Here is a 72,089-nt window from a genome sequence, read left to right as displayed (position 1 = left end):
TTGAGTTAATTTTACATCCAGCTACTTCACTGAAGCTGTTTATCAGGTTTAGGAGTTCTCTGGTGGAATTTTTAGGGTCACTTATACATACTATCATATCATCTGCAAATAGTGATATTTTGACTTCTTCCTTTCCAATTTGTATCCCCTTGACCTTCTATTGTTGTCAAATTGCTCTGGCTAGGACTTCAAGTACTATATTGACTAGGTGGGGAGAAAGTGGACAGCCTTGTCTAGTCCTTGATTTTAGTGGGATTGCTTCCAGCTTCTCTCCATTTATTTTGATGTTGGCTACTGGTTTGTTATATATTGCTTTTACTATGTTTAGGTATGGACCTTGAATTCCTGATCTTTCCAAGATTTTTATCATGAATGGCTGTTGGATTTTGTCAAATGCTTCCTCAGTATATAATGAGATGATCGTGTGGTTTTTGTCTTTGAGTTTGTATATGTAGTGGATTATGTTGATAGATTTTCGTATATTAAACCATCCCTGCATCGCTAGGATGAAGCCTACTTGTTCATAATGGATTATTATTTTGATGTGTTCTTGGATTCGGTTAGCGAGAATTTTATTGATTTTTTTGCATTGATATTCATAAAGGAAATTGGTCTGAAGTTCTCTTTCTTTGTTGAGTCTTTATGTGGTTTAGGTATCAGAGTAATTGTGGCTTCATAGAATGAATTGGGTAGAGTACCTTCTGTTTCTATGTTGTAGAATAGTTTGAATAGAATTGGAATTAGGTCTTCTTTGAAAGTCTGATAGAATTCTGCACTAAACCCATCTGGTCCTGGGCTTTTTATGGTTTGGAGACTATTAATGACTGCTTCTATTTCTTTAGGGGATATGGAACTGTTTAGATCGTTAACTTGATCCTGATTTAACTTTGGTACCTTGTATCTGTCTAGGAATTTGTCCATTTCATCCAGGTTTTCCAGTTTTGATGAGTATAGCCTTTTGTAGTAGGATCTGACGCTGTTTTGGATTTCCTCAAGTTCTGGTGTTATGTCTCCCTTTTTATTTCTGATTTTGTTAACTAGGATACTGTCCCTGTGCCCTCTAGTGAGTCTGGCTAAGGGTTTATCTATCTTGTTGTTTTTCTCAAAGAACCAGCTCTTCGTTTAGTTGATTCTTTGTATAGTTCTTCTTGTTTCCACTTTGTTGATTACAGCCCTGAGTTTGATTATTTCCTGCTGTCTACTACTCTTGGGTGAATTTGACTCCTTTCATTCTAGAGCTTTTAGGTGTGCTGTCAAACTGCTCATGTATGTTCTCTCTGGCTTCTTTTTGGAGGCACTCACAGATATGAGTCCTCTTAGGACTGCTTTAATTGTGTCTCATAAGTTTGGGTATGTTGTGGTTTCATTTTCATTTAACTCTAAAAAGTCTTTACTTTTTTTCTTTATTTCTTCCTTGACCAAGTTATCATTGAATGGGGTGTTGTTTAGCTTCCAAATGTATGTGGATTATCTATTATGTTCGTATTGAAGATCAGCCTTAGTCTGTGGTGATCTGATGGGGTGCATGGGATAATTTCAATGTTTTTGTATCTGCTGAGGCCTGTTTGGTGACCGAATATATGGTCAATTTTGTAGAAGGTACCACGAGGTGCTGAGAAGAAGGTATATACTTTAGTTTTAGGATCAAATATTCTATAGATATCTGTTAAATCCATTTTATTCATAACTTCTGTTAGTTTCACTGTGTCTCTCTTTAATTTCTGTTTCCATTATCTCTCCATTGAGGAGAGTGGGGTGTTGAAGTCTCCCACTATTATTGTGTGAGGTGTAATGTGTGCTTTGAGTTTTAGCAAAGTTTCTTTAATGAATGTGGATACCCTTGAGTTTGGAGCATAGATGTTCAGAATCAAGAGTTCATCTTGGTAGATTTTACCTTTGATGAGTAATTGAGAGTTTTGCTGGGTATAGACCTATCAGAATTACACCTGACTTCTCACCAGAGACTATGAAAGCTAGAAGATCCTGAGCAGATGTCATACAGATCCTAAGAGAACACAAATGCCAGCCCAGGCTACTATAACCAGCAAAACTATCAATTACTATAGATGGAGAAACTAAGATATTCCATGACAAAACCAAATTCACACAGTATCTTTCTAGAAATCCAGCCCTTCAAAGGATAATAAAGGGAAAACAACACAATGAGGGAAACTAAGCTCGAGAAAAAGCAAGACAGTAATCCTTCAAGAAACCTAAAAGAAGACAGCCACGAGAACAGAACCCCAACTCTAACAACAAAAATAACAGGAAGCAATAAGTACTTTTCCTTAATATCTCTTAGCGAGACTAACAAGAGGGCACAGGGATAGTATCCTAATTAACAAAATCAGAAATGAAAAAGGAGACATAACAACAAAACCTGAGAAAATCCAAAACATCACCAGGTCCTATTACAAAAGGCTATACTCAACAAAAATTGGAAAACCTGGATGAAATTGACAATTTCTTAGACAGATAACAGGTACCAAAGTTAAATCAGGATCAGATTAACAATCTAAACAGTCCCATTACTCCTAAAGAAATAGAAGCAGTCATTAATAGTCTCCCAACCAAAAAAAGCCCAGGAACAGATGGGTTTAGTACAGAGTTCTATCAGACCTTCAAAGAAGATCTAATTCCAATTCTTCTCAATCTATTCCACAAAAGAGAAAGAGAAGGTATTCTACCCAATTCATTCTATGAAGCCACAATTACTCTTATACCAAAACCACATAAAGACCCAACAAAGAAAGAGAACTTCAGACCAATTTCCCTTATGAATACTGATACAAAAGTACTCAATAAAATCCTCACAAACCGAATCGAAGAACACATCAAAACGATCATCTATCATGATCAAGTAGGCTTCATCCTAGGGATGCAGGGATGGTTTAATATATGAAAATCTATCAACATAATCCACTACATATACAAACTCAAAGACAAAAACCACATGATCATCTTGTTAGAAGTTAAGAAAGCATTTGACAAAATCCAACACACATTCATGATAAAAGTCTTGGAAAGATCAGGAATTCAAGGCCAATACCTAAACATAATAAAAGCAATATAGCAAACCAATAGTCAACAACAAACTAAATGGAGAGAAACTTAAAAGAACCCCACTAATATCAGGGGCTAGACAAGGCCGCCCACTTTCTCCCCACCTAGTCAATATAGTACTTGAAGTCCTAGCCCGAGCAATTACACAACAAAAGAAGATCACAAGAATACAAATTGGGGAGCCATCTTGGATCTGGGACTCTGCTGAAAGTAGTCTGCACAGATGACAGTGTGGACTACAGAAGCTAACAGCTTCTGGGACAGGCAGGAGCCACAGAGCTTCTGAGGCAACCCCCTTTTCAGGCTCCAGACATCCGGGCACCTTCCTGGCCAGAGGATAGGTGTCTGCCTGGCCCAGGAAGGCTTTTCCTCAGCATCAGCGGGGGGCAGGGGGAGACATCCTGGTTCCGGAACTCCCCAGAAAGTAGTCTGCACAGGTGACAGTGTGGACTACCAAAGCTAACAGCTTCTGTGACAGGCCAAAGCATCACAGCTTCTGGGACAGGTCCTGTTTTGGGCCTTCATCTTCAACCAGGAGGGAGATCCTATTGCCAGATATCTGTGCACCTTGCCTGTAAGAGGAGAGCTAGCCTGCAGAGAGTGCTCTGACCACTGAAACTCAGAGGAGAGAGCTAGTCTCCCAGGTCTGCTGATAGAGGGTAACAGAATCACAAGAGGAACAATCTCAAGCCAGAGACAACTATAACAACTAACTCCAGAGATTACCAGATGGCGAGAGGTAAACGTAAAAATCTTACTAACAGAAACCAAGACCAGAGCCATCTTGGTCCCAGGACTCCACCGAAAAGTAGTCTGCACAGGTGAGAGTGTGCACACAGAAGCGGACAGCTTCTGGGACAGGCGGGAGCCACAGAGCTTCTGAGGCAGCGCCCTTTTCGGGCTCCAGACATCTGACCACCTTCCGGTCCACTGTAGCACCGGGGTTCCTGGCCCGGGGAGTCTCTGGACACCCGCAAGGACCCACACAGGATCCCCCTTGGGATCCTAAGACCTGTGGTGAGTGGAACACAGTGTCTAATACAATCCAATCTCGCGGGACCTGAGACTGCATTAACTAGGGAAGCAGATAACCTGGCCTGATTAGGGGCACAAGTCCCTTCCGGTCCACTCCAGCACCAGGGTTCCTTGTGCACTGAGTTTCTGGAAACCCCCAAGTTCCTCACAGGAAACTCCATGGGATCTTAAGACCTCTGGTGAGTGAAACACAACTTCTGCCAGGAAGCAGGTTAGAAAAACAGATATTTGGGCACCTTCCCTGAAAGAGGAGAGCTTGCCTGCAGAGAGTACTCTGACCACTGAAACTAAGGATAGAGCTACTCTCCCATGTCTGCTGATAGAGGCTAACATAATCACCTGAGGAACAAGCTCTAACCAGAGACAACTATAACAAATAGCTCCAGAGATTACCAGATGGTGAAAGGCAAACGTAAGAATCCTACTAACAGAAATCAAGACCACTCACCATCATCAGAACACAGCACTCCCACCCCACCTAGTCCTGGGCACCCCAAAACAACTGAAAAACTAGACACCAATTTAAAAGCATATCTCATGATGACGGTAGAGGGCATCAAGAGGGACTTTAATACTCACTTAAAGAAATACAGGAGAACACTGCTAAAGAGTTACGAGTCCTTAAAGAAAAACAGGAAAACACAACCAAACAGGTAGAAGCCCTTAAAGAAAAATAGGAAAACACATCCAAACAGGTGATGGAAATAAACAAAACCATACTAGACCTAAAAAGGGAAGTAGACACAATAAAGAAAACCCAAAGTGAGGCAACGCTGGAGATAGAAACCCTAGGAAAGAAATCTGGAACCATAGTTGCGAGCATCAGCAACAGAATACAAGAGAAACTAACAGAAGTTATGAAACAAATGGATCTAACAGACATTACAGAACATTTTATCCTGAAACAAAAGGATATACCTTCTTCTCCGCATCTCATGGTACGTTCTCCAAAATTGACTACATAATTGGTCACAAAACAAGCCTCAACATATACAAAAATATTGAAATTGTCCCATGCATCCTATCAGAAAACCATGGACTAAGGCTGATCTTCAATACCAAAATAAATAATCGAAAGCCAACATTCACGTGGAAACTGAACAACATTCTTCTCAATGATACCTTGGTCAAGGAAGGAATAAAGAAAGAAATTAAAGGCTTTTTAGAGTTTAATGAAAATGAAGCCACAACACACCCAAACCTATGGGACACAATGAAAGCATTTCTAAGAGGGAAACTCACAGCTCTGAGTGCCTCCATAAGAAACTAGAGAGAGCACACATAAGCAGCTTGACAACACACCTAAAAGCTCTAGAACGAAAGGAAGCAAATTCACCCAAGAGGAGTAGACGGCAAGAAATAATCAAACTCAGGGGTGAAATCAACCAAGTGGAAACAAGAAGAACTATTCAAAGAATCAACCAAACAGGGAGCTGGTTCTTTGAGAAAAACAACAAGATAGATAAACCCTTAGCCAGACTCACTAGAGGGCATAGGGAAAGTATTCTAATTAACAAAATCAGAAATGAAAAGGGAGACATAACAACAGACCCTGAAGAAACCCAAAACACCATCAGATCCTTCTACCAAAGGCTATACTCAACAAAACTGGAGAACCTGGATGAAATGGACAAATATCTAGACAGATACCAGGTACCAAAGTTAAATCAAGATCAGGTTAATGATCTAAACAGTCCTATATCCCCTTAAAAAATAGAAGCAGTCATTAATAGTCTCCCAACCAAAAAGTGCCCAGGACCAGATGGGTTTAGTGCAGAGTTCTATAAGACCTTCAAAGAAGATCTAATCCCAGTTCTTCACAAACTATTCCACAAACTAGAAACAGAAGGTACTCTACCCAACTCATTCTATGAAACCACAATTACTCTGATACCTAAACCACAAAAAGACCCAACAAAGATAGAGAACTTCAGATCAATTTCCCTTATGAATATCGATGTAAAAATCCTCAATAAAGTTCTCACTAACCGAATCCAAGAATACATCAAAACAATCATCCAACCTGACCAAGTAGGTTTCATCCCAGGGATGCAGGGATGATTCAATATACGGAAATCCATCAACGTAATCCAGTATATAAACAAACTCAAAGACAAAAACCACATGATCATCTCGTTAGATGCTGAGAAAGCATTTGATAAAATCCAACAACCAATCATGATAAAAGTCCTGGAAAGATCAGGAATTCAAGGTCCATATCTAAACATGATAAAAGCAATCTAAAGTAAACCAGTAGCCAACATCAAAGTAAATGATGAGAAGCTGGACGCAATCCCACTAAAATCAGGGACTAGACAAGGTTTCCCACTTTCTCCCTACCTATTCAACATTGTACTTGAAGTCCTAGCCAGAACAATTCGACAACAAAAGGAGATCAAGGGGATATAAATTGGAAAGGAAGAAGTCAAAATATCATTTTTTGCAGATGATATGATAGTATATATAAGTGACCCTAAAAATTCCATCAGAGAACGCCTAAGCCTGATAAACAGCTTCAATGAAATAGCTGGATATAAAACTCTAACAAGTCAATGGCCTTTCTGTACACAAAGGATAAACAGGCTGAGAATGAAATTAGGGAAACAACACCCTTCTCAATAGTCACAAAAAATATAAAATACCTTGGCGTGACTCTAACTAAGGAAGTGAAAGATCTGTATGATAAGAACTTCAAGTCTCTGAAGAAAGAAATTATAGAAGATCTCAGAAGATGGAAAGATCTCCCATGCTCATGGATTGGCAGGATCAACATTGTAAAAATGGCTATCTTGCCAAAAGCAATCTACAGGTACAATGCAATCCCCATCAAAATTCCAACTCAATTCTTCAACGAATTAGAAAGTGCAATCTGCAAATTCAACTGGAATAACAAAAAACCTAGGATAGCAAAAACTCTTCTCAAGGATAAAAGAACCTCTGGTGGAATCACCATGCCGGACCTAAAGCTTTACTACAGAGCAATTGTGATAAAAACTGCGTGGTACTGGTATAGTGACAGACAAATAGACCAATGGAATAGAATTGAAGACCCAGAAATGAACCCACACACCTATGGTCACTTGATCTTCGACAAGGGAGCTAAAAACATCCAGTGGAAGAAAGACAGCATTTTCAACAAATGGTGCTGGCACAACTGGTTGTTACCATGTAGAAGAATGCGAATCGATCCATTCCTATCTCCTTGTACTAAGGTCAAGTCTAAGTGGATCAAGGAACTTCACATAAAACCAGAGACACTGAAACTATAGAGGAGAAAGTGGGGAAAAGCCTTGAAGATATGGGCACAGGGGAAAAATTCTTGAATAGAACAGCAATGGCTTGTACTGTAAGATCGAGAATTGACAAGTGGGACCTCATGAAACTGCAAAGCTTCTGCAAGGCAAAAGACACCATCATTAAGACAAAAAAACCACCAACAGATTGGGAAAGGATCTTCACCTATCCTAAATCAGATAAGGGACTAATATCCAATATATATAAAGAACTCAAGAAGGTGGACTCCAGAAAGTCAAATAACCCCATTAAAAAATGGGGCTCAGAACTGAACAAAGAATTCTCACCTGAGGAATACCGAATGGCAGAGAAGCACCTGAAAAAATGTTCAACATCCTTAATCATCAGGGAAATGCAAATCAAAACAACCCTGAGATTCCACCTCACACCAGTCAGAATGGCTAAGATCAAAAATTCAGGTGACAGCAGATGCTAGCGTGGATGTGGAGAAAGAGGAACACTCCTCCATTGTTGGTGGGATTGCAAGCTTGTACAACCACTCTGGAAATCAGTCTGGCGGTTCCTCAGAAAATTGGACATAGTACTACCGGAGGATCCAGCAATACCTCTCCTGGGCATATATCCAGAAGATGTCCCAACCGGTAAGAAGGACACATGCTCCACTATTTTCATAGCAGCCCTATTTATAATAGCCAGAAGCTGGAAAGAACCCAGATGTCCCTCAACAGAGGAATGGATACAGAAATTATGGTACATTTACACAATGGAGTACTACTCAGCTATTAAAAAGAATGAATTTATGAAATTCCTAGCCAAATGGATGGATCTGGAGGGCATCATCTTGAGTGAGGTAACACAATCACAAAGGAACTCACACAATATGTATTCACTGATAAGTGGATATTAGCCCAAAACTTAGGATACCCAAGATATAAGATACAATTTGCTAAATGCATGAAACTCAAGAAGAATGAATATCCCGAACTTTTGTCCCCACAGGCAAGAACACACTCAGGACAACCGGAATCTTCTGCGGCAAAGCTTTATTGCTTACTTCTCAGGAAGATCCCGACCCCAGAAAATGGAGTCCCTTATATAGTGCTCAGCCATGAGGTTTCAGCACCTGATGTGGCGTGACAGCTCTTGATTCGTTGCTCACCCATCACACCACTATTACACCCCGAGAATGGGCAGTGACTAGGAGTGAGTTCACTCTCGCACTTGCGCACAAGGCTTGTTTACTAGTTAGTCACAGTGGAGGCCAGCACCATCTTATAATGGTGATTGCTCGCGGCACAGGCACAGCTCTCCACAGCGATTGCTCGCTGCACGGCTCTCCACATCACCCCTTTTTATTTTATTAAATTGAGGCTGGACTAGGTCTGTGTAATTATGCCCATCCGCTGTGGCTCCTGTCTTAGGTTGTTCCTCCAATGTCACAGCCTTTCCTGTCAGAGGGTAACCCTATCGCCACTGGGCCCCATGTCTTAGGATGATCTGTGCATGAGGAAAGTTGCCCGTCCCTGGATACCGCAGTGCTATGTGTCAGTAACTACTAAATGACCTAGGGCGACCTCTACAAAAGAGGCCAGCCACCAATGTCAACTAATTTTTGAGCATAGATAGCCAGATTTCGGGGGAGGCGCCTTGCTCAATGGCAGCAAGTGCTTGAACTATCACAACCTTGTCACGTGTTTGTTGGGTTCTGAGCTTGCAAACCAACCAGAGCATGAACACAAGTCCACAGCAGGTGGCAACACCAAATAAACCCACCCCCACCCATTCCTTAAAATAAGAAAATGCAGATGAAATCCAGGAGGAGAGGCCCTCTGCCAATGACAGGTCCACTTGCGTTGAGTTGATCTTTAAAACTGCCACCCTCAGGGCCTCAAGAGTCTCATCGAATCCCTCAGACCAATTTCCTGCAAGATACAAGGAAAGCTGTCTAGACAGATTAGCTGCATAAGTAAAATTTTCATATTGGACACTGGTAATACACAGGGCTTCCAGTTTTCTTTCACAACCCAACTGGGCCATCTGGTATAGAACTCCTATCTGTTCTTCTGCCAGGTCAAGGCGCTGATTCAATATCATCAGCCCTCCCTTTAACTTGGTACTAGTAGAAGTTTGGACAGTGATGGCATCAGCCAGATCTGCTGAAAGCTGATTTAATTTTGTGCCTGATTGAACCGTACTAGCCATAGCATACCCTGCAGTTGTAGCAGCAGCTGCACTGGCTGAAATTGCTATGATCACGGCAGCAGTAATCCCAAAATCTCTTTTTCGTCGAAACAGAGATAAGGTGGAGGGTGTTTCCACCGGAACAGGGATCCAACGTGGGATCCGTGCTACCATGGCACGGGTGTTCTTTGTTATGTCCCAACATTGAGAAATCCAACAAGAATCATTGGAACAGACTTCAAATGAATCATTTGAAAGAATAAACAAGAAAGGGGGGTAAACACAGACTGGGGTAGATGGATAATTAATCTGGTTTACCAAAGTTTTATTGAACCCAGTGATCTCTACACTGGTATTAGTATATCCATAAGAGTCCTGGGAGGCAGCATGTATTTCCCAATACTGAGCAAATCTTGAGATGCCAGTAAAAGAAGCCTTTCCAACTGCTCCTCCCTGGATAAAGATCAAAGGATTGAGTTCTGTACAACTGCCATTGACTCCACAAAGCACCCACTTGTGAAAGGGATGCATTCTAAAGTCCTGTATGAAAAGTCCCTCTTTCATAACAAATTCTTTGTCTGGGTCATCTATCATGTTGGGAGAAAAGGAAAAGGTTTTACTCTGATCTGCCCAACGAGTGATGGAGGATTGACAATCAGACCAAGGCAGTATCAGCCCTTCATCTTCCAAGCTACAATGAGGGGCTATTTTTGGTTGGTGGGGATGTTCTTTGTTTGAAAAGTTAGGTGGTAGAAATGTACCATTAACCCAAATTGCCTCCTGCCAAAAGGTCCGATTTGTAAAGGTTATATCTGCGTTGGAAGTATCTTGGGTTGTGCTTACCCAACCTCCTCGGTGCTCATTAAACTTCCCCAAAGCTCGAGTTGTGAGGTTGATACATTTTCCTGGTCCATTAATTTGAAAACATAAAGAACCCTGTTCTAATAAAGAGCGATTTTCCCCTAATGGTGCTTGGGTGGGATCATAGGGTAGATATGGCAAATCTAATGTTTTATTAGTAGTAAAGAATTTTGGAAAAACTATTGCATTATGGCGAACTGGCATTGGTTTAGGGAAAGTCGAGAGAATGGCCCATCTCTGTTCGCCCCTCATACTAGGAACCTGAGACAAGTTCAGCATTGTCAGGATCAGGAGCAGTCCTCGGGAGGTCGGCATCTTCTGCACCATCCTTGATGAATATCTTGCGGGTGAGTCGTTCCGGCAGCCAAAATGGGTTGTCTTCACTCTGTGGGAAAACACAAACAGCTCCCCTGGATCTTATCAAAATAGGATCCGGGCCTTTCCACAGACCAGTTAAGACATCCTTCCATTTGACCATTTCTTTTGGTCTATCAGGGTCTGAGCTATGTCGATCAGCTGCAGAGCGACCTTGCTCGTCAAGATTCAAAAAATTAAGTGTAAAGAGTGCCATAGATACAGCTACTCTTGGCACTGAGGGCAGAGTCTCATTGACTCCCCCTTTTTGTTTTATAAGATAAGACTTGAGTGTATGGTGGGCACGTTCCACAATGCCTTGTCCTTGAGGATTATAAGGAAGGCCAGTCAGGTGAGTGACATCCATTTGATGACAAAATTGCTGAAATTTAGTAGAGGTATATGCTGGCCCATTATCAGTTTTAAGAATTGTGGGCTTGCCCCAAGCACTCCATGCTTCTAAACAGTGCTGTATAACATGAGAGGCTTTCTCACCTGTTAAAGGTGTAGCAAACATAACACCAGAGCAGGTGTCAATGGAAACATGTAAATATTGATTTCTTCCAAAGGAGGAAATATGAGTGACATCCATTTGCCAGACCTGTAATGGTCTGATGCCTCGGGGGTTTACCCCTACATGAGGAGTAGGCAGAAATTGACAACAGTTTTGATATTGGGTGACAATGTCACGAGCTTCTTTCCTAGTTAAAGTGAAACTGTGGCGTAATGTTTCAGCTGTCACGTGGAAGCGTTTATGAAACTCCCTTGCAGCCTCTGCCTGCGAGGACAGAGCAGCAGCCACGATTCTAGTGGCTTTGTCTGCCAAGTCATTTCCATGAGACATGGGGCCAGGAAGGCCAGAATGAGCCCTAACATGAGTAATATACACAAGATGTCTTCTATGTAACAAGGCTGACTGAATTTGCTGAAAAATGTGAGCAAGCTTGCTAGAGGGTCTAATTAAGCCAGCAACTTCAAGCATATTAACTGCATTGACCACATATGAGGAATCAGATACAATATTGAGCGGTCCCGGAAAAGTTTCAAGGACTTCTAGAACTACCAAACACTCTACAACCTGGGGTGATGTCTCATTATATTGTTTAGATGTTACTTGGCCATTTACTACATATGCACCTATGCCAGATTTGGATCCATCTGTATACACTACTACCCCATCCGGAAGTGGGTGTTTGGCTGTTATTACTGGAAACAGTAATAACAGTAAAAGTTATTAATGGCTTGGCTTAAGGCAAATTGTAAAATTGGATGTTTTGGATAATGATTATCAATTTGTCCTGAATAAGAGGCAACCAAGACTGCCCAATCGTTAGTTGTTGCTGCCAGGGTTTGAACTTGAGCAGAAGTATAAGGTACGATTAGCATATGAGGTTCTTTCCCAAAATAAGTAATAGCTGCTTTTATCCCCCTAAGTGCAAGTTGAGCAACTGCATTAGGATACCACTCAATGATTTTTGCAGGGGAAGCATTAGGATGGACCCACAATAAGGGTCCTTTTTGCCATAAGACTGCTGTTGGTAACTGTGCAGTTTTTAATATGCACAATTCAAATGACTTTGACTCCTCAATGCGTTGTAATTGAGCATCTTGTAAGGCCTTTTCTATCGTTTGTAAAGCTTGACATGCAGCTGGGGTAAGTGCTCTGTGGGAGGAGATGTGGGTATCTCCCTCTAATATGTCAAATAAGGGCTTTAATTCTGCTGATGGAATTTTCAAAAATGGTCTTAGCCAATTAATATCTCCTAGCAATTTTTGGAAATCATTCAAGGTATGTAGTTGATCTTTGCGAATCTCTAATTTTTGAGGAACAATTTTGTCAGGATAAATGAGTGACCCTAGGAAGGCTCCCATTCGAGCAACTTGCACCTTTTCAGTGGCCACCTGCAATCCCCATTGCCCTAACGTTTTTATTAATATAGGGTACACATCTTGCAATAACTGTGAATTTTTATGGCAAATCAAAATGTCATCCATATAAATTATCACCTGTAATGATGGAAAATGCTCTCTAACTGACTTAAGTGCCAATTGCACATACAGTTGACACATGGTGGGACTATTCGCCATCCCCTGAGGTAGGACCTTCCATTGGTATCTTTGATCCGGCTCTAAATGATTAATGGCTGGGATGGTAAATGCAAATCTTTGCCTATCTTGAGGGCATAAAGGTATAGAGAAAAAGCAATCTTTAATATCTATAATTATAATTTCCCAATTTTTGGGTAAGGCAGAAAGCAATGGTAGCCCTCGCTGAACTGGTCCAAATAGACGCATTTGTGCATTAATAGCTCTAAGATCATGTAATAAGCGCCATTTGCCAGATTTTTTCTTAATTACGAAAATAGGTGTATTCCAGGGTGAGGTAGAGGGCTCTAATTGACCCAAGCGTAGCTGTTCAGAAATTAGTTTTGTAGCTGCTTCTAACTTTTCAGAGGAGAGAGGCCATTGAGGAACCCATACAACTTCCTCTGTAAGCCATGGTATGGGCATGGAGCCCTCAACGGCCCCTAGAAAAAACCCAAACCTTGTCTCCCATTATTACCTTTTTGAAGGATAGGTTCAAGTTTACCCTGCTCTCCTTTCCCTAATCCCCTTCCTTCTTTATAGCCCATTTTCTTCATTATTTGAACAGCTTGTGGTGAGTATTCATTAGTCAAAGTCAGTCCTAGTGCCTGTAAGATGTCTCTCCCCCAGAGATTTACTGGGAGTGGTAAAACATAGGGAGTGAATCGTCCTGTTTGACCTTCAGGAGCTGTCCAGCTCAAAGAACGGGAACTAATAGTGGGACAGGACTGATAACCTAAACCTTGCAAAGAACGTGATGACTGAGTAACGGGCCAAGTTTTTGGCCACCATTGGGAAGAAAGGATACTTTTATCTGCTCCTCTGTCTAAAATCCCTTTAAATTGTTTTCCTTCTATAACTAATTCTAAGAATGGCCTGGAGTCAAGAGGCATCACTAAGTAAGCAGAATCATTTCCAGTAGAACCAATCCCTCTAGTAGCTCGAGGGACACCAGAGGAAGGAAAACAGCCATGTAGGCTTGGCAAAATTATTAACTGAGCTATTCTATCCCCTTGTGAAATAGAAAAGACACCCTGAGGACAGGAACAGAGAACTTGAAGTTCCCCTTCATAGTCTTGATCTACGACTCCAGGGTGAACAATAAGACCTTGTAAGGTAAGGGAGGCCCGGCCCAATATTAGGCCAACACTCCCGGATGGCAGAGGTCCTTTATAGTCAGTAGGAATAGGCTGCACCCCCATTTGGGGCATTAGCATGAATCGGGTGGTGGTATGAAGGTCCAACCCAGCTGATCCTTCTGTTGCCCTGCAGACTGTGGGGTCCACCTTTTGCCTGTCGAGGTCCCATATGTTTTCGGGCCCTGAGACCTGAGGGCCCTGTACTGGTTTTTTTGGGATGGTCTCATTATCTACTGCTTGAGGGAATCCTGGCTGCAGGGGCCTGCCTCGAATGTCCCTGACTTAACGACAATCTCTAGCCCAATGATATCCTTTTCCACACTTAGTACACAGACCTGGTGCTCTCCTTTTGACAAGGGCTCTACAGTCCTTTTTTAAGTGTCCCGGTTTGCCACAATTATAGCAGAGTTTGAACTCAGCCATGTCAGGGCATTTTTGCCCTTGTAGAATGGCAGCTGCTAAACCTGCATTAGTGAGTGGCCCTCCAAGCTCACGGCAAACCTTCAACCAGTCCTGCAGTCCCTTGCTCTTTCTAGGTGTAATAGCCGCCCTGCATTCCTGGGTAGCCTGTTCATAGATCAACTGTTCAATTAAAGGCATAGCTGTCTCTGGGTCCCCAAAAATTCTCCCTGCCGCTTCTGTCATTCTAGCCACAAAATCTGAGAATGACTCCTGGGCACCCTGGGTAATCTTGGTCAAATGCCCACTTGCCTCTCCCTTCTTAGAGAGTGCCTTCCATGCCTTAACTGCAGCAGCTGAGATCTGAGCATAAGCTCCCCAATGGTAATTTGTCTGGTTATTAGCGTGTTGTCCCTGACCTGTAAGCAACTCAAAAGTCCATGTTCCTTGGTCCCCTTCAACATTGGCATTGGCCCTTGCCTGTGCTTGGCAGGAGTCTTGCCACAAAGCTTTCCATTCTAAATACATTCCCATGTTAGGAGATGCAGCTTTTACTATGGTCATCCAATCGCCGGGGGTCATTGCCAGAGTCGCAAGCCTTTCGACTTGGGCTACAGTAAAGTTGGCATTGACTCCATAGTTACGAACTGACTCTGCTAGCTCTTTAATCTGTATATACTCCACTGGGGCGTGAACGCGTCCGCCCTCTGCGCCTTCAAAGACTGGGAACGCTTGCTGCACTTTTCTCTGTTCCTCTTTTGAAAAGAATGAGTCTGATTGATACCTCTGCACATAGGGCGGAGGTGTACAAGGACCCAGAGGTTGCGGATCTGAAGATCGCATAGTGATTTGACATTTGTCTCTAGCTACTTTTGCTTTCTTTATGTTATTCTGTGACTGATTAGCTCGTCTTTCATCTAGCTGGTATCTTTCTTCCTCTAAGTCTGTTTCCTCAGAGGAGCTAAGTTCCTTATCCAATTCTGAGCTACTGACAGCTAGTGCCTTGAACTCATCTAATGGCGGTAGAGGCTCCTTTCCTTATGTGCCTCTCCAGTTCTTTCTCTCTTCTTCTCTCCCTTTCCATCCCTTTTTCTAATCTCTCCCAAGGCATTCTTTCCTTTATATCTCTTTTCCTTGGGCTCAAGGCCTGTGGAAAGGCCTAAATTCTTCGGTGCACCTTGTTTCGTCCCAACTTTCAATCTCTCTCCCCACTCTGCCTCTGATAGACTGTCTTGAATTTCATCCAAAATCTTCTGCCCTGCTTCTACCATTTGCTGACAATCCTCATCTGTTAAGCACGATCTCACCAATTTCCACAACGGCATGATCCCTGCTTTAACTTTGCCGTTCTTCTGTTCCCTAACTAGATCTCCTTTCAGTTTGTACCAAGAAGTGACAGTTAACGAACCTGAGAAAGCATACCATGGTGCCACACGGTCTACCTCCCTGACAAATGCCACTATACTCTTAGTGGCGATTTTTAGGCCACACTGCTTCAGGACCGACCTTAACTCCACTACTACAGAGTGAGAAATTCCCATACTGCCGCTATCCAGTCCTGACCGTGACTGAAACTAGTCGCTGTCCAGGCACTGTGGAGGTGCTGTCCGAGCCTGACTGCGACTGGGAACCAGTCAGCAGTTCCAGCGGTGGAAGCAAAAAGAAACCATAAGGGAAAGTGCAATCGCCGTGCAAACAATCAAAAGGGCATCTAACTCTGGAGAAATTTCAAGACTATACTTACCTTGCAGAGCTGTAATGTCCCGCAGTTCTGGTTCCGCCCCGCGAACGAGGGATCTTCCTTGCTCCGGTGTGATGGTATAAAGTCCCCGGGTCTTCGGCGCCACGTATCCCGAGCTTTTGTCCCCGCCGGCAAGAACACACTCAGGACAACAGGAATCTTCTGTGGCAAAGCTTTATTGCTTACTTCTCAGGAAGATGCCGACCACAGAAAATGGAGTCCCTTATATAGAGCTCAGCCATGACGTTTCAGCACCTGATGTGGCGTAACAGCTCTTGATTCGTTGTTCGCCCATCACACCACTATTACACCCCGAGAATGGGCAGTGACTAGGAGTGAGTTCACTCTCGCACTTGCGCACAAGGCTTGTTTACTAGTTAGTCACAGTGGAGGCCAGCACCATCTTATAATGGTGATTGCTCGCGGCACACGCACGGCTCTCCACAGCGATTGCTCGCTGCACGGCTCTCCACAAATGAAGACCAAAGTGTGGACACTGTGCCCCTTCTTAGAATTGGAAACAAAACACCCATGGAAGGAGTTACAGAGACAAAGTTTGGAGCTGTGATGAAAGGATGGACCATCTAGAGACTGCCGTATCCAGGGATCCATCCGATAATCAGCTTCTAAATGCTGACACCATTGCATACACTAGCAAGATTTTGCTGAAAGGACCCAAATATAGCTGTCTCTTGTGAGACTATGCCGGGGCCTAGCAAACACAGGAGTGGATGCTCCCAGTCAGCTATTGGATGTATCACAGGGCTCCCAATGGAGGAGCTAGATAATGTACCCAAGGAGCTAAAGGGATCTGCAACCCTATAGTTGGAACAACATGATGAACTAACCAGTACCCCGGAGCTCTTGTCTCTAGCTGCATATGTATCGAAAGATGGCCTAGTCGGCCATCACTGGAAAGAGAGGCCCATTGGACTTGCGAACTTTATATGCCCCAATATAGGGGAATGCCAGGGCCAAAAGAATGGGAATGGGTGGGTAGGGAAGTGGGGGGCGCTATGGGGGACTTTTGGGATAGCATTGGAAATGTAATTGAGGAAAATATGTAATAAAAAATATTTAAAAATAAAAAAAAACATTATGAAAATGATACAGCAATTTAAATGATTCCTAAAGTTATATCATTATAAAAAAAAAAAAAAAAGAAAGAAAGAAAGTGCAATCTGCAAATTCATCTGGAATAACAAAAAACCTAGGATAGCAAAAACTCTTCTCAAGGATAAAAGAACCTCTGGTGGAATCACCATGCTGGACCTAAAGCTTTACTACAGAGCAATTGTGATAAAAACTGCATGGTACTGGTATAGTGACAGACAAATAGACCAATGGAATAGAATTGAAGACCCAGATATGAACCCACACACCTACGGTCACTTGATCTTCGACAACGGAGCCTAAACCATCCAGTGGAAGAAAGACAGCATTTTCAACAAATGGTGCTGGCACAACTGGTTGTTAACATGTAGAAGAATGCGAATCGATCCATTCCTATCTCCTTGTACTAAGGTCAAGTCTAAGTGGATCAAGGAACTTCACATAAAACCAGAGACACTGAAACTTATAGAGGAGAAAGTTGGGAAAAGCCTTGAAGATATGGGCACAGGGGAAAAATTCTGGAATAGAACAGCAATGGCTTGTGCTGTAAGATCGAGAATTGACAAGTGGGACCTCATGAAACTGCAAAGCTTCTGCAAGGCTAAAGACACCATCAATAAGACAAAAAAACCACCAACAGATTGGGAAAGGATCTTCACCTATCCTAAATCAGATAAGGAACTAATATCCAATATATATAAAGAACTCAAGAAGGTGGACTCCAGAAAGTCAAATAACCCCATTAAAAAATGGGGCTCAGAACTGAACAAAGAATTCTCACCTGAGGAATACCGAATGGCAGAGAAGCACCTGAAAAAATGTTCAACATCCTTAATCATCAGGGAAATGCAAATCAAAACAACCCTGAGATTCCACCTCACACCAGTCAGAATGGCTAAGATCAAAAATTCAGGTGACAGCAGATGCTGGCGAGGATGTGGAGAAAGAGGAACACTCCTCCATTGTTGGTGAGATTGCAAGCTTGTACAACCACTCTGGAAATCAGTCTGGCGGTTCCTCAGAAAATTGGACATAGTACTACCGGAGGATCCAGCAATACCTCTCCTGGGCATATATCCAGAAGATGCCCCAACCGGTAAGAAGGACACATGCTCCACTATGTTCATAGCAGCCCTATTTATAATAGCCAGAAGCTGGAAAGAACCCAGATGTCCCTCAACAGAGGAATGGATACAGAAATTATGGTACATTTACACAATGGAGTACTACTCAGCTATTAAAAAGAATGAATTTATGAAATTCCTAGCCAAATGGATGGAACTGGAGGGCATCATCTTGAGTGAGGTAACACAATCACAAAGGAACTCACATAATATGTATTCACTGATAAGTGGATATTAGCCCAAAACTTAGGATACCCAAGATATAAGATACAATTTGCTAAACGCATGAAACTCAAAAAGAATGAAGACCAAAGTGTGGATACTGTGCCCCTTCTTAGAATTGGGAACAAAACACCCATGGAAGGAGTTACAGAGACAAAGTTTGGAGCTGTGATGAAAAAGGATGGACCATCTAGAGACTGCCGTATCCAGGGATCCATCCCATAATCAGCTTCTAAATGCTGACCCCATTGCATACACTAGCAAGATTTTGCTGAAAGGACCCAAATATAGCTGTCTCTTGTGAGACGATGCCGGGGCCTAGCAAACACAGGAGTGGATGTTCACAGTCAGCTATTGGATGTATCACAGGGCTCCCAATGGAGAAGCTAGAGAAAGTACCCAAGGAGCTAAAGGGATCTGCAACCCTATAGTTGGAACAACATGATGAACTAACCAGTACCCCAGAGCTCTTGTCTCTAGCTGCATATGTATCGAAAGATGGCCTAGTCGGCCATCACTGGAAAGAGAGGCCCATTGGACTTGCAAACTTTATATGCCCCAATATAGGGGAATGCCAGGGCCAAAAGAATGGGAATGGGTGGGTAGGGAAGTGGGGGGCGCTATGGGGGACTTTTGGGATAGCATTGGAAATGTAATTGAGGGAAATATGTAATAAAAAATATTAAAAATTTAAAAAAAAAGAATGATGAGGAAAATAGCAGTTACTGTGAGCAGATATGAACCTGTGAAATGAAATCTCTGAAATGGACACACTGAGTTCTTTGCAACTTACTTAACCTGGTAAAAATGTCATGCATATTGCAAAGAATGAAGGAACTACTAAGGCAAAGTAAGATAACAGAGCTGATATGCTGCTCTCATACTCAAACTGTGAGTGAATCAAATTAATGACTTCAAAAGTTTCTTGAAAACACCATCAGATAACTTATGTAAAGGCTTATAGTCCTCAAAATCACTAAGCCAGCTTATATCTAAACACTTCATACTGAACAAGATTCTATTCCTTGAAAAATTCTAGCAAAATACTGCACATTCCAGTGATTTATCCTGCCGCCTTCCTCCAGAGATGCCCAAGTAAATGATAATAAATGTAAGATAACACGGTTTGAGTTCTGCTGTTCTTTAGGAATAAAAGGTGTGATGGTGGTTGAGGATAGATAACTTTTATTTCAACATTAATAACATGTGATTCGGGGGACATTCCCTTGAAATATTTCCTGAGTCTTGATAACACTATTAAGTATGCACAGAAAGGACCAAATGGAATAAACTAATGTTAGTATTTCAAGATAACAATACCATAAACTTACCAAGAACCTAGTTTAGAGGGAACTGATTCTATCTAAACAGCTTTTCCAGTAACTGCTCTTCAGAATAGTAGATAATGGCATTTCTCTGTATTTCTTTCTGATGACACCTTTCTCCAGTAACGTCCTAACATCCCTTTCCTAGCTAAAGACTAGGGACAAAGACAGACTATGTTGATAATCATCTGAGGAAGCCAAAGGCAGCTGCCTTAGGGCCTACATCACTCTCCCAAGTCTCAACCCTGGCCAGAAGGGCAGTGCTCCAATCTGGTGTCTAAAATCAGTTTGTCCTTCTTAATACTGGCAATAGGCAGTCTCTGTACCACTGTTACCTTGAAACATTTTAATCTCATGATATTTGCTGTGGGTTCCAATCTAGTTATCACCAGGGCTATGAGGGTAAATACTTTTAAATCATCACTCACCTTGTTCTCTGGCCCCACTCTTGTTTTCCTGTTCCTATTGTATCTTCCTCAGCTCTCTCACCCTAAATTTGTCCCTGGGTGTTTTGGGGATCCAGTATCTCTTTGTCTATAGCTCTAGCTCAATCTCTCTGCATTTTGTACAAAGATTAGTTGAAATGTATTCTGTAGCTCCTTTGTAAACCATTTAAAATGTTTTAATAAAAAGTAGACTCTTGAATTGGTGGATTTTTTTGCCATGGTGTGAGAAGGTGGTCACATTTCATTGTGATTGTTTGCATGGGATACCAGTCTAATTACAGACATCGCAATATTTGCTACCATCTTTGTGATAACTTTTAGGTCGTTTAAATGGCTTGGTTTCCTGGAGGAAGTATTTCATTGGTTAGAATTTAAAGTTACAGAAGCCAGGTGCCATTTGCATTATACTCTCTGTGCTTCATGTTTGTTACCTCAGATGAGAGCCACCAGGGCTCTGCTTCCTCTTTGGTTGTCCTTCCTTCCTGCAGCCATGCTCCTCTGTCATGATTTGAAGGACTATAATCTTTTTACAGCTCTAAGTCCCAAATAAACTTTTACTTCTAAAATTAATTGCCTTAGTCCTGGATTTTATTTAAACAATAGAAAAATGACTAAGAGAAAAAGTTGGTGAGAAGAGGGAGCTTAGTTGAGAAAATGTCTGCAGCAGATTGGCCCATTTTGTAGGGAAGTCTAGTGGATATTGTCTTGATTAACAATGGGATTTTGTAGAGCCCAGATTTCCAGGATGGTGCCACCCTTGAACTATTAGTCAGACAAAGTAAGATGTGAGGTGCAGGACAGGAGGCAGCACTCCTACACAGCTTCTGCTTCAGTTCTTGTCTTCAGGTTCCTGCCCTGCTTCAGTTTGGGCCCTGACATTTCTCAGTAGTTAACTGGTAACTAGAAGTAGATCATAAAGTGTAACCTGTCCTCCATAAGTTGCTTTTCATCAGTGTTTTTTCATAGCAATACTAGCAAATTAAGATACTTTCTAAATTGAACAAGCTATTCCATGGGCTTGTTATTCACAGTCCTACCCCATTATGAGTAACACTACCATGTTTTCTTTCTTGTAGACCTTATTTCTGGAAAGTAATATTTAAAATATATCCTTAGTTTCTTTTTTGTTCCTGTTATTTTTTTTATTGTCTATCTTTTCTCCTTTCCAGAATGTATGTTCTTTGTTGACTCTCTGTGAATTTCTCATCATGCAACCCAGTAACTCTCATTTTCCAGTCTTTCCATATCTACTGTCTGCCCTGGTAACTTCCACCTAAAACTTTTAAAAAATGAAAAATTAAGTAAAGTTTTGAATTTAAATGAAACTGAGGGAGGAGTGTGCTGTGAGAATGGGACTTAGAGGAAGTTACTGCAATCTGGATATAATGTAAAGAAAGTAAAGAAAAATATTCATGCATACAGCTTTAGAGTAAAACTAAGAGCTACAGAAAACAAAAGACTGAGGAACATAAGACTCTACCTGAAATAAGGCAAGCACACACTATTCTTTTTTTATATAAGTAGGAGTTAATGATAAAATAACAGGAAGTATAATATATAACATACTACATTTTTATTATTATTCATTAGATCACATATAGTATACACATATGTATCTGTGTGTATATATATATATGTATATATGTATACAAATATACATATATAATTATACATAAATAATTGTATGCATTGTGCTTTTATATGACCAGCAGTGCAGTTGGGGTGAATATTTCATAATTATAATAGTCTAACCACTATGAAGCACAGCCAAGAAGTGCTCCAAAGTACAGCTACAATAGGAAACAAACACAGCAAAAACTAGGTAATCGAGATTTTTTTCAACCTCACTGTAGTCTTCTTGGACTACCATTATTCATGCAGCATACTCTTGGCTAGAATATAAATATCTAAAATAAATATCTTAAAAGAAAGAAAAAAAGGAAAGAACAAAAGAACAAAAAGGAAACGAGTCACTTCTTTCTAACGACATTATCAATCTCCCTTCCCAATACTTCCTGAAATGGATCAATGTATCACCCACCCCAGTAGAGTGCAATCCTAGGGTGTCCTTTAACATTAGGGACCTTTCCGAGTTATTTCCAATTCCTGAATCACAATGAGGACTTTGTTTTCAAAGGGAAAAATTAGATCCCCTTACTTTTTTTGAGAGGTCACTTCTAAATAATGAGTTCTGGCAAGTCAGTTCCCACAGCACATGAGGGGCTATGCGGACAGATAACTTGTAGGTGTCTAGGTGATTTCTGGTAGAGCTTTTAATTTTTGATAACACAGAGATGAGCTCTTTGAGGTAGGTAGTTTGCTTGTGGCATCTTTGTTAGACTACTGTACATGGAAAAAGGAGAATTTTACTGTTGATTGTCTGACAAGTAATGTTACTTACAAAACTCTGAATACACTGAAAAATCAGGGTAAATGTTTTGTAGACCAGCTCATAGATCATCTAGAGACGGCCATATCCAGGGATCCATCCCATAATCAGCTTCCAAACGCTGACACCATTGCATACACTAGCAAGATTTTGCTGAAAGGACCCAGATGGAGCTGTCTCTTGTGAGACTATGCCAGGGCCTAGCAAACACAGAAGTGGATGCTCACAGTCAGCTATTGAATGGATCACAGGGCCCCCAATGGAGGAGCTAGAGAAAGCACCCAAGGAACTAAAGGGAACTGTAACCCTATAGGTGGAACAACAATATGAACTAACCAGTACCCCGGAGCTCTTGTCTCTAGCTGCATATGTATCAAAAGATGGCCTAATAGGCCATCACTTGAAAGAGAGGCCCATTGGACTTGCAAACTTTATATGCCCCAGTACAGGGGAACGCAGGGCCAAAAAGGGGGAGTGGGTGGGTATGGGGGACTTTTGGGATAGCATTCAAAATGTAAATGAGGAAAATACCCAATAAAAAATATTTAAAAAAAAGAAGTAAGAATATACAGCTAAAGTATTCACTAAAATATTTTCTGCAAATCAATTCTCCCTATAAAGTTATGGGAAATTTTGTAAAATTATGAATTTCTGTGTACTACACATATAACTGGTACTCACAGAACCGAGAGAAAGGTGTTAGGTTCCCTGGAAATAGAATGAATGGAGATTCTTGCAGGTCATGTGTGTTTTGTGTATGGAAACATATTGCTGTTAAACAGTGAGCCAATTTTCTAGCCATCATGGGGACACATGTAATATCTAATATAGTATGAGTCCATGTAACACTCTGTGACACTCTGGAGTGCAAGGAACAGAAAGCACACTAGTGACCCTATGCAATTTGGTTATAAAAGTTTCTGCTATAGGTAAGGCAGAGATTCTGGAGTCCTGAGTAGAAATTGGAACTCAAAGCTCCTGTTACCTAAGAAATCATTCTAACGAGTATCATACAGGACAATGATCCAAAAACTGCAAAGCTATACCTGAGCCAGACATCTCTAGGTAGTTATAGTTGAAAAAGATGGCCTAACTAATATCTTTATGTTCTAATCAATGACATATATTTAACATGTGCAATATTCAAAATACCATGTGAATAATATTTGCATGCAATATCCACAGGATTATACATACATGCTTCTTTTAATTTGACTCAAAAAGGGACTCAAACCAATACTTTAGGGTGACCTACACACAACTGTGTAGAATAGGCTGTCTTCAAACCATGACAGTTATAATGTAGAAGACTCTCAAGTGATGGGATTACAGACATGGTACAATACTCTTGCTTGAGAAATGCACCTGTTTATAAAGTGACTATACATGTGTAAGCAAAGAAAACATCTTGGCATGGAACATCATTTCACTATATAACCCTGTAAATACAAGCCTATGTACCGTCAAAATGCATTGCTTTGTGCAATTTCCCAAAGTTTTTACCTTTGTATAGCAGACATTTTTGCAAGAAGAGAATCTTCATCAAGTACGCTAATCCGATTTTCATATAAGCCTGAACAAAGCAAGCTTCCTTTTATATTTTTAATATAATCCTTAAAAAAAAAAAAACAAGAAAATTAATGGTCAATGTACATTGTAGAAAGTGTTTGAAAAACATCTTTGTTTAAAAATGGCAGTTTAGACCAGTGATTCTCAACTTGTGTGTCACAATACTTTTGGGGATCACATATCCAGCATATCTGATATTCCGTTCATTACACATTATAATTCATAACAGTAGCAAAATTTTAGTGATGAAATAACAGCAAAATGATGTCATAGTTAGGGATGACCACAGCATGATGAACTGTATTAATGTCACAGGACTAGGAAGACTGAAAACTGCCACAGACCGGCCCAATCAGCCTCTCTCAATCTGTGGGAAATCAGGGTTTCTGACAAATGGGCAAAGAGTTAACAAGAAAAGGGTGACCAAAAGACACAGATACAAGGGAGTGCTGAATCTGAATGTATTTCGTCCAAGCAAACACCAGGCTTTTAATACAAAAGAAAAACAAGAAGGCTAAGTGAATACAACCTTCAAGGTACCCTGGTTCTTAACACAAAACAAAGAAAATGTATACATAAAAAGATAGCAGGAGCCAGGCCTTGTTTACAACTGAGAATAGAAACAACCCTAATTAGGATCAGCTAAACACAGGAGCCAGGTGAATGCTCTGATACAATGCTAGTCTATTGTTAAACCCACCACACCAGGGATTCTTTAGTAAATACCTGATTATGGTATTCCTTTGGGGCTAGTGAAAAAACCTGCACAGGGGAATTCCCTTCTACTAATACTTTTATACTACAACCCAACTATTTCCTAGGCCATTATGTATTCCTGTGTTTGGGTGTGGCATGGCTATTGTCCTAAGTAATTACTATACAGACTAAACCTGAGCTTTTCTAGCTCTGTTCAAGTAAATTGTAATGCCTGATTATTTTTCATTGTCTCTACTATAAGTGAATTTGAGTTTTACTGAATAGGTAACATTCTTACTGAATTCCAAGCTCAAGGTCAGCTTCAAGGACTTTCTAGGAACCACTGGAACACTGGTGAAGGCTTAGCTATGTCAAAATCATATCAAAAGGCACTTATAATAAAACAATACTGAAAGAGAGCACACGGATCCATACATCAGACTAACGCAGGGACAGGTTTTGAGTATAAGGGCTATGGGAATGCCAACGTTACAGGAGGCTAAGTCTCCGTGAAACTCTGCCTCAGGACTGCTTCCAGGTTTCTAAACCTGTAATGCAAGTCACTACTGGAGTGGATGTTGTATTCTCCTCCTTTTATTATTTTTCAGCCGAAGTTCCAGAATGTTCTGCTTCGTTGTAGCTACAGACCTCAGAAGAACTCTAAAGATGAGTGGAAACACAGTGATTACTAATAAAATAATGCCAATAATAACAGCAAGCAGGATTATACATTGAACCCAATCCAAAGGGATTCAATGCACTTAGGTTATTTTTAAATCTCTGGCCAATTCGTCAATGTTCCAAGTATCCAAATGGCTTCTGATAATATCTGAAATTGCTGCCTTTCTAGCCTTAATATTTGCTATATCCTGTCCTATTGCTGAAACTACTTCTTCTAAAGCATTAACCTTCGCCTCCATTTTTTTTTCCTATAATATGCAGCTCTGACAAAGCTACAACAAATATGAAAAGACTTGCCAAGATTGGTGATCTTAACTCTATCAAAATTACCCAATAACATAGCATACAGGTAAGGAACACATGCTTTCACCACTATAGGGGAGCTGGCCTGAGCTTTCTTTTAAAAAATAAATCAAACTAGCAGCAGCAAAGTCTACATTCAGATTCAGCACTCCCTTGTATCTCTGTTCATTTGGAAATATTCCTATGCATATCATTAATAAAATGAGCAGTATGTAACTGCTGAACTAAGACTGTGGTAGATATTGTAAAAGAAGTTAAAATAGCAATTAAAGCAGCAATTCCTAAAATCAGAGCTCTAACAAATCTTTTTGGTCTTATAAGCTCATTTATCCTTTTCAAAGTTTATACTTCTGAATTTTTAAACCAAGGATCATATCCTAACTCTATAGGCAGCAAAACATAAGCAGGTCTCTTTAACAAAATCATATTAGCAGAATCCTTATCTAAGTCAGGATCTACACAATTAGTTAATTGATAAGAATTACAACAAATATGAAAAGACTTGCCAAGATTGGTGATCTTAACTCTATCAAAATTACCCAATAACATAGCATACAGGTAAGGAACACATGCTTTCACCACTATAGGGGAGCTGGCCTGAGCTTTCTTTTAAAAAATAAATCAAACTAGCAGCAGCAAAGTCTACATTCAGATTCAGCACTCCCTTGTATCTCTGTTCATTTGTCACCCATTACTCACCAACTCCATGCCCACCTACTGGAACCCCTAATTTCCACAGATTGAGAGAGGCCGACTGGGCTGGTCAGTGGCAGAAAACCACTGGTTGAGACCCTAGTTCCTTAAGAGATTCCCAACCTGTCACCAACATGAATCATGGCTCAAAAGTGGAAATTACAGGCAGGAGCTTATGTATTTTTAACTAAGACTAGAATCAAAGAAGCTGATCTGGCTGCAGTATTCACTGAAATAACCCTACTGACTGTTCTAATTCCCTTTCCTGGCTTTCAGTCTACACTACTACCTGCAATCAGAGAGATCTGCACTCCATTTCACTGCCTGAAGCTCTGTCTGTCTCAAAGGAGGCCAGCTCTTCTGTGGGACATCCAGACAGGAACCTATCAAAAGTGCTCTCTCAGAGTATTCACCCAGCAGCTGACTAAAACAGATAAAGAGACCCACCACCAAACATTGGATGGATCTCAGGGACTCTTATGGAAGAGTTGGGAAGAGGATTCAGGTCCTTGAAGAAGATGAGGACTCCACAGAAAGAACATCAGAGTCAACTAACATAGCCCACTGGGAGCTATCAAGGACTGACCACCAACCAAAAGGCATACAGAAGCTGCATCAAGACCCACAGCACATTTGCGACAAATGTGCAGCTCAGTCTCCCTGTGGGTCCACCAAAATGTAGAGCAGAGACTATGCTTAAATCTGTTTACTGTCTGTGGAAACCCTTCATCAGCTGGCCTCAGTAAGAGAAAATGTGCTAATCCTGAAGAGAGTTAATGTGCTAGGGTGTGAGGACAACCCAGGGGGCCATAACCAGCTTAGAGAAGGAACGAGACTCTGTGAAGGGTAAAGAGATAGGGGACAGCACTCAGGATGTAAAATTACTAAATAAACAAACAAAGTTTTGAAAGAAAAAATAAACAATAACTAAAAAACAAAAACAAAAAACAAAGTGCTCTTCTTGAATGACCCGTCCAGCAGGTCCAGTTATTCGAGGGTCTCGAGGAGACCTTCTCCTAAGAACCAAATGAGGGTAGAGAGAGACGAGAACATTGTGCAATGAACAACACACAGAAGCAGTCTGAGTAGCATCAAGGTCACACTGTATTGAGAAAGGCCCAAAGCTTAAATGCACAAGCAAAAGGGGAAGTACTTTTCAGCAGGAGGGGTGGGGCAGTAGAAATGCACAAGCAAAAGGGGAAGTACAAGTACTTATCAGCAGGAGGGGTGGGGCAGTGGAAATTTTTCTTTTGGCAGTTACACGGGGGAGCAAGAACTTGGTGGTATCAGGGTGTGGTCAGGACATCTGGCGCTGACTTAGGGCTGGAACATTCTGTGGTTGTTCTCCGAATGGTGCGTCGGTGGCCCACTTTTGACCCCCTTTTCTTCTCGGGGGGAGAGGCCCAACTCAGAGATCAGGACAATAGCGTTGTCTTAATAGCTCCCAACACTTGAAAATAACCAACCATTAAAAAAATGGCAAGACCAAAAAATACCTCATTCTGATTATATAATTTGGTGAATCTGTACCTTCAGTTCACCGAGGTAAGTTGTAATATAAATGTACACCTCTATGTACAGGCCAACCTGGAGTGGTGAACTTTCATATTGAGCACACTGTTTTACATGTGATATGGCCATACTGTTTCACACCCATTCTTTAAAATGTGAAAATACTCAACTATTTAAACTAATTGTTTGCAGCAGCTTGTTTGAGAACAAAAAAGTGTCTTTGTTCATGAAATACCACTATTAACTTTCATGTTGTACCAAGGATAAAAAAATCAGGAAAAATGGAAGATTCCCATGTGTTCCTGTACCTTTAAATTCCTGTGAATACACATGACCACCTTCAGTTACTGATCTTCACTTTCTTCCCCATGATGTGGCCCCAGGTTTCTGGCAATGTGAGCCAGACACACTTGGCCAGCTGGAGGGTCAAGGATGGATCATTATTCGGTCCCTTTGCCTAATGCTATTCAGCTTTCCTGCTCTCAGAGCATTATATTTCTCTTATGTCTGGAGCCAAAGCTCCACAGTCTACCAAGAGGCAAACTCAGATCATGGCCCCCCCACCAAAATAAAACAGAGTTATTGCTTCTCACTGTTAGGTTAAGCATAGTAGACTATTTAGAAGTAGGTTAGGCAATTTGCTAAACGCATGAAACTCAAGAAGAATGAAGACCAAAATGTGGACAATATGCCCCTTCTTAGAATTGGGAACAAAACACCCATGGAAGGAGTTACAGAGACAAAGTTTCGAGCTGTGATGAAAGGATGGACCATCTAGAGACTGCCGTATCCAGGGATCCATCCCATAATCAGCTTCCAAACGCTGACACCATTGCATACACTAGCAAGATTTTGCTGAAAGGACCCAAATATAGCTGTCTCTTGTGAGACGATGCCGGGGCCTAGCAAACACAGGAGTGGATGCTCACAGTCAGCTATTGGATGTATCACAGGGCTCCCAATGGAGAAGCTAGAGAAAGTACCCAAGGAGCTAAAGGGATCTGCAACCCTATAGTTGGAACAACATGATGAACTAACCAGTACCCCGGAGCTCTTGTCTCTAGCTGCATATGTATCGAAAGATGGCCTAGTCGGCCATCACTGGAAAGAGAGGCCCATTGGACTTGAAAACTTTATATGCCCCAATATAGGGGAATGCCAGGGCCAAAAGATTGGGAATGGGTGGGTAGGGAAGTGGGGGGTGGTATGGGGGACTTTTGGGATAGCATTGGAAATGTAATTGAGGAAAATATGTAATAAAAATATTAAAAATTTAAAAAAAGAAATAAAAATATATTACAAGTTAAATTTAAAAAAAAAAAGAAGTAGGTTAGGCTAATACTATCATTATTTGACATGGAGTTGGGATGGCAATATCTGGCAAAAATACAAGTGCTGCTCTTTTTTTTTTTTTTTTTTTTTTGGTAGAGAAGGAAAGCAATGTCATGTATGTACTAGACAGAGGGCAGCATAAAAACCTCTAATAACTTCTTATGTCTGCGGTGGACCAGCTCTTTTGTACTATTGTATTCATGAGGAATAGGTTTTGTTTTGTTTGTTTGTTTGTTTTTTAGGTAAGTATGATTTAAGACATGTATCTTGTAAAAAACACTTCTACCACAATTATTACTTGTTCTGCTATTAATTCACAACATATAATTATAGAGGTGAAATCAGTGGGAACATTTGTAATGCCAAAACAAAGGCCATCTTACACACGAGGAAGTTAACTTCCAAACAGGTGTTCACCTGTGTCTTTGTGATGACTCATTTAGCTTGTCAGACTTTTACCTACCATGCCTCTAATCCAGAGGTCGTGTGTCCATAGTTCAAGGAAAATGTAATCATCAGGAAATCCCAGAGACAGAAAGCACATATGCATCTCTAGAGGGATGCTGAATGTTGGTGATGCAAAAACTTTCCTTACCTTAAAACCGGAAGCTACTGTTAGCACAGGTTCTTCATCCCAGTTAATCAGCTGTTCAGTGTAAATCTTATCCCTCAGGGACCAGTGTGATTTTCTTGAGAAGAATCGGAATAGTAGATCTGAATTTTGTCCCTTTTCTGCAATCATGGATAACGTATCCTGTGTGGGATAAGGGCATCATCTATTATTGCAGATCAAGAAAGCCCAAATATGTCTTTTTAAGGTATACCAGATCCATGGCAATTATGAATGCAGAGCTACAACTGAAAGGGATGAAGAAGACATGGAACTTTTTTCCTTTTTAGCTTCCAAATATATTTTCTTCCCTAATCCATTTTTCCCAATTTGAAACAACAAGGTTTCATTGGAATTGGATAATCCTCAAGATTTAATTACACTTCTGTCACCAATTCATTTTGGTGAATTCTCCTCTCTTACTTTTTTTCTTCTATGAATATCTTTCTCAAGCATGTCATTCTAAATTACTGTTGGGATATTTCTCTTTAGAGATCAAATCACTATTTTACTTCCTGTATGTCATAGGATCTATTGTGAATCCTGATATTTGTGTTTTTAAGAAAGCTTTCTTTTTTCACTATAATGCTGAGACTTTAATTTCCTTTATCTGTTACTTCTAATTTTCCACTCTCTATATCTAAAGACGCTGTCACATTTAAGTACTGACAAAAATTTCAATCAGTCTTCCCGGGTTTCTCTCTGTAAAAATCATGGCCACACCCAGATTTTCTCCATATTTTCTCTCTTTTCAGTTGATTACATGATTACATTCATTGATAACAAGAAGTTCTGCTCTAGAATACTTAAGCAATAGGCAGTAATGCTCATTTGTCTAATATGATAAACTTGTTCATATTCAGCATAAATTTCTGGCATAGACATATTGATAATATAGATGCTGAGCAATAATTGAATACTTCCAGTGGAAATCTAGTAGCATATTTAAAATAGACTAAGACATATTAGGTGCAATTTTGTAAAGTCAATATAAAAAGATCAATATATAGCAAAGACCAATGTGCATATCTAATTTACTGATAATATAAAATAAAGGTCCATAGATATTTCTCATTATGAGATTGAGTAATCTCAGAGGCAGTGATATCAAAGTAGACTCTAGAGTAAGATGGAGTCATAACGCAGCTTAAGGGATTTATAGTAGGAGAATCAGTGGGGCAGTGCCAAAAATTCGTTTTGTCCAACAAACTGGTGAGTTTGGGTCTTCACTGAAATCAGTGAAAAACATGGAAATACTATTTCTTTTCATTTTTTTAAATTAGAAGTCTTTAGTTTCAGTGGTATTTTTTTCTATTTTAAAAGGATCTTAAACATCATAAATAGGTTATCTATATATTCATCTGTTTGTTGAAATAATTTGCCTAGAACAAAGGTTCACAGAAATTATGGGAAATAGGACAACTGTAGAAAACCAAAATGAAACTCACAAGTATATAAGGTAGCATCTTGTCCAAGCAAACAATGGGTGGAATTGTACAAAATATTTTTTTTTATTGATTCTGGAGGAGTTTGAGAAGATGTTTGTTGGTTTGTATACCCATTGTCTTCTTGTTTCTCTGGATGTAATAAAGAATGAAATCATTATTTGTTGTCAATGAACGTAATTAGCCCTTGCATGTCCTCCACATTTTATAGCCTTAAAGCCTCATGCATCACCACAAATACACAGAAAATAACTAATGAGTATTATAATATTTATAGTAATTGCACTGCTTCATAAGGTACTGGATATCTGTTGTATATGGCCCATACTTTTCGTATACAAGTTAAATACTGTGTTTGCCTTGAGAGTCATTAGAATCAAGCAATAATATAATATAATACAAATCTTTTAGTCCACCTGTGTTACTTTCTGATGGAACAGTCAAGGACACATGTAAATTAACAGCAACAGTAACAGAAGATTTCACAACTTGCCTTACTGCATCTTCTGGTACAGTCCTTGTCTTCCCCCAATTCCCTAAACTGAAAGCTCAAAGCTGAGGTCATAGAGTCTATGTCTTCCATATGTGTATACTAAGCTATATTTTAAAAATTGCATAAGAGATAAGTATGGTGTCTTATGCCTTTTAACCAAATACTCAAAAGCTGGGCCAAGAGGGTCTCTGCGAGTTTGAGGTCAGCCTGGCCTACAAAGTAGGTTTAAGGACAGTCAGAAATTTTGCATAGAGAAAACACAATTCAAGTGTTTTTTTTTTTTCTATGTATTAAACACATCTAAGTTATTGCTCAATATATCAAAGTAAGTGACATATCGATAATTAATTACTTGATCTCATTTCTGGGATTTACCTCTTACATAAATACAGGACCAGTGGAAAGAGGTACCAAAATTTTGAGGCAACTTCTTACAATAGGAAATAATCTATAACACACAGGTGAAGTTTCGCTTTGTTGGAAGCCGACCAGTGCTCACATGGACCAGGTTTCACCTGAGAGGCAAGCTGGGGCTGAAAAGACAGGGGAACTAGGCAGTCAAGAGAAAAATGGAGCTAAGACAAGATTCCTGATCAAAGCTCAAATGTTTAATGGCAAATGTGCTTATAAAGTGGGGGGAGGCCCATTCCTGCCAATTCATTCTTGGAGCCTGGAACCAGCTGCAGGTAATGACGTGCAAGATAGGGTGTAGTCTCCGAAATAGCTCAGTGGCCTCTGAGCAGGTAGCAGTGTCTTGAAGGAGAACAGCAGCAGTGGCTGAACAATAGAGTGATCTAGGGAGGAAGACTCCACCCTAGGCAATCTCCTTAGTGGCAACAAGGTCAAGGTCTGGCTCAGCCTGCTACAGGCTTGGGGGGGGGGCTTACAATTTCCCTCCTGTTATTAATTTTAAAAAAATGGACTGAGGTATAAAATTTTTTTATGCTCTATAGTCCTGCCTGGGAGTTATGCTGGCTGGTGGCCGCGCCTGTCTTAGGAAATCTTAGATCTTCCTGAACCATCTAATTCCGTCTTGGAGGCTACATGCAGCTTGTTTGTGTTTATTTCACACAAAACATGGCTCTGTAGTGTGTTATCAACACCCACAGCCTTTTAGCATGTACCTCTGTCTTAGATTGGTATGGTTCCGAGATCTGAGTGCCCGTCTTTGACTGTCCGACCCTCAATAGCACACGTTATTCCCAATTCAGACCAAAGCCACAATATGTACTTAGAATGCTTCTTCATGAAGATTAATAACTGCCACCTGCGCTGTTGGAGGCAAGGCTGCACACCTGCTGCAGTCATGCTGAGGGGCATTGACTAGCCTGCTTGAAAAACAATGGGAGACAGTGAAAAGCTACAGTACAAAAGCTTCTTTGGGGAAGTACAGGTACTCCATTCAATTGAAAATTAGCAACGATAAACCTTAGACTTAGAGCTCCTGGTGTGGGGGAGGTGACTTTGAGAATCACAGAAAGGCTGTAACTCTTCTGGGAGAGGAGGTGTGCTCCAAGTTAACTTTTTGGCTAAAGAGGATTTTTACCAATATCGAGGTCAGAGTCATTCTTACTGGAAGATTCATGATCTGTGTCCAGTTGATGAACTAATCTTTCAGGCAACCATCCCGCTCCATCTTCTTTTTGTGAAAAAACACAGACCGAGCTCCTTCCCCAAATTAGGAATGGGTCTGGACCTTTCCATTCGTTAGTTAATGGGTCCTGCCACTTTACCATGGCCTAAGAACTAGAAGTAACTGTGGTGATCCTCTGCAGACCAATTTTTACCATCAGTTTGCAAAAAAATTAGAACAAATAAAGCAAAAGCAATGTGCCTTTGGTGACCTTAGGGATATAACTACCCCGTTTGGTTTTTAAAAGCCAATTTTTTAAAGTGTGATGAGGACATTGAACTAGTTCTTTTCCTATGGGGTTATAAAGAATTATTATAGTTTTATGTTTGATGCCAAAGTCTTTACAAAATTAAGTAAAAGTTTTGCTAGAATAGGATGGCCTGTTATCTGTCTTAATAAGTTTCGGCAATCCCATAGCATTTAAGGCTTGTAGACAATGATCAATTACATTTTTTGAGGCAGAGAAGCAAAAAGAAATCCTGAACAAGTGTCAATACAAACATGTATATATTCTAATTTTCCAAATTCTACATAATGAATCACATCCATTTGCCAAATTTGACTAGACATCAGACCTCGTGGACTAACTCCTAAATGTGGCACTGGAGATAATGTAATACATTTAGGACATCTTTAACAATCATTCTTGCCTGCTCCTTAGTGATCTCATGTCGGACCCTTAAGGTATAGCTAGAGAGATGAAATTTTTCATGATCACGTTTGGCCAAAGCAACAGGATCTGAAATTAAGGCCTCTCCTATTAGAGCTCTGTTGATGCAATCATTGCCTTCAGCTAAAGGTCCAGGAAGACCAGAATGAGATTGTATGTGCCAATATAGAATGGGTGTTTTCAGGCAAGAATGATGTTTTCCCAATTGTGAAAACAAGGATTCTGCTGGCTTATTAAAGTTAAACGTACCACAGATCTCCAATAAGGGTACCGATTGTGCAACATATAAGCTATCAGTAAAAATATTACAAGCCTCATTCACAAACTGAAAGAATTCAGTACTGTTATTAATTCTGCTAATTGAGGTGAAAGTCCAGGAGTCTTTATGATTACCTGTTGATTATTTATAAGATATCCAGCTCGCCCCTTTGAGGAGCTATCAGTAAACACCAGAGCAGCATTGTGTAAGGGTTGTAAAGAGGTCATATTAGGAAATATCACCTCATGTACATTCAAAAATTTGATCAAGTTATCTTGAGGGTAGTGCCGTCTATAGTTCCTTTAAATCCTATTTGAGCAAGCAACCAATCTGTACTGTGCTGTTTCAGCCAAGTGTCTTGACCTAAACTGTAATGCTGAACAATAATATCTGGCTCTTTGCCAAAATAAGTTAGTGCTTGCTTCCTTCAAAGGATAATCATCTGAGCTACTGCTTCATAATATGGCAAGATATTACATTTAGGAGAAATCCTTAGAGGAGACTTTTGCCATAACAATCCTGTAGGCATACAAATTGTATTAAATATTAACAGATGTAAAAGCAAAGAGTAATCTATATAAGTGACAAATTGTTCTTCAATAGCTTTTTCCTCTAGTTGCAAGACCAGCAATCCTTCTGAGGTTAAAGATCTAGGGGATGGTAGGATCAGAACTCCCTTTAAGAATATCAAATAAAGGTATCAACTCCCCTGTAGTAAGCTTTAAATAGGGACGAAGCCAATTAATATCACCTAACAATTTTTGAAAATCATTTAAAGTCCTTAAGTTGTCTCTGTGAATAACTATCTTCTGGGGAAAAACAGCTTGATTAGTGCAGTGGCTATTTCTGGTTGTCAACTTGACTATATTTGGAATGAACTACAATCCAGAATTGGAAGGCTCACCAATGACCCTTATCTGGAGGCTGGGAGATAGAAGTTTCTGATCTGGATCTTGGTATGGAGATCTTGAGGCATAGTGGCAATGGATTCCAGAAGATTAAATCTCTGAGTTCAAGTTCATCTGGGATTAAAGGTGTGGTGGAACACATCTTTAATCTCGGCTACACCTTCTGCTGGAGACCATATAAGGACATTGGAAGAAGGGAGTCTCGCTCTTGCTCCCTTGCCTGCTTGCCATGTGGGACTGAGCTAGATCCTTGGACTTCCATTCACAGCTACTACTGAACCATTGTTGGGAATTGAACTGCATACTATAAGTCATCAATAAATTCCTTTACTATATATAGACTATCCATAAGTTGTGACTCTAGAGAACCCTAACTAATACAATTAGTAAGTCTAAAACCCAAATAACTATAAGGATCCTGAGTTTGTATATTTTCAGGAGCTATCTGTAATCCTTTATCAGCTAAAGCTTTTTGTAAATCTCTATAACACAAAAGAAAATCCTGGGGGTTTTTTCCAGGCAACCCAGGACAAATTCTTAACTGTCCAAAAACAGTCTTCTTAAAAGAACAGCATTTTTTTTCTTATGAGTTGCATAAGCAATTGCAAACTTGAGAATTAATAGCATCTGAGGGATGAACAATTTTAACCAATTGTAAGCGCTGAGATATATATTGATAAATATACAAATTAAAGCTTAATTATTCAACATTTTAAAACACCATCTACAGCACACAATTTCATTATCTGTGTTGAAGCAGGAGGAAACTCAAAAGAATAAACGTGTGATCCAATTCACATATACTTTTCTTCCATAGAAGGGCTGTTTTTAAACACAGTAATTGGGATGCATGCATGCATGAATTTATAGAAGGTACAAAAGCATGAATAAAAACAATTTTTAACTTATCTTTGGGATAATGATTGTCAATTTTATTTAAAAATGATAGTATGCAATAGATCAAATATTAATATCCTGTAATAACCAAATTAATTGCTGTTTTGAACAAGGAACAGACACTTAGCCAGGTTTTTGTTGTTGTTTTTGTTTTTGTTTTGTTTTTTGGGTTTTTTTTTGCTTGCTTTTTTTTAAAAATATATTTTATTACGTATTTTCCTCAATTACATTTCCAATGCTATCCCAAAAGTCCCCCATACCCTCCCCCCGCTCCCCCATTTCCCTACCCACCCATTCCCTTTTTTTTTTTTTTTTTTGGCCCTGGCGTTCCCCTGTACTGGGGCATATAAAGTTTGTGTGTCCAATGGGCCTCTCTTTCCAGTGATGGCCAACTAGGCCATCTTTTGATAGCCAGGTTAAGACACAATTTTTGTTATAGGTTTTCTAAAATATACAAATTTATCTTACAATTCTTTATTGTAAGATAAATTACACCACAGCAGCCTTAATAGAATGTTAAAACTGTGCTTTGAGGTGAACGCCACCTTGGCCTTGCCCGCCTCCAGCCCTCCTCCCAGGCCATAGAGGCTGAAGCGACCCAATCTGTTGTAGGCCAGGAAGCCCGAGCAAAGGTGGCAGAGCACCCAGAGTCCTAGCAGGAAAAATACGGCCACCCCCAGCGGGGACAGGCAGATGCTCACGAGGGCAATGGCACGCGCCAACTGGCGCTTCAGGCCCTCCCCTGAGTTTGCTACAAAGGCGCCCACTTTCTGGCAGCCTCCCATGCCACAACCGCTCAAGGAAAGCTGCGTACCCCATGGCCCGGCCCGCAGCCAGCAGCTGGCCAGCTCCACATAGGCCAACGTTCAGTTGGGAGGAGAAGAAAAATGACTTTACAATAATGTTTTCTCTTGCCAAAGAATTGCTGTGGGCACATTTAATAACCAATAACTAAAATAGGCAGCTAGTATTTAATTACCATTGATTATAATTGATAACAACTATAAAAGCTTTCTTTATTTTCTGCAAAGCCTTTTATTCTTTGCCAGTTAATTTGTGTCTCACTTAATAGCACCTAACAAAGGCTTAAGTTCTCCTGTGGTAAGTTTAAGGTGAGGTCTTAGCCAATTAACATCTCCTGGAAGCTTTTGAAAATAAAATTTTGAAGCAAATCAATTTTTTGTTCTTAGATTTTCTGTACCACATATACAACTAAAACCCTAAGTACTAAAAAGATATTGCCTCTGAATCTTTTCTGGAGCAACAGCTACTCCCCAGAACTTAAAAGCTCCTTGTGTGAGAGCAAGGATTCAAAGCAAACTTCCCTTGAGAGGCATTAGCTTATAAAATACTTTTCACTTAGGAAACAATATACACTGAAAGATTCAAACTCTTAGCTTCTTGTAATGAAGCAGAGACACGAAGACTTTTTCTTACATGAGGTAAACCTATATTAGCCGTACTCAGCGGCAACATTTTCCAGTGATCACAAACTCACTAGAAGCAAACTCTTTACAATTTTCCAGATGCAAAGGAAAAAACAAACTCTTAAATCTATAATACTTTACATGAAGTAGGCAAGTCAAATCACAATGTCCTGATAAATTCTACAGCCTGATTGATCTCATATAAACTTTGAATTTAAACTTTATTAGAACAACATCTGAATAGATCTGCAACAGTGTTCTTTTAGCTAAAAGGAATTTTCCCTGAAGGCAAGGAGAGGCAAGTTTCAAGAGCTTCCTTAGGCACCGTTTGCAAGACAAAAGAAAGTCGCACAAGCCCCTCAGAGGCTGCTCTGAGCTTTGTTCCTCAATCTGTGAGGACAGATTTTAGAATTTTTAAGTTTCTTTTGCAATATTAGACTATAACTACAACCTTGGGAAAGCAAAACCCAATTTCAAAACAATTTATCACCTTAATGAACATCAAAACTTCACTCTTATGTTACAAATTTGGCTGCCAATTTATACCTATGAATGAATGACAGTGCAAATTTCAATGCTTCATTAAAGAGACATTGCTTTAAATCTTACCTTTAATTCTACTTTCTAGGATAAGAATCACATTAAATATTATCTCAACTAGAAGCATCCTTAGAGGCCCAGCCTCTTGGCTTGCCTTATGCCACGTGTTGGAAAGACTCCAAACCTGAGTTACCAGGTTAAAGCTAACTTGCTAGTAACCAGTGTTACACCCATTTGATCATACCCAATAACTTATAAGCTAGTACTTTACGATGAAGACACGCAGAGCATATTACACCTCTAAGACCTGTAAAAAAAAAACAAAAACAAAAACAAATGAAGCGGCTACACAAGTCTTATGAATTTAGACCAATCAAAGAATTTCAAATTTTCTAGCCATAATTATAAGACAATAAGCACCTTGTCCTAGCTAAACGCAATAATCACGATTGCAAAGAACCCTCCAGGGGAAAAAAAAAATCAGCTTTTTTGCCCCAAAACGAAGAGACTGCAGACTCCCTTTCTTTGAGAGCAGCTTTTCCAGCAGTGGTTCCCCTGTTGTGCCTGATCCTTGGCTAAAGTGTGTGGCCAGTCTTGGCTTTGCTGAACCAGCAGATAAAGTCTTAACCATTTTTATTTTCCAGCATGAAACACAAAACATTCAGTCATCCATACAATGAGACAAAACACACATGGATTGACACGTAAACAGACCAGTGCACCAGACATTAGACAACACAAAGAGGGCAGAGAACTTCTGCTGTAAGGGCCAGAGAGAAAAAGGCAGGGCGTTCCCCGAATTTTTCCCTGCCTCTGGGAGAGTTTCAAAATCCATTTTCCTCTATACTATTTTATTATTAGAAACCCTGTTCCTGCCTCCTGATGCAGCTCCTGACTGCGGACATCTGCCTGATTATTTAATTTAAACCCTTTTTCCTCTTGCCTAAAGCAGTTTTTGAAAACTTCGGACAATCGCCTGATCAGTTCCTAGTTCCGAATAATTCGCTGCTGAACCTAAGTGGAAACCTAAGTGAAACCTAAGTGTTGGGTTAGCACTGATTCCAAACTTAGCCCGAATCCTCCCACACCTCTAGCAATACTTTAAAAAAATGAAGTTTTAAGCTAGCACTAGATGTGTACCTGTAGCTTCGGTGCCCGATAGGATCCTTTTCTTTTTTCTTCCCGTGGAGCTCCACACCAAGCAGCGTTTCTCCAGCGTTTTTCTGCCATTCTTCAGGTCACTGGCCCAAGCTTCCAGACTGTTGGAAGCCCACCCAAGGCTCACATGGACCGGGTTTCACCTGGGAGGCAAGCGGGGGCTGAAAAGAGAGGAGAACTAGGCAGTCAAGAGAAAAAAATGGAGCTAAGTCAAGATTCCTGATCAAAGCTCAAATGTTTAATGGCAAATGTGCTTATAAAGGGGGAGGGAGGCCCATTCCCGCCAATTCATTCTTGGAGCCTGGAACCAGCTGCAGGTGACAACGCGCAGGATAGGGTGTAGTCTCTGAAATAGCTCAGCAGCCTCTGAGCAGGTAGCAGTGTCTTGAAGGAGAACAGCAGCAGTGGATGAACAATAGAGTGATCTAGGGACGAAAGCTCCACCCTAGGCAATCTCCTTAGTGGCAGCAAGGTCAAGGTCTGGCTTCAGCCTGCTTCAGGCTGGGGGAGGGGTGGTACATCGCTTCACATGTTTTACTAAATTCTTCATTGCTGATTGTTATAATTCCTAATTTCAGTGCTAAATGATTCTAACTTTTAAGTTATGGTAGTAGAACATCTATACACACCTATAATGCCCTCATAGGAAAGAGAAGCAGCTGGACTTATCGCCAGTGCATCATGACCAGGTGTGCGTGTCCTCCCATTGTAACAGCTGCTGAGTCCATATTCTGCTTCCTGGATGTTCCCGATGTTAGGTGGAGTATTTTAGGATCATGAGGTCTTTGCTTCTTGTGGATGAAAAAGTGATGTTTCATATGAAACTGAAACCATGTCTATTCTGAAAATTTTGGGAGAGTTTCAATCATGAATGTTACCAGAGAAATCTGGAACAAAATGGAGTAAACACAAAGGGTCTCTGTCATTTTGTATAGTTGCCAATCACATCTTACTTATGTGGTTTGGAGGCTAAAAATATGTAGTTTTGAATTCTAAGAAAATGTTAGCTGTGATAAAATATGTGGTCAGGCATTGTTAGACATTTAAAACATGGTTGTGAGATCAGATGTTCAAGTGTGATCATCATAGTGCAATACTATATAAGAGGACGCTTTCCAATTTTCTCCTTGTGATGGCCAGTATGTGACCCATACCTTCTATCTAGTTGAGTAAATTTGGTTTCATTGGACACAATCACGACTGTGCATATTTGTAAGGATGTTTATAGAAAGACACAACTAAGAAGAAAAAATAACATTCTAAATGAGGGCACTGTCCTCCTGAAATTTTCCATAGGCTGACTAAAAAGCAAGAGAGAGGCAAACTCCTCTGAGCAGTAACATTCATAGGTCTCTGATGGCTCAGTGCAGATGCAATGCTGACATCTTAATCCTCAGGTTTAGTATGCTGGGAGGTTTTCAAATAATGCCAATATGGAGGAAACTGGATAGCTATGGATCTCCAAAGGAAGGTTTTTTGGAACCCTATTTTTCCTTCTGATATTTGATCTTATATAATCAAACATGTTTTTCCTCAGTTAGGCTATTATACAATATATTCCTTTCAGGTCCAAGGGCAGTTGGTTAATTAATAATGAATCGGAAACTCAAATATTGAGAGTAATAATAACCATTTGGTCCCAATACTGTTGAAGTTTTGAATTTTATGATAGTATTTGAAAGGCATATCCCAAAGAAAGGTGTACTCTATAATTTCTCTAAACTAATCATACCCAGCATCATGAGATCAAGGGTATATTTAATCACACGAATTGGAAGTCATAGTAACAGTATCTGATTTTTTAAAAAAATCCAAATTATATTGCCTTTGTTTTGTTAAGAAAACCACATGAAAACAAGTAGAATATAATATATTCTATACTGATTACATCAAAATTCAGACTTGGATGCTGAACCCAATAGCCAGGATTTTTTTTTTCATCATTTCACAGCATTTTTCCTAACCATGTTAATTTAAGGTTATTCTAAATCAAAAGTGACAAAAGACTGAGTCATTGAACTCAAATACTCCTTTATATTTTACTTATTAAAATGCACCGATAATTCTTCCTCTCCAGAAGAACACTATTGATTCAAAGCTGTGCTTATTTTATTAAATGAAAGAAAACCAAAACCAAAACAATCATTATCAACAAAAAATAACCCAGACTCTCAGGATAATCCTGACTTACTGTAAAGGCTATCAAAGCTATGCTTAAAGTTTATGTCTAAGGGGCAGGAAGGAAAAGGAGACGAATGAATGAAAGTAAACAAGAAGGGTGAAAAGAAGGGCAGAGACATGCAGAGGGAAGAGAAAGAATGAGAGAGGGAAGACAAGGAGAAAGATAAGAGCAAAAGTAGAGTAAAAAAGAAAAATGGGCAAAAAGATAAAATGAAAGAAAGCAATCAAAAAGTTTAAAATTTACCCAAGTTCAATCATTGTTACATGGTAGAAACAGTGATTTAGTCTGAAAATTTGTTTACTTCCTAAACTTGCGATATTCATAAATTTGTCTTAGTTTTATATTAATTTTTTTTTTTAAAAAATTGGCATTTTGAGCTCATGGTATTTCTGCCCTAGCTATCAGGGTGCTGGAGTTTTGGTGTGTATCACCATGCCTGGATAGTATTTTTTTTTTCTTGCCTATTCTATTTTAATAGGAAAAAAATCTTGCCCTGGTTCTGACAACTTTGGCCTGGAGGATTACATTTTCTTGTAATAAGATTAACTGTGTTCCTATGTCCAGTTGAAAATAACTGGCTTTATCTTTAGTGCTAAGCATTGTAGTTGTAATACAATGCACAAATGGAGTAACTGTACAAAAAAAGAGTGCACATTGAATATCACAAACAAGCATCCATTTAACCAAAAAAAAAAAAAAAAAAGTTCATGTCTAATTACCTTTTTGGTACTATCATTTGCCAGCACTTCATTATGATAGCTAGGAAGACATAAGATACATGATGCTCTCTATGTACAATGGCATTTGGTTAATGGAAGAATTTGTGTAAGATTTGAAAAAGTTGTTCGAGAAGAGCAGCATTAGGTCCTGGGAGTTTTTCTATAAGACTGAACAAAGAGACAGTTACTTTGAAACAAGTTTACTCAATTTTTAAATATGAAGGAAGGGGACAAAGAAATTGTATCTTATTTATGGACCTCCATGAATAAAATAAAAGAAAGAAGGTATACTCTAAATGTGGCTTGTAATGTTTCCTGAGATTCAGGTGAAAATTACAAATTTAACTGGAGTATAAAGCTGATAATCATAAGCATGGTGCACTGTGACTCCCCAAGTCACACCTCTGTTTGAAAATGTCTTCCATGTTTGTAAACAAATGAAACCTTTTGCTATCAGTCAGTAATTTGGGGGAATATTTCTAGGATATATAAATTCTATTGTGTGTAAGCAAATATTACTTCTATTTTGTTAATGTTATTCACACAATTTGCCAGCCCTTACCTCTGCACTGCTGCTAATTTCTGCATATCATTGACCTTTTCAGGCACAGCAATCCACTGGTCATATAATTGAGAAGTCAACAGACTTCCTTTGAGAGTTCAAAGAAACTCCTTATAGAGAGAGAAAAAAATATTTTGCAGAGAAAATAAATTATGGAGATTACTTAAAATGTAGTCAACTCTAAAGTTTAGTTTAGTTCCAACTTTCTTCACAGTTCCCAAACTTTTCCAAAGGTAGAATGTTGACTGATATGTAGGCCCAGTATGTTTTGTCTATCAAAACTGTAAACCTAAGAACCGATTTTTCAAATGTGCTTGGGTTACAGAAAAATAACGACTTAGTCAATAATACAATCTGCTAAACACATGAAACTCAAGAAGAATGAAGACCAAAGTGGGGTCACTGTACCCCTTCTTAGTATTGGGAACAAAACATCCATGGAAGGAGTTACAGAAACAAAGATTGGAGCTGTGACGAAAGGATGGACCATCTAGAGACTGCCATACCCAGGGATCCATCCCATAATCAGCTTCCAAATGCTGACACCATTGCATACACTAGCAAGATTTTGCTGAAAGGACCCTGATATAGCTGTCTCTTGTGAGACTATGCCGGGGCCTAGCAAACACAGAAGTGGATGCTCACAGTCAGCTAGTGGATAGATCACAGGGCTCCCAATGGAGGAGCTGGAGAAAGTGCCCAAGGAGCTAAAGGGACCTGCAACCCTATAGGTGATACAACATTATGAACTAACCAGTACCCCGGAACTCTTGACTCTAGCTGCATATGTATCAAAAGATGGCCTAGTCGGCCATCACTGGAAAGAGAGGCCCATTGGACACACAAACTTTATATGCCCCAGTACAGGAGAACGCCAGGGCCAAAAAAAAAAAAAAAAAAAAAAAATGGGAATGGGAGGGTAGGGAAATGGGGGAGAGGGGGGAGGGTATGGGGGACTTTTGGGATAGCATTGGAAATGTAATTGAGGAAATACGTAATAAAATATATTAAAAAAAATAATAAAAAAAAGAAAAATAACGACTTAGTCAACGTACCTCTAGTAGACAACTGAGAAAACTAGCATACCTAAGAGATCAATACCTCTGATCAAATACTACTTTTAAATGACAGAAATACACAATTATGGTAACAACAAAAAAGATGACCATATTAAGTTATTATCTAATTTCTGAGGTGCAGAAGATCATGTCTACTATTGGAAGCATGGGATCACATGAAGTCATGGCTCTTAGAGAAGGTCCTATCACCGTTTCACTAAACAAGCATGATTCCCAATTCTGTTCTAAATATTTATGTTAATATCTATAGATAATGTAGCCCATTCCAATACATCAAAAAGGTTCTCTTGGCAATAGATGAAGACTATTATAGAACACTGCAGCTATTCAAAGTACAGAGAACAAAATATCCTGGGCCTCCAAGACCCACTGCATTCATGTTACCTACTAAATCCTGAACCTTAGGCTCCAAACATTGGTTAGAAGAGTGAGAAAAATTGTAGATGAAGAACTATATGCACATAAATACGAAAAAGAGTGAGAAAATTAGTGTTTCTTTAAGGGAGCCCCCTAATTTTAAGCCAATAGCAGTTGGTTAGCTAAGAAATAGTCCATATACTACAAAGGATAATGGGCTTATCTGGTTGTTTGAACACACTTATAGACTCATTTTTATCGATACAATAAAAACAGTAAATGAAAATGGGCCATGGATTTTTAGCAGAATTGGGAGATTGAAGGGAAACAAACATGGAGCAAGGGAAGGGAAGGAGTGAAATGATGTAATTGAATATTAATATTAATAATAAATTAAAGAGTATCATTTGATGGTGCTGCAGGTATGGCAGAGCAATTAAGAATAACTGTTTTACATCCCTGAGGACCTGCACATGGGTACTAATATTTAGTGAGATAGAGACAAGCTGATCATGAGATCCTACTTGGTATGAGTAGCACAGAGATCCCTGAAGAAGTCACATCTTCTATACTGAGGAGGAGAAATCTGCCTCTCAGAAAAAAGGAGAGAGAGACAGAGAATAAAGAACACTGGTAGTCAAATACATATGACTATGCACACTTACCAGGTGACATTCAAATGCATGTGTGAAGTGACCCTACGCATGGCCATGAAAAAATCAAATAAAAGTTACTTAGTTACATTACTGCTCATTCTGACTTAATTTTTGTTTGTGTTGGTACTCCTTATGTTGTGAATAGCAGAAGAACCTTTGAGCTTACCAAATTTCTCTCACATGTATGTACTATCATTCAAGGGAATGCATGATGAAGGAAACTACTCACATAAATTCAGAGGAATCCTGAGAGTAGACGGTGCAAGGAATTTCCCTACCTTTAAGATCCACGCGATTTCATGCACTGAGTACTTTCTTACATCCACCTCTTCCCCACATTCAAATTTGTCCTTTAGGATTTTGCATGATTTCACATTTGGAGATATCAGGAACATGCCCTCAGTCTTGGGGCCTTTTTCCTCTATGAGGGATAGAATGTCCTGAGAAGAAGAAATGGAAATACCTGTTACCACTCATGCAGCACAGAACCCTATGTGCTTGTGAGAAGGAGACAAATGGTGTGCACAGGTGCAGTGTAAGGGCTGGCAAGGTCAAGGAGGACCTCAAACTGGGTTTGTGCATCAATCTTTTCATGTACACATCCCACCCTACTGTTAACCATAAAAGATCAGTCAACACTAATTGTTTTACCGGATTTTTCTTAGGAGAGCCAGAAATGAACCACATGAGACCTACCAAAATTATTGTGGGCCGTTTTCCCTCATGACAAATCGAACCCAGATCTTTGCCAAAGAGTTTTCCTGTATTAAATATCGGGGCAGGGCATTCTTGGTCCTGGTGGGGCACAGAGCCCCTGTGGAAGCAGGATGTCAAAACAGTCACTTGTTTCTTATGATGTCTTTCCTCCACATCTAAAAAGGAGATGAGATCATTACCTGAAATAGTGTAATTTACACAACTCTTTTTTAAAAAGCAAATTTCAATTGTATAACATCCTTGTGTAATTGGTTAGGCATCCTGTAATTTCTATATATTCTTCTTCCATACACTCTACATTGTTATTAATCTTAGAGATGTCTCTAAGACATGATCTAGTGTTCTCTAGGACATGACCCAGTGGGAATTCTCACAGGATGATGCCATCTAAGTTACACTGCATCATAAGATAATTGATATCTAGTTGAATAAGTTCCCTAAACTACATCCAGGCAGTTGCTTCGCCAGTCATATCATATTTCATAGCCACCCTCACTTTTATTCACATCAATCAGTTTTCTATTGTCTTCAAATGTCATAATGAAGCTCTTCCCATTCTTAGTTTTCTTCTTAAGCTTTTCAAAGGACCATTGTGAAATTTTTCTCATCAGCTGTGTCTCCCCTGTATGACTGGGTACACATGATGATTTTGTCAAACTCTGGACCCTGGTTCCAGTAGTATAAGTTCAAAGCTGAGATCAAAGTTTATTTTTCTCCTCTAAGACTTTACAAACATGGACCATAATGAAATCCTATGCATGCTACTTAAAACAAACGTATTAAAAGTAAACAAATGGATCATACAACAAAATATAAATTAACCAGTCTTTCTCAGTGTAGAACATAGTGCCTATTTCTCTAAACCAAAATAGTATGGCCTGATATACTCAAGTAATATGATAATATGATAGAGCGTGAATAAGATGTATGAGTTTTCGTGTGTGTATGTATGTGTTCCTATCGGCATGTATTCAAGTATATATATATATATATATATATATATATATATATATCTCACATGCACGATGATTTTTTTAGAAAAACAATAACTTAAATGCAATAAAGAGGTGAATAGGCATAATGGGGAAAATGCTCAAATTAAGCTATTTTTGAAAAAAAAATCCCTAAAACAATTTCAAAAGCCACCAAACATAAGTACTAGGTCCATTCCAAATCCAGATGCATGTGTAGAAGCCAGGAAAATATGCTCTTTGTGTGAATGGAAGTGAGATTAGAGTCTAAATAAAATGAGATTTGGAGACTGAGGTTACTTCTTCAGTCTGAAACAGATTATCTTAAGTTCCATGCATATAACTTTTCTGTGTGTCTTGCAATACAATAGTTTAAATCTAATTCTTAGGTCCTTTTCTGCTTTATTCATGAAAATACATGAAATCATATTCTAATGGGACAAAAGATGTGTACACACACACTTGTGTGTATATAATATCTTTGCATACCAGCTTATGTTGACTATCTTTCTGGAACAAATCGAATGTTCTCCCTATAATCAAGCTTAGTCCTGATACCAGAATGTAGAGATCTCAAGCTGAACCTGGGGCGTGTTGTGTTTTGGGTTTGTTTTCTATGGTGCCCCCTCCACCAAGAAAGAAAATGACAACATGTATTGATATTTTATGCCAAATTGATATAGGAACGGAGTTGGTACTTGAAGAAAGGTGGAGGACTCACTTTGCTGCTGGCTTGTAGCTGAGTCTGCAGGCTTTAAGATGAATTGCCTCATGCATCTGAGTTTAGTTCTTTCACAAACAACCCAGGCAAGGCAGGAAAAGCTGTGAAAAATCTTGAGTTCGATCTACTGAAGGTATTTTGAAGGTTGGTAATTATAATATCATGTAAATACTCATAGCCTAAAAGAAGAAAATAAGAATATGAATTGAAACTAATCATAAAGAGTGTGAACAACCCTTGCAATGGAATTTAGCATGCACCACTCTATTGTATGCCTCATTCTTCTTCTAGGCAATGTAGACTCTATACCCAAACATTAGGAGAGTTGCATGGATATTATGATAAAGTACGGATATGTAAACTGAGAACTCTAAAATCAAGGAGAATAATTTCAATTTTTCACTTTATTTAGACCTGCCGATTGGAGCACTTTGTATGGCAGACTTTTGCTGAGTTCTACTTTGACAGTATTAAGACCTTCCTGTTTTATTCTTGATATTAATAAGATTTTTTACATCATAAGAACCTTTATTTATATAGCTTTATATTAATCAATTTAAATGTTTCCCAATGCATTATTTGATGCTTTTACAAAATATTAAAGTTTTCAGAAAGCTTACATATTTGAAAATTATTTATACACCCCCCAAAAAATGTAGACAATTAATTTGGGAGGTGGCTTGTAAGAGAACAGCAAAGAGTGAGACTGAATGTCTTGCCTGATATTTATAATGATTGTATCAATTTTGAGAAAGAGGACCTTATAAGTTACTCTTTTTCTGAAATGAATACTTTTAAAAATAACTCTCCTAAAAAGGAAAACAATTCAAGACTCTGTATAATTTTTCTGAAGAAAATAAATGGAAAAAAAATTGGTGATCATGACACAAAATCCTACTAGCCAAAGAAAAAATGTTTTTCTCTACATTCTGGCTCATCACAGCCAATGAATAAGAATCTTACCCTCACCTAATGTCTTTGCCACCCTACAAGCAGAACCAATGTTCATTAAAACAGCCGATCAAATACTTCATGTATAGGCCATCTTAATACATACACCATTTCTTAAATGAATGAAACCTGTTCTGTGTGGGCTGAGAATGATGACAGTCACTCAAGTCAAATAGCTTTGACCATGGCAGGAAATATGAATCCAAATAGTCGTTCCTACAATTCATTCCTTGGCACAGCAAAACTGTGAACTCTTAGCTTAGCTACTATGGAGGTAAAATCCTTTGGTGATGTGAGGGACATTGAAGTACAGCCTTATTACAATGTATTCCAATGTCTAAAAATTGTTTTTATTTTGAATTTGTACCACAGTAAAAGCCAAGATTTTAAAGCTCTACTAAAATCAAAATCAAAACAAACAAACAAACAGAAAGACTTTATGTATGCTCATTTAATAACATGTCCACCATTTTTATGATTGGTATAATAAAAATTCATATTGCATTGAATATAATAAGAGACAACACAAAACAAATAGAATACTTTTTAAAGTTGCCAAATCTTTTACTGCTTATGAGAAATATTCACACACACACACACACACAAAAAAAATCTTGTGACTACAGTTTCCTTAAAGACACTAAAATGTTCTTTGAATGTGTTTTCATTTTAATTTTAGAATTGTTTCTGTTTGTAACCGTTTTGCTCTGATGTATGTCTGGGTACCATACTGAGATTGATACCAGAGCAGGTCAGACCAGGAAATTGGATCCCCTGAAACTGGAATTATGGATGCCTTTGAGGTATCACATGAGTGTTGGGCATCAATGAAAATTTCCTTTTGCTAGTAGGATTTTGTGTCATGATCACCAAATTTTTTTTCAGTTATTTTCTGCAGAAAAAATATACAGAATCCTGTATTGTTTCCCTTTTTAGGAGAGTTATGCTTCTCAGGTGGAAAACACAAAGTTTTTGTCTTTTGCTTTGTTTTGTTTTCTTTTTTTGTCATTCTGCAGACTATTTCATAATAACATGTTATCATGTGCCTGAAGGCTATGATAAAGTTAATAACTATAAATTTGACAAGTGAAATACTGTTTAGTTATTTTGTTTTTATGTGTATTTATATTTAAGACCAAATAATAAAAATATTGAGATTTCAGGATTAGACCACTAAATTCAACTATTCCTTTCTTAGATTTCCCTCTTATGTACCTTGAAGTGCTCTTGAAGCTTCCTCATGGCCAGGGCAGAACCACAGTTGGTAATCTTCACTGTTCTGAGAGCCAAAAAGAGCCAACCATCACAAATAATCTGACAGGAGTGTCTTGAAGATTCTAGTGATTTTCTTTACATACAATTTCCAGGGTTCTAGCAGGGAAATTATTAGGACCAGTATTAATGGCATGTCTTCTGACCACAGGTTTGAGCCATCAGGACGAATTTCAGAAGAAAACCCTGAGGTACTTGCCTTTCCTCTCTGAGGGATCCTTGGTCTGTTGGTTCACCATAAAATAAGAAAATGCATTCGGCCATAAATGCTAAAACCAATATTATTAAAAATGACACACTTAGGTCTCTGCCGTCTGTCAGTGGAATATTTAATTTGATATGAGCACATAACTTAGCACCCAAAGAAACATATACTCACAGTGATTATGATGACTTGATAAAGAATATTTGAAATATATGAGCACTTTGGCAACAGTATGAAAAATAGACAAAAAACAGAGAGGCTTTGAGGGTGCCTAGGAGTACACACAACCACTGGCATTCATTCAGAGATAGCCAGTCTGTGGAGAGCATGTCGATGTATCTAACCTTGAATATAGGCCATATACTGGAAAGAAGATCCACAACATAATTATTGCATGCAGAGTTATGGCTCCATTTGATATAATCATATAAATAGAACATTTTGTTGAAATACTTAACAATGTCTAAATGACTAAAATGAATATGACCTCTAATTGGAGATAATCATTAATTGTGCTTTCTTTTTGATTCATGATCAAAACCAAGAATTGTCCCATAGAGTTCTTAAGAATTACGCTAGGTGGCAAAAATCCATTCAAGCAGATACTCAAACTTCTACCCACCCTAACTTACAAGAAGAGGACGACTGAGACAGAGAGAAACAGAAAGAGTGATAGAGACAGGGAAACAGAATGACACTCAGAGAATCATCATACAAACTCATATGAAGTATTAGAGAACGAAATGCACACATACAGAGAAACAAACACACAGAGAGTGATAGATAGATAGATAGATAGATAGATAGATAGATAGATAGATAGATAGACTTAAACAGAGATACGCATTTCAAAAATAAAGGTGAAATATACAGGAATGCAGACAGAAAGAATATAGCAAGAAATACACAAACACATTTATTAAAGATTAAAAAACAACAAAAATACAGCAGACTATGCACACTTATCCTCCACATACAGAGAGTGAAAACAAGAAGGAATTGGGGAAGAGAGGAATCACATACCATAAAGGAAGTGCAATAAAATTTATAATGAAGATGAAGGCAGATGGGAAAAAGGAAGGAAGGAAGGAAGGAAGGAAGGAAGGAAGGAAGGAAGGAAGGAAGGAAGGAAGGAAGGAAGGAAGGAAAGGGAAGGGAAGGGAAGGGAAGGAAGGAGGGAAGGGAAGGAAGGAAGGAGGGAAGGGAAGGAAGGAAGGAGGGAAGGGAAGGAAGGAAGGAGGGAAGGGAAGGAAGGAAGGAAGGAAGGAAGGAAGGAAGGAAGGAAGGAAGGAAGGAAGGAAGGAAGGAAGGAAAGGAAAGGGAAGGGAAGGGAAGGGAAGGAGGGAGGAAGGAAGGAAGGAAGGAAGGAAGGAAGGAAGGAAGGAAGGAAGGAAGGAAGGAAAATTGTTGTTTCTAAAATTGGCATTCTTTAATCAGCTTTGTGCATATGATCAATTAGTCTCACTTTATTACAATATATCTTTATTGTCTAGTGATAGTAAAAGTATAGGTCAGTACCATTGGGCTGTGAGATTCATTTTTATGTAACCCTAGACAAGAAATTCAAGAAAAAGTCCCTCTCAAGACTATTATAACTTAGATACAATTAGTTCCAAAAGAGATTATAAAATATGATTTGTAAATTTATCATGATTAAGTTTCATCTGTATTATTTATATACAACACGTTTGTAAATATGTGGATCTCAAAACCAAAATTAACTGTTAACTCATATTAACTTGAAAATAACTTACAGGCATTTGCATCATTGGTAGTATCTTCTCAATGATATCATTCACTGTATCGATGTTTGTTTCTGTTACACATAAAGGCTATGAAAAGTACAGAGAAGAATGGTATAAAATAACTTTGAAGCTCATGATTATCAAATTATTGTCTAATCATTACTTATAATCTACAGTCTGTAATGGCAACTCCAATATAGAATAATCCTCTTGTTTTCTTACCCTGACATCACTGTGGAAGACTGTCAGTCTAACATATTTATCACAAAATTAACTATGTGAGTACTTGGTATTCAAATATAACTGTAACAGGTTGTGTATGATAAAGAAAGACTGAGTAGCCATGGGTACAGGCGCTCAGCATCCTGACTTTCTTTCATGATAGCAGCAGACAGGCAGGGAGGGTGGTTAAAATAGAGCACAATCCTTTGCTTCCTCCCCATCTAGACTTTCATCATTTTACAGTTACTTTCATGCACATTATGTGCAGAGTTTTAGGTAAATAAGGGTTAATAGCAACTGCAATTTAAAAAAAAAAAGACAAAAACAAACAAAAAAGAAAAAAAACAAAACAAACAAAAGATGAGTGAGTACTCTCTCCATATAATGGTTTGTATATAGTTAGATGGTATACATAGATACACTACTGAAATCTGTAATTGTTGATTGAACTATGAACCTAAAATGAATATTTTAGAATTACTCCATCACTTAATACTCCCAAGAACAAGCAAGGTGCTTGTATTATTAACTCTCTACTGCCTTTCATACTTAGAATCTTCTAAAGAGACCTAGGAAGCCAGCAAGAAGAAAATAGCATTAAATCAAATGATAGGAATCTGAGAAGATACTACTGATATACTGGAATTCTAATACATTACCAAAGTGTATGACACTGAGTAGATTGGTATATCTTTATGAAAATAGTTTCTATAGTACCAGCTATCTGCAATAAGCATTGTAAGTATCTATGAAACAATCACTTAAAAAAAATAACAGAAGTACCCTCTCACTATCCATAAAAACAACCTTGAACCAAGACCAAAGGAAACCACTTCATAAGTCATCTCTTTCACGTAGTTTTTATTTATTGTCTTCTAACCACTGGGCATAACATATTACCCTGAAAATTTGTATGTGTGTGTGTGTGTGTCTTTATGTCTGTGTGTATGGCCTGTATGTATGTGTCTGTGTGTATGTTTTTGGTTGTGTGTGTTTGTGTGTGTGTTTTGATGAAGATTCAATCAAGAGCATATCAAAACATGCCAGGTTACTTTAATTTTATGAATAAGAACACCTTACACCTTAACTGATTTTATATCTTGCTATCTATAGAAAAACAATTAGGCAAAAACATCTTAGAATGTGTAAGAACATCTCTGTTCTTGTGGTTATAATATAAAAAAAGAAGGAAACAATGTGTTAGTCACCTCTGGATGAAAATATAGCTCATGGCTTAGAAATCATATATTCTAGAAGGATACATTCGAACACCACATACATGAACACACACATGCATGAAGTCACACACACACACAAACACACAGAATGAGCATAATAATTTTTTAAAAAGTAAAAGTTCTGATATTTTGTTGAATATCTGAAAACATCTGTATAATTTTAAAACAATAAAGTATTATTATACAAAACCACACATGAGATAAATAATTCACATAGGATTTTAATTGATATTATTGTAAAATGTGTTCTCAGAGCATCTTGAACATATTAAGGTCTAACTAATGATAGCAAAGCTGTGTGCATTTCTTTCTGATACTGATATTGTTTTTAAAACTGACACATTTCAAGAGATATAGTTTGTTTACATAAAATCGTTCTAAAAATACTGTTTTTAAAGCATGAAAATGAAAAGACAGCTGGGATTTTTTTTTGTATATGTTAACATATTTCTTGACTCAGGATGAACCAAGGTTATATAAGTATCAGGAGAGAAGCTCAACAATATAATAGATCACATGATCCTACTATGAAAAATATAGGCTATTAATAATTGTTCAATGATACATAAAAATAAATCTAATGTACAAAAATGAACTATACCAACAGATAAAATAAAAAATCCTGTAAATATTGAAACTACACATTAAAAACTAAATGTGAAACAGAGAGTTGTTGCTATCACTAACAATGTATGAATTTAAAAACAGATTACTTAAAGCCATGTAGCAAAATGCTGTCCTCTGGCCATGGCATAGGCATTGACTCATGAAGACAGAGCAGTTAATTGTTATCTCTACAATATTGAGTCAAAAGGTCAATATTTTATATATTTGTATTTGAAGTCGTAGGAGAAAACATACGCAACTTAGGAAGAAGTTTGGGGACCTCTTGGGATTCATGCAGGTGATTTGGCAGTGGATTTCTTAACATAAATGAAATTATAAAATAAAGGTGATTCTAAAATCATCTGCATCTATGTATTTTAAGATAGGAACTGGGTCTGAGGAATCTACATTCAATCCTAAGAATAAGGAAAAAAAGGGAAAACTGGGAGGAAAAGAAATATTTAAATAAAAATAGCAAAAACATTTTCCTAATTCCTCAATAGGAAAAAAATACAGGTTTATCTTAAGTGTAATGAAATACATGGGTGATTCAAGAAACTCTCAAACCTAAAAGGCCATTGCTGAATACTCACTAGAGAACATGGAGAAAGAAATGTGATGGATGATATTTATTTAAATTAGAAGAATGTTTTTATGTACTGAAAACATCTCTTCAAGGACAAAAGGGAAACAAACATGAGGCAAAGCTAAAAAGTATCTACTATCAATCTTCTGAGCTTGTCATTAATTATGGCAGGATAAAATATGAAGGCACGAGAGTCCTGGATGAAAATCAATAAAAATGTTTACTTTAAGGGCATTGGATCTAAGTCACAATGGTGTTGAAAGACATCAGGTGGATTGCTCATGTACAATGCTGAGCATTTTCCATAGCTGAAATCAAGCAGCAGAGGCAGGAGAGCATCTCCCTATAGGACTATCTGCTCTTCTGCTCTTCTCTGCCCTGAGGACACATCTGCTTCAGCCAAGCTAGTGAGTGTTCTCTTAATTTATGTCACTGGTTAGAAATTTTTTTTTTTTTGAGACAGGGTTTCTCTGTATAGCCCTGGCTGTTCTGGAACTCACTCTGTAGACCAGGCTGGCCTCCAACTCAGAAATCTGCCTGCCTCAGCCTTCCAAGCACTGGGATTAAAGGTGTCCACCACCACTGCCTGGCAGAAATTATTTTTATACTACCCGTTGCTCTTTAATTTCTGTTCTGTATAACCTAGAAAGTATGAAGATAAAATTGCGTGGTGATACACACCTTGGTAAGTGTGGTTCAATTTAAACAGTGACATGTTAGACTATCAACTCTAGGTACATTTTATACCCATTAGCCTTTATAAAAATCAGAGAGATGGTGATCCTCTGAGCTACATTCTATTCTGCTTTACAGTAGGGATGATCTTTAATGCTCTACATGGTACATAACAGTTAAATTTCAGATCAGCAATAATCCCAATATTGAAAATAGAACAATAATATAAGTATTACAAAAATAGACAATTATTATGTGTTTAACTCAGTGAAAAAACTACTGTGTAGTATGTGTAAGGTCATGAGTTTTATCCTAAGCACTGTACACACATGACCACACACACACACACAAATGCACACATACAAATCAATTGTAAGTTAATAAAAATGATTTCTAAGCAGAAATTACATGAAAAGATATCCCTATGCCTAGAACATTCAAACAACTATAGGAATAAAGAGCCATGATTATGTATTTGTACTTCCTAAATAGGTGTGAGGATGCACAGAGACATACTGAAAGAGCAGAGGACAGAGGTAAAGAGATAAAGCGTTATAAAACATGTGTGTGTGGAAAGCAAATTAATCCTTGATAATATTTTGCTCTAGTTAAGATTTCACTATGGTTATTTATATAGTAACAATTATTTTTATTAGATACAAATATTTTAAAATAAATGATAGTTGAACAACACATCAATTAAAATATAGGCCAAAAGAACTCATGGGAAAAGCAGTTTTATTCTAATAATAATACTTGGCTTGGAAATGTGTGCTGTTGCAACTACCTGACATAATTTACAGTCATCTAAGAAATAATATATCCTCGGTTTGGCTGCTTTAGAATGTGGATCAATCGTGCTTTATAATGCTGTCTATAGACCACATTTAAAAGACACACGTGTGCATGCCATACACATATAGCTTTGCACATATGCAAATTCTTACTAACTCTGCCAACCCATTTCTTATGTCTCCATCTTCCATTACTCTACAAACTCCTTTATCTCTGCTAGTCATGAACTTGAAATATCAGTTTTGGTTTTGTATTCACATACACTGTCATAGCTTGGGATGTCTTCGGTGAATTATCTGCAATGAGAAATTTTTCTTGATATCCTTCTTGGCTTCATCAATGGATCTGCTCAAATACAATTAAAAACACAGAATACAGTAAAAAATTAATTTCCTAGTAGCTCATTTAAGTTAATCTTAATATATTATTAGTATCATCTTAGTGTTAGAAACAAGACAAGCAGTTCAGCAATATGCATTACTGGGTTATTAAAAGTGATCCAGAACCAAAGACATGGTCAAGTAATTGCACAGTGACCTAGGAAGCACAGCCAGTCATCAGAACTTTTTGTTTGCAAGGTTGTTGTCGACTTGACTACATATGGAATGAACTACAATTCAGAAATGGAGAGGACACCTGTGAAGACACAGGCTTCTGACTAGGACCTTGACATGGAGATCTTGAGGCATAGTGGCCCAAGAAAGCTTAGGGCCCTGCAAGTTAGAACACACCCACCAATACTCTATAGAGACTGAGGGAAGTGGATCTGAGGTCAAGGTCAGCCTGAGACAAAGCAAGGTTCTGATCTAGGAATAGTGGCACACACTTTTACTCTTACCAACACCTTCTGCTTAGGGCTACATAAGGACACTGAAAGAAGGAATACTCACTCTTCTTTGCCTGCTTGCACTTAACTGCAACCACATCTGTTGATATCTACTTCCTCAGGATTCCAGTTTATACAGATGATCAGGTGAAACAAACTACCCTCATGAACTGGACAACTACTAGATTTTTGACTTCCCATTCACAGCTGCCCATTGTTGTGATAGTTGAACTATGGACTGTAAGTCATTACAGTAAATTCCTTAATATATAGACAGTCCATAAATTCTGTGGCTCTAGAGAAGGTTCTATGACTAATACCCAAAGAAAAGTTAAAAATCTGCTTCATCTCAAAGGATAAAGTCGCAGATAGTTTGAATGGACATGGTAGAGTAACATCTATGGAGTATAACGTAAAGTAAGTCTGAAAAGTACTGTTTACTCCAACAAAACAAGGGGAAAATGAATGCATAACTTGGACAAAATTAAATGAAATATGCTATAGACAGCAGAAACTAAAGTAGTATCAAGTGTCCATCTAATCAACAACATATTTGGATTCTCCCAAATATATTCTTATGAAAGAAATGAATCACAAACTTCAATTCCCATATCGCTATTGAATTAAAGTATAATCACAAGTAAAATACCTTTTGAGAAAATAGTACCATTTATCTTTCTGTTCTTTCGAACTGTAATGTTAAAAGAGAAAAACAAGTTTAGAGTCTTCAAAGACAAAGATTATTGCTCATAAAAATTATTATAAGCCAATGGCCCTCATGAGGGTGTAGCTGTAGATGGTATTCTGCACATGACTGCCCTTCTGAATGACATGTTTCACTGGAACACTTGTATGACCAGAAGTTGAATATAGTGTGGAAGCTAGTTGACTTGACTGTGTCCCAAGAGCTGTGTGACTATGGCTGTGCCAACAGTTGCTCCTACCTTTAGTTTCATATGTATCAAAGGATAGTTATGTCAGTGTCCTCTTAGTGTGAGGTCATGGTCATATATCAAGGTATCATTATTCACGCTAAGCCACAGGTAGGTTATATGATCTCTGGTTAGAACCAGAGGCAGGGAGAACACCTTTCTAGAAAAAGTATTGTTTATTTCCTCGTGTGAATTACAAAATTGGCATACAAGACAGGAGGCCTAGAAACTAGTGCTTCATCTTTGTGAGTCATCACATTAACTCTACTGGTACAAATTAATAAGCCCACCACTATTCCACTGTAATACTCTAATTTAAGATGGATTAAAGATGGATTCACAATGTTAGCATTTTATAACTGATAATTATATGTTGATCGAGTTAGACCTCATTGATATTTGACACATTCACAGTTTGTTATAGTCATCAGAATTATCTTGTTGATCAATGTTTCTCTTATCCAAATAGCAACACTTACCCAATACTGAAAACCCTTTGTCAGGTATAGTTTTTCCATCTGTAAGCTAATGTGTATATTGTTTCCTCGTTCTGAAAATAATTATCCATGCTGCAAAGATCTTTCATTCATAGAATTTTCTTCTCCTTTTCCCATGATTCTAGCATCTATAACTGAAGCAGATTGCCTATGGACTGATTCTTGCCCAAAGACTGGCACATTCATGTTTCTACCATTAAATGCTCACCCACTTTATTGTCTACCTACAAACATTTTTATCAGAAGGGTGGATTATGCCTGTGCCCCTCAATAGACACACACACATTTGTGTACATATACAACACATCTAATATCACTAAAATAAAAATGACACAGCAAGAAACCTCCTAGTTACTTGGTGATGTGTAGTGGTTAGTTCTGATGCTTTGATCAGGAAACTGCATCTGAACACTGAAGGTCCAGTTCGTCAATTGGTTCTTAATGGATCAACAAGGATGCTAATGGCCAATGAGCTGGGTGGAATAGGAAGGACTTCCAGTTTTACCCCAGGAAGGCTAGCAGATGCAGTGTGGAGAAAATAACTCACCATGCTACAGAGGGAGAAAGAGTCACCAGCTATGTGAGATCTAAGGTGAAATGGAGATTGGCTGCTTCTCCAAGTGGCCTGATGTGGCAGGCAGGAGATTAGAAGCATAAATCAGCTGAGGTTAGATTTTGGGTGCTGAGCTAGAACTAATGTAACTGAGCAAAATTGAGGGCAGATTCAGAGGTGTTAAGCTGGAAGTGAAAAGAAGGGTATGAGAGCTGAGGAAGGCTTACAAGAGCTTTGGCCATTGAACTAAGGTATATCAAAATGAGCTAATGTGTGTGTCTATCATCTACAGATCTGATGGAACCTTATCCAATGGCCCTTATCCTTATCTGTTGACCATTAGACACCAGTGATATTCTGCTACACAGACATTCAAATACTTGAGGATTCTATGAATAACTATTTTTATCTGTTCAATTAAATACTTTTTATGGAAATTAACTGGGGAGTATTGGAGGTATTGGCCAATTTAAGGATACTGTGCAGTATTACTGGAGAGAAATCATTTTGTGTATTTTCAAAACCTAGATAATATCAGATATTATAGGGAAAGGAATGTTGAGGGTATGGTAAGTCATTGTTTAGTCCACAACCTTCTTAGAAGACAATGTACTTCTGTTTTGCCCCAAGAATTCTGTGGATTTTTGATGAGCATCCCAGATCAAAAACTAAGGAATGTACTTACATATGAAATGTATGTTGTGGAAAGTATGGACAAACCAGGGTCATCATAGAAGGAGAAATTGGAGTTGGCAACCTGTACACATCAGACTAAAATGGATTTCATATTTTACAAACATTCTGGTTAATTGGTTTAACCTACAAACCATTAAGTTGCCCCACAATTTCTAAAGCTATCCACCTGTAAATACAGATTCAAACTGTAGTTCTTACCAAAAGGTGGCCAAAAAATTTCCAGTGGGCCAAAACAGGTAAATGGCCTTGCAAGTACACATTTCATTCATTTTGTCTAGGTCCACATCATCCACTGAGCACAGGTAATTCAGTGGGATGATACATTTTATCTTAAACCTTTTCTTATTCCTAGGAAGAGAAACCAAGTATCTCTGTTAGTTTGATTTGCATTGTAGTGGGAATTGCTTGTAGAAATACACAATTCTTCCTTTCACAGAGCATAGGAGGACTCCTCCATTTTATCACCCAGGCACAGTTCAAACCTGGATAGATGGAATTCAACAAAGCATATGTTGAGAGAAGTTACTGGCTACAAGCTTCTCAATGGTCACAAATATGCATAGCCTGATGGTTTTCTGATTGGAGAATGTTTAGGATGGCTGTACTATGAATATATATATGTATATATATCCCATTAGTAACCATTTTGCTTTATTTCCATAATGTCCATACCAAAAATTATTAGTTAAAATTTTGTATTTTACTTAATTACATTTAATAATCTGTCCAAAATAAATAATGTAGAAATATTGTCTGACTGAATAAAATGCATTTCCCATTGTCCTTCTTTGTATACTAGGAAGTCACATCAGCTTACTCCAATGGTTCCTTACTAAACATACAAATCATATCTCATACAAGGATCCAAAAAGATGATTATGTGTCCCAATAATTTTAGGAAAAATTGGAAATATGTCTTCCAATCAAGCATTCTGATCTTATCAAAAAGATTTTGTAAGAAACAATAATCTTGGAAGCATTACTTTCCTTTTATCATCATTCCTTTTATGTGGAGCTTGAAATTTGAGAAGTTCATTTTTGCTTCCCCCTTATCTTCTATCTTTGACAGAATCCTTCCCAGATTTGTGACTGTTCTATTTTTTTTAATTATACTCTGAATATTACCTCTGTGTGCGCGTGCGTGCGTGTGTGTGTGTGTGTGTATCTATGTGTGTGTGTGTATCTGTGTGTGTGAACTTGGGTATAAAACTCTGCATTGGACACTGTTAAGCTAATATGTTGGCCCAAAATTGAAGATGGTGACTCTGCCTCTCTCAAATTCATGAGACAATATGACACAAGTATAAACCCTGATTCAAAAATCCTATATATGCCTTTCTAAACTTCGTATGTGTGTCCTTTTTGAAACATGATAGTGATAGTACAGAGAAAGATTTCCCACACTAATGTACCATGTAACAGTCAAAATATAAGCATATTATGAAATATTTACTAAAACATACACATGCACACTTACACAAAAACAAACACATGTCTAAATTATATGAAACATTTGTAGTTATATTTTCTTTCCATCTAAAAACACCTAATTGTATATATACAAATATATATATGCATATATTTAAACCAATGTTCAGAGGAAATGCCTAAACCTAGAACCTCTAATTCCAATATGTCTGATAATAGATAATATTCCTTGAAAATGGAAATGATGACAATCATCTATTATGAGATTAATAATGTTCTTTCCATAATATGAATGAAAATCTCAAGATAGCTTTAATTATTATCACTACAAAGCAGAAGTGGAACAAATCTATGGCCATTCATGAAATCCATTCATCTTAGTTTCCTTTACTCTCAAAAATCAAAGTGAATTTCACTTACTTACACCAACTACACTTAAAAGGCACACTATCAATATATACATATATATATATATATATATATATATATATATATATATATATACATTTTTAATTCAAATGAGTCAGTTAATTAGAGGAGACATACAGGAAAGAAGCAGAAGCCCACGAGCCGCTGCAGTGGCAGGCAGTGGCAGTTGGAGGCAGTTGTGGAGGCTGAGAAGGGAGGGGGGAAAATGGAGGAGGTTCCGGGACAGACTATACCCAACCCTCCTTCCCCAGCTACACAAGGACCCAAAAGCCCAGTCCACACGCATGTGCTACAGGACCAGGAACGAACCTCCTGGCTTTCGATTACTATCTTCTAAAAATAAATAAATAAATAAATAAAAATAAAATGTGAGTATTTCCAAGTGTGGACTGAAGGAGAGTTGAGCAGAAATGACAAGAAGGATGACAGATGGATAGACAGCCAGGACATTCACTTATTTTGAGCCTGCATCAGTCAGACACTAACTACCATTTTCTATGCTGGAGCTTACAGTGAATGATCAGGGTTGAAAGCCAAATTTACCCAATTGTTTGAACCTACAATGTATAAAAGAAATCTCTTTGGAACATTTCATTTCCTCACATTTTTTAAAAAATGGATCAGGAATGTTATTTACAGATGACCAAAAAGTTTATCCCCCAAACTGAATAAATTATATTTTTTGATGTCTGTCCTCAAAACCATTTAACTTATGAGTACATACCTTGAATTATTTACTTGATAATGTCAATACCAAGTTCATACTTTCTAGAATAATATGAAGGTTATGATCATGGACAGTAGAGATTATATGTGATGTGGTCCCAGAAAACACCTCCATGGTCATAAGTTACAATGCAACCATGTATACGGCTTTGTTTAATCACCACAGTTTTCTCCACTGTGTGCAGGATCACCAAACAAGACTTAGTGGCTGCAGTTTTCCTTGATCAGTGGAGGACTAGGAGCTGCTTCTCATCTCTTCATACTGATTTGGAAACTATGAGGTCAAGAGGCTTAGATATGTTGCCACTTGTATGCAAGGATCATAATCAGGGATTCCCCCACTTGCTGCTACAGTCTATCTGGAAACAACAAGCACGAGGCCACCTGCTTCTCATATTTTAAATATTTTATTTTGAGAACATATCTCACTGTATAGTCCACATACCTTTCAAAGTTTCAGTCCTCATAAGTCAGCTTTAACAATGCTAGAATTACTAGCATGTGCTTACACATTTGCCACCTTTTCAAGTTTGTTGTTATTCTTTCCACAGATTCAAATAGCAGGATAGCACCTTAAATAATTCATTTTTTTAAAATGTGTCTAAAACTTGAGAAATTTTTGAGAAAATTGAGAAATGTGTAGAGGAGTGTCCACCAAACATCAACCAAATGAAAGGAAAAAGAAGTTGTGATCATGAAGTAATGAAATAAGTCTAATCTTTAAAACAAAAAGAAGTAAAAGAACATATTTTATATTTTATACCAAAAAAAAAGCCTAATTCAAGTGTAGCCTGTCATACTAAGGAATGCATGTTGCACATACTCACAGGTTATTAGACACAACCAACACATCATTAAATAAGGATAGAAGTCTTTTGTTCCTTTTCTTCCCCCTTGTGAGTTCCACGGGGCCTTGGCACAGCAAGGTTTGATATATTCCTCCGGTGTCTTCATTCTCAAGGGTTTCCATATAGAAAAAAAATAAGATACTCTTAGTTCAGGTCTCCACCTAACAGAACAAGTATTCAGTGGATAAGTTATAAGACCAATGTTCATACTAAATTTTTGAAGGTTTCATGATATTAAAACACAGTAAATAAATTGAAAGAGAAGATCTGAAGAATGTTAGAGCAACATTTATAATGATAACAATTAATACATTGTATACATTATGAGAATTACAAATAAATACGTATGATAAAAGATAATTGTAACGATTAACATAAATTGTATGCTCATGTGAAAGATAGTAAGAAATTTTAAAAACTAACCAAAGTTTGGAATGTAAAAGGTAAATTAAAAATAAAATAAAATTTTAAAAATTAGCCTGCTTTTTATACATGTGAACACTCTGGCCTTTCCTATATTGATCGGCCTATATGTCTGTTTCCTTCAGAAAAATCTTTAAAATGTGATTGTCCCTTCCCAAACTGTCTTGAATGGTGAAAGCTTAGAAATGAAGAGCTGGTGTATTCTGAAGGTGGTGTTGTATTAATCTAAACAACTCAAGCCAAAGACCTCTCCTCTCATGATTCTGATGTTCAGCTGAGTGGTCAAAACTGTTCTAGTACACTGGATCACTGTCAAATCAGAAAATCAAACGAACAATCTAACAAACCATCCAGCCTTCAAAAAATATTTGTGAAATTGTACTTGTCCAGACAAAGGGGTTATTTCCCCTGTGTCTTGCCTGAGGCTCCTATAAGGACAGCAAAGTTGATTCTAGGAAGTAAAAATACTTGTACATTAAAGTCTACTCTAAGATTCCTGTACCTCTCCAGACCCCTCCATTTCCTCTGCTATGCTAACTTTAGACCCTCCCCCTCAATCTTTATGAATGCAAAGTTTCTCCTACTCAAATTATCCCCATTTTTCTCTCCTGATATTCTTCCTTCTCTATTACCCAGCCTTGGACATATCAAATCTGTTTTCTCTGTACTCTGAAATCTTCCAGCTGCCTCTGATCATGTTTCCTCTCTTATCCATAATGAAATTCTTCCCTGTAATAATGGAGTGGCTAAGCTGCTGTTGGTTTCTTTACTGTGACCTGCTCATACAAATGGAATATTTATCATGTATGTTTACTTTAAGGAGATATAATTCTGCCCAAAGTATGATACGTCTCTCAAAAATTATGTACAGAGACAACATATCTTTTACTTGGAAAGCATTTAGGATCCCTGTGAATCAAAGTGTCAAAGAGATACAGCAGCCAATAGTGGTCATCACCACTTCAAATAATAATGTAAAGATATGCTAAAAAATGATATCAACTCAGTTTCATGATAAACAAAATGGAAAGGAAATGTACATGTCTGCAAACTACTTCCTGTCTGATCTGAATAGTGTTCAAATACTCAGAAATTGATTCTGTGAACATAATATGTGTTGGAAAATATAACAATTTGCAGAAAACCAGAGATTTGGGATCTACCAAAAAGTCAAATTAAAATTTTTTTTTAAATCTCTGTAGTCATGGAGGTTAAAACAATTGAATTGCACATAAAATGATCCTTATTCATGACTTGGATAGTTAAATATATATATATATATAATATGTATAAGAGATTTGTATATTTATATATAAATATATAATATATAAAAATATATATCCATATTTATATATATTAAAGATTTACAGAAACCATTCTCCTATGAGCTCAAAGCATACTTCTCCTCACATAATAATGTTGTTTCTACAGAAGATTAGTACTGAATATTCCTACAATGACTACCTTTTCTTTTTTTTTTTTGATTTTTAATATTTTTATTACATATTTTCCTCAATTACATTTCCAATGCTATCCCAAAAGTCCCCCATAGCGCCCCCCACTTCCCTACCCACCCATTCCCATTCTTTTGGCCCTGGCATTCCCCTATATTGGGGCATATAAAGTTTGCAAGTCCAATGGGCCTCTCTTTCCATTGATGGCCGACTAGGCCATCTTTCGATACATATGCAGCTAGAGACAAGAGCTCCGGGGTTCTGGTTAGTACATCATGTTGTTCCAACTATAGGGTTGCAGATCCCTTTAGCTCCTTGGGTAATTTCTCTAGTTTCTCCATTGGGAGCCCTGTGATACATCCAATAGCTGACTGTGAACATCCACTCCTGTGTTTGCTAGGCCCCGGCATCGTCTAACAAGAGACAGCTATATTTGGGTCCTTTCAGCAAAATCTTGCTAGTGTATGCAATGGTGTCAGCGTTTAGAAGCTGATTATGGGATGGATCCCTGGATACAGCAGTCTCTAAATGGTCCATCCTTTCATCACAGCTACGAACTTTGTCTCTGTAACTTCTTCTCTGGGTGTTTTGTTCCCAATTCTAAGAAGGTGCACAGTGTCCACACTTTGGTCTTCATTCTTCTTGAGTTTCATGCGTTTAGCAAATTGTATCTTATATCTTGGGTATCCTAAGTTTTGGGCTAATATCCACTTATCAGTGAATACATATTGTGTGAGTTCTTTTGTGATTGTGTTATTTCACTCAAGATGATGCCCTCCAGGTCCATCCATTTGGCTAGGAATTTCATAAATTCATTCTTTTTAATAGCTGAGTAGTACTCCATTGTGTAAATGTACCATAATTTCTGTATCCATTCCTCTGTTGAGGGACATCTGGGTTCTTTCCAGCTTCTGGCTATTATAAATAGGGCTGCTATGAACATAGTGGAGCATGTGTCCTTCTTACCGGTTGGGACATCTTCTGGATATATGCCCAGGAGAGGTATTGCTGGATCCTCCGGTAGTACTATGTCCAATTTTCTGAGGAACCGCCAGACTGATTTCCAGAGTGGTTGTACAAGCTTGCAATCCCACCAACAATGGAGGAGTGTTCCTCTTTCTCCACATCCTCGCCAGCATCTGCTGTCACATGAATTTTTGATCTTAGCCATTCTGACTGGTGTGAGGTGGAATCTCAGGGTTGTTTTGATTTGCATTTCCCTGATGATTAAGGATGTTGAACATTTTTTCAGGTGTTTCTCTGCCATTTGGTATTCCTCAGGTAAGAATTCTTTGTTCAGTTCTGAGCCCCATTTTTTAATGGGGTTATTTGACTTTCTGGAGTCCACCTTCTTGAGTTCTTTATATATATTGGATATTAGTCCCTTATCTGATTTAGGGTAGGTGAAGATCCTTTCCCAATCTGTTGGTGGTTTTTTTGTCTTATTGATGGTGTCTTTAGCCTTGCAGAAGCTTTGTAGTTTCATGAGGTCCCACTTGTCAATTCTCGATCTTACAGCATAAGCCATTAATGTTCTATTCAGGATTTTTTCCCCTGTGCCCATATCTTCAAGGCTTTTCCCCACTTTCTCCTCTATAAGTTTCAGTGTCTCTGGTTTTATGTGAAGTTCCTTGATCCACTTAGACTTGACCTTAGTACAAGGAGATAGGAATGGATCTATTCGCATTCTTCTACATGTTAACAACCAGTTGTGCCAGCACCATTTGTTGAAAATGCTGTCTTTCTTCCACTGGATGTTTTTAGCTCCCTTGTCGAAGATCAAGTGACCATAGGTGTGTGGGTTCATTTCTGGGTCTTCAATTCTATTCCATTGGTCTATTTGTCTGTCACTATACCAGTACCATGCAGTTTTTATCACAATTGCTCTGTAGTAGAGCTTTAGGTCCGGCATGGTGATTCCACCAGAGGTTCTTTTATCCTTGAGAAGAGTTTTTGCTATCCTAGGTTTTTTGTTATTCCAGATGAATTTGCAGATTGCACTTTCTAATTCGTTGAAGAATTGATTTGGAATTTTGATGGGGATTGCATTGAGTCTGTAGATTGCTTTTGGCAAGATAGCCAATTTTAACAATGTTGATCCTGCCAATCCATGAGCATGGGAGATCTTTCCATCTTCTGAGATATTCTATAATTTCTTTCTTCAGAGACTTGAAGTTTTTATTATACAGATCTTTCACTTCCTTAGTTAGAGTCATGCCAAGATATTTTATATTATTTGTGACTATTGAGAAGGGTGTTGTTTCCCTAATTTCTTTCTCAGCCTGTTTATTCTTTGTGTAGAGAAAGGCCATTGATTTGTTTGAGTTAATTTTATATCCAGCTACTTCACCGAAGCTGTTTATCAGGCTTAGGAGTTCTCTGGTGGAATTTTTAGGGTCACTTATATATACTATCATATCATCTGCAAAAAGTGATATTTTGACTTCATCTTTTCCAATTTGTATCCCTTTGATCTCCTTTTGTTGTCGAATTGCTCTGGCTAGGACTTCAAGTACAATGTTGAATAGGTATGGAGAAAGTGGACAGCCTTGTCTAGTCCCTGATTTTAGAGGGATTGCTTCAAGCTTCTCACCATTTACTTTGATGTTGGCTACTGGTTTGCTGTAGATTGCTTTTATCATGTTTAGGTATGGGCCTTGAATTCCTGATCTTTCCAAGACTTTTATCATGAATGGGTGTTGGATCTTGTCAAATGCTTTTTCCGCATCTAACGAGATGACCATGTGGTTTTTGTCTTTGAGTTTGTTTATATACTGGATTACGCCCGTATATTGAACCATCCCTGCATCCCTGGTATGAAACCTACTTGGTCAGGATGGATGATTGTTTTGATGTGTTCTTGGATTCGGTTAGCAAGAACTTTATTGAGGATTTTTGCATCAATATTCATAAGGGATATTGGTCTGAAGTTTTCTATCTTTGTTGGGTCTTTTTGTGGTTTAGGTATCAGAGTAATTGTGGCTTCATAGAATGAGTTGGGTAGAGTACCTTCTGTTTCTATTTTGTGGAATAGTTTGTGAAGAACTGGGATTAGATCTTCTTTGAAGGTCTGATAGAACTCTGCACTAAACCCATCTGGTCCTGGGCTTTTTTTAGTTGGGAGACTATTAATGACTGCTTCTATTTCTTTGGGGGATATAGGGCTGTTTAGATCATTAACCTGATCTTGATTCAACTTTGGTACCTGGTATCTGTCTAGGAACTTCTCCATTTCATCCAGATTCACCAGTTTTGTTGAGTATAGCCTTTGGTAGAAGGATCTGATGGTGTTTTGGATGTCTTCAGGATCTGTTGTTATGTCTCCTTTTTCATTTCTGATTTTGTTAATTAGGATGCTTTCCCTGTGCCCTCTAGTGAGTCTGGCTAAGGGTTTATCTATCTTGTTGATTTTCTCAAAGAACCAGCTCCTTGATTGGTTGATTCTTTGAATAGTTTTTCTTGTTTCCACTTGGTTGATTTCACCCCTGAGTTTGATTATTACCTGCCGTCTACTCCTCTTGGGTGAATTTGCTTCCTTTTGTTCTAGTGCTTTTAGGTGTGTTGTCAAGCTGCTAATGTGTGCTCTCTCTAGTTTCCTTTTGGAGGCACTCAGAGCTATGAGTTTTCCTCTTAGAAATGCTTTCATTGCGTCCCATAAGTTTGGGTATGTTGTGGCTTCATTTTCATTGAACTCTAAAAAGTCCTTAATTTCTTTCTTTATTCCTTCCTTGACCAAGGTATCATTGAGAAGAGTGTTGTTCAGTTTCCATGTGAAGGTTGGCTTTCTATTATTTATTTTGTTATTGAAGATCAGCCTTAGTCCATGGTGATCTGATAGGATGCATGGGACAATTTCAATATTTTTGTATCTGTTGAGGCCTGTTTTGTGACCAATTATGTGGTCAATTTTGGAGAAGGTACCATGAGGTGCTGAGAAGAAGGTATATCCTTTTGTTTTAGGATAGAATGTTCTGTAGATATCTGCCAGATCCATTTGATTCATAATTTCTCTTAGTTTCTCTGTGTCCCTGTTTAGTTTCTGTTTCCATGATCTGTCCATTGGTGAAAGTGGTGTGTTGAAATCTCCCACTATTATTGTATGAGGTGCAATGTGTGCTTTGAGCTTTACTAAAGTTTCTTTAATGAATGTGGCTGCCTTTGTATTTGGAGCATAGATATTCAGGATTGATAGTTCCTCTTGGAGGATTTTACCTTTGATGAGTATGAAGTGTCCCTCCCTGTCTTTTTTAATGACTTTGGGTTGGAAGTCAATCTTATCAGATATTAGAATGGCTACTCCAGCTTGTTTCTTCATGCCATTTGCTTGGAAAATTGTTTTCCAGCCTTTCATTCTGAGGTAGTGTCTATCCTTTTATCTGATATGAGTTTCCTGTAAGCAGCAAAATGTTGGGTCTTGTTTGTGTAGCCAGTTTGTTAGTCTATGTCTTTTTATCGGGGAGTTGAGTCCATTGATATTAAGAGATATTAAGGAAAAGTAATTGTTGGTTCCTGTTATTTTTGTTGTTAAAGTTGGCATTCTGTTCTTGTGGCTGTCTTCTTTTAGGTTTGTTGAGGGATTACCTTCTTGTTGTTTCTAGGGCGTGCTTCCCGTCCTTGTATTGTTTTTTTTCTGTTATTATCCTTTGAAGGGCTGGATTCCTGGAGAAATAATGTGTGAATTTGGTTTTGTCGTGGAATACTTTGGTTTCTCCATCTATGTTAATTGAGAGTTTGGCTGGGTATAGTAGCCTGGGCTGGAATTTGTGTTCTTTTAGTGTCTGTATAACATCCGTCCAGGATTTTCTGGCTTTCATAGTCTCTGGTGAAAAATCTGGTGTAATTCTGATAGGCTTGCCTTTATATGTTACTTGGCCTTTTTCTCTTACTCCTTTTAGTATTCTATCTTTATTTAGAGCATTTGTTGTTCTGATTATTATGTGTCGGGAGGTATTTCTTTTCTGGTCCAGTCTATTTGGAGTTCTGTAGGCTTCTTGTATGTTCATGGGCATCTCTTTCTTTAGATTTGGGAAGTTTTCTTCTATAATTTTGTTGAAGATGTTTGCTGGTCCTTTGAGTTGAAAATCTTCATTCTCATCCACTCCTATTATCCGTAGGTTTGGTCTTCTCATTGTGTCCTGTATTTCTTGGATGTTTTGAGTTAGGATCTTTTTGCATTTTACATTTTCCTTGATTGTTGTGCCGATATTCTCTATGGAATCTTCTGCACCTGAGATTCTCTCTTCCATCTCTTGTATTCTTTTGCTGATGCTGGTATCTATGGTTCCAGATTTCTTTCCTAGGGTTTCTATCTCCAGTGTTGCCTCATTTTGGGTTTTCTTTATTGTGTCTACTTCCCTTTTTAGGTCTAGTATGGTTTTGTTCATTTCCATCATCTGTTTGGATGTGTTTTCCTGTTTTTCTGTAAGGACTTCTACCTGTTTGATTATGTTATCCTGTTTTTCTTTAAGGATTTATAACTCTTTAGCAGTGTTCTCCTGCAATTCTTTAAGGGATTTTTGTGTTTCCTCTTTATTGTCTTCTACCTGTTTACCAGTGTTCCTTTGTATTTCTTTAAGTGTGTTATTAAAGTCCTTCTTGAAGTCCTCTACCATCATCAGGAGATATGCTTTTAGATCTGTGTCTAGCTTTTCCGGTGTGTTGGGGTGCCCTGGACTGGGCGACGTGGGAGTGCTGGATTCTGATGATGGTGAGTGGTCTTGGTTTCTGTTAGTAAGATTATTACGTTTACCTTTCGCCATCTGGTAATCTCTGGGGTTAGTTGTTGTCGTTGTCACTGTTTAAAGATTGGAGCAGAAGCTGTGTTCCACTCACCGGCAGTCTCAAAATCCTGTGGCGGGGGTCGTGGGTAGCTGGCAGTACCCCGGTGCTGGTCCAGCCGGAAGAGGCCTGTGGTCCTACTCAGGCCGGTTTTCTGCTTCCCTAACTAATGCAGTCTCTGGTCCCGCGTGCAATTGGATTGGAGCAGAAGCTGTGTTCCACTCACCAGAAGTCTTAAGATCCTGTGGCGGGTGTTGTGGGTAGCTGGCGAGTGTCAGCCGACCCTGCGCTCCAGCTGCCCCGGTGCTTTTCTGACCGGAAGAGGCTTGTGGCCCTATGTAGGCCGGATTTCTCTCTCCCCAACCAGAGCAGTGTCAGGTCCCGCGTGATTGGACTGGAGCAGAAGCTGTGTTCCACTCACCAGCAGTCCCAAAATCCTGCGGCGGGGATCGTGGGTAGCTGGCGGGTGTCAGGCAACCCTGCGCTCCAGCTACCCTGGCGCAGATCCGGCCGGATGAGGCCTGTGGCCCTACTCAGGCTGGTTTCTGCTTCCCTAACTAATGCAGTCTCAGGTCCCGCGCGCAATTGGATTGGAGCAGAAGCTGTGCTCCACTCACCAGAAGTCTTAAGATCCTGTGGTGGGTGTTGTGGGTAGCTGGCGAGTGTCAACCGACCCTGCGCCCCAGCTGCCCCGGTGCTTTTCTGACCGGAAGAGACGACTACCTTTTCAAGAAACCACTGCTGAGTTGAGAGTAAGCTCCTATGATCTGGAGGAATCAAAGGAGAACATTTCCTGATACGTTTCATCTATCATGACAACCAACTTAGCTATAAAAATACCTTTTCCGTGGAGCCTGGAAAGGAGAAATTTTCAATAGACTTGAAACTTTATTCTGCCTTCTTACTCCTGAACACCAAACTGGTGACTACAGTTGGTAGATAAACTGCTGAAGTCTGAGGATTCCGTAGGAGTCAGGCTGAAGGGCCATAGTCTATGGCTCACGCACGCCAACTGACAGAGTGACACATGCAATTCCTTTCCTTAGTGGCTTCAAAATTTTTTCTAAACAATTGTTAAATTGAAAGTCTTTGTAAGGAATAACATCTTTTCACCACCACACATATGTATATGAAACATATAGGTGGGAGACTATAAAAACACATGGATGATAAATCACTAGACAGATTGATAGCTGCTCTTTTGGTGGTTCTTTACTGTGCTCATAATATTCAAATGCTAAAACATATATTAAGTGAATATCATGCTTCCCAAAATATATGATATATCTTCCAAAGAAGAGAGAGAGAGAGAGAGATCTTGGGAGTTGGCACACTTAGTCCTGGTGGGGAACAGAGCCCCTGGGGAAAAACAATTTCATACAAGGTCTTTCTTTCTAATGAGGACTTTCTTTTGCATCTAAGGAGGAGATGAGATCATTAACTGGAATAGTGTAATTTACATGGCTCTTTTAAAAAACCAAATAACTATTGCATAATGTCCTGGTTGTAATGGGTTAGGCATCCTATAGTGTCTATATATTCTTCTTCCCTAGACTCTACACTGTTATTAATCTTAGAGATGTCTCGAGACATGATATAGTGAAGACTCTCACAAGATGATGCTGTCTAAGTTGCACTGCATCATAAGATAATTGATATCGAATTGAACAGATTCCCCAAAC

The 72,089-nt window shown here is 38.6% G+C and overlaps 1 pseudogene; it reads right to left on the bottom strand.

Annotated features, from left to right (window-relative positions):
* Positions 1-17,501: 17,501 nt before the first annotated feature.
* On the bottom strand, positions 17,502-62,874 carry LOC110291806 (rho GTPase-activating protein 20-like; annotated as a pseudogene).
* Positions 62,875-72,089: the final 9,215 nt, after the last annotated feature.

The sequence above is a fragment of the Mus caroli genome, unplaced genomic scaffold (assembly GCF_978045245.1).
Source record: "Mus caroli unplaced genomic scaffold, Mus_caroli_1 scaffold_3, whole genome shotgun sequence".
NCBI lineage: Eukaryota > Metazoa > Chordata > Mammalia > Rodentia > Muridae > Mus > Mus caroli.
Note: the sequence above shows the minus strand (reverse complement) of the source record. Positions and strands in the feature narration are given on the sequence as shown.